This window comes from Monodelphis domestica, chromosome 8 (assembly GCF_027887165.1).
Source record: "Monodelphis domestica isolate mMonDom1 chromosome 8, mMonDom1.pri, whole genome shotgun sequence".
Classification (NCBI taxonomy): Eukaryota; Metazoa; Chordata; class Mammalia; order Didelphimorphia; family Didelphidae; genus Monodelphis; species Monodelphis domestica.
In genome coordinates this window covers 19743037-19808160 of record NC_077234.1, presented here as the reverse complement: position 1 = coordinate 19808160, position 65124 = coordinate 19743037, and the positions used below count along the sequence as shown (strand labels likewise).

The window sequence follows — 65124 nt, the reverse complement described above, 5'->3', positions numbered from 1 at the left end:
TGTGTCTGTCTCTGCCTCTGTCTCTGTCTGTCTGCCTGTCTGTCTCTCATTCTGCCTCTCTCTTTTCCTCCTAGTCCAAAGAGAAGCATCTGAGCACATGTTCTGCCCTCGTGATCTTCAGGAATTATCAGCCCAAACCCACCGTCAACATAACCTGCACTCAACTCATGGCAAATAAGGAGAAAGAGCAGGAGGATTACCAGCTCTATAAACAAATGAAGGAGCTGAAAAAGCCGGATGAAGGGGTCAGAATACCAGGTATGGGCCATCCTGTTGTCTCTGGAGTCACTGAACCTAAACCGGGAACAAGGAGATGCTTAAAATGCTTTTCTGAAGCTGTGTTCCCAGGCGACTAGAGAGCCAGTCGAAGTCTTGGGCGCCTGATTATTTGGACTAGACGTACAAGTCACAGTTCTTGCCTGCTTGTTCACCCATTACAGTGTGACCGTGTCCCCTTTCCTGAAAAGGCCACCCGTGTGGCGAGGGTTAGAAAAAGAAGTGATTGATTTCCAATCAATGTCATCGCCTCCAAAATACCTGGAGGAAACCTCCTCCTTCATTCATGCCACTTGACATTTCAGAAGATGCCGATTGTAGATTTTCATCAGGATCACTCTCCAGGGAATCTAGTTCCTGCAACCCAACTACAGGGCTATTAGTGATATTCCTATCTGAATTATAGCTGTATTGAAAGGATTAGCTAAATAAGTACAGGGTGAAATAGAGTCAAGCCAGCATCATCAATGAGTCCCTTTCAGACCTAGACAAACTAACTGGGAAAAAAAAAGAAAGAACTTAAAGACTTGAATAGAATTTTAGAAAAGTTAGATATAGTCATTACTACATAGGAATAGAAAGGAGTGAGTGAGTGTGTGTGTGTGTGTGTGTGTGTGTGTATGTATATATGTGTAGATTCTACATGTGGCATCTTTACAAAAACTAACCATATATTAAATCATAAAAAACCTCATAAACAAATGCAATGAAGCAGAAGTAATATGTTTTACTGACCATAATGCAATAAAAATTATATTAAGTTAAGAGCCACTGAAGAAAAGAGTAGGAATCAATTGGAGAATAAATAACTTAATCCTAAAGAATTGCTGAGTCAAAGGACAAACCACAGAAACAATAGAGAATTTCAGTTGGATAACAGTAAGACAACATATTAAAATTCTGGGGATGCAGCCAGAGCAGTCTTAGTGGGGAATTGATGTCAAAAAGAGAGTTCTTTAGGGGGAAATTTATATCCCTAAGCATATAGTAACAAAAGAGAAAAAGACCAGATGAAAGAATTGGATACACAACTTTTAAAAATACCTAAATTAGAAAATCACATTACAATTGGAGGTTAGGAGCAAATGAAATGAATTTGGGACCTGGAGCTGTCCCTAAAATAGGAACTTCAAATCCTATGGATTCCATTTATCATTTCATTTATCTTAATGCAGCAACTCTGATGATTTTGTGTGTTGCCATCAGTAATAATAATCACTTTGATGTTTATTAAGCGTTTTTGTATATTCACTCATGGGAACCTCCCAATAACCCTGAGATTAGGGGCTATTATTACCTCTATTTTACAGATGTGGAAAATTGGTTCAGAAAGGTTAGTGGTTAGCCCATGATCTGATCACAAAGCCAATCAGGAGTAGCCCTGGAGCTCCAATATGCATGATTCTGGACCTAGAACTGTGCTGCCTTGACTTAAAAGGCATCAACAGAATTTTATTCTTCAAAAGGGAAGGAATCCCTCTCATTAGAATTGGTTTTGCACTCCACTAGAATTTTCTCTTTTTAATGTATTCGTGAATACGTACTAGACCTTTGCTACCCAAGGAACCGTCTCAGTTTCCACATCTATAAAATGGGAGTGATAATACTTAGACTACCTTCCTTTGTTAACCTTGAGGTGTTACCCGCCTTCCCCTATTCTTGGATTAGAACGTACTGGACTATGGGCAAAGCCCTGACCTATGACTTTGGACAGAACTGGCTGAAGCTCGGTCTGCCTCAGCAGGGATGGATAAGTGCCTGACCCTGTTCCATGACTCCACTCTCAGGCCACTTCCACCACTAGAGGCAGTCATTGGGAGGTGCCAAAGGCCATGGAGGTTTCTGAGTCTTGCCCAATGTCAAGGAGGAAACATGGTGGCCCAGGACACGTTCCCTGCTCCCTGACATCCTAGGTGCCTTGGGCCCCTCTTTCCCCCTGTTCTTTGGCTCTTTTCCATCTATAGGCTTTGTAGGGGGCCCCTGTGGACCTTCCTGGGTGGGACCCACCCAGGACTTGTTCGCTCCTCTTCCTCTCCCCCTGGGGGCACCAAAACCAGGAGACTCCATTTCAGAGGCTCAATGACTGGCGCCAGGGTCCCTCTGCTTTTGCATTTGGGTGGCCTGGATGCAGTATTTGTTCGTTGTTTTATAATTAGTTTCCTCAGAGTAGCAAGATGAAAGGGGGGGCTTTGGGAGTACCCAAGAGACAAAATAGTCAGCTGCCCCACACTGAGCTCCAGATGTCGCCCTAAAAGCCACATGGGTGGCTCCCATAGCCCCGACCCTCACTTCTCTCCTGTAAACTGAGACATGTGCGTTTACTTCCTTCTTCTCAGACAGCCTGGGCCACATCGACCCGTCTCTGCAGCCCATGTGGGACTTGGCCATTATCGGCAGCTCTTACGTGATGTGGGAGAAGACGTCGCAGGCATCGTATTATTACATGACCCAGATCAGTGGGGTAAAGCAGTGGGTAAGCAGAACAGAAAAACCATCTCCACTAACGGGGTCCAGCCCACCGGCCTTCCGAAGGAAGGAACTGGAAAGAGGGTACCCGGTGGGCAGCCTGGGAAGCGAATGGCCGAATCAGGGGCTTTCCAGAATCTAGAGAAGGACTTTAGCTTTCACAGCAAAGATGAGTTTTCTGTCAGCAGAACAAAGGCCCAGGCCAGACCCTGCCAGGTTAGAGATAACTTTTCAGCTGTGGGCACAATTTGTTTGAAAATCATCTCATCTCATCTGAGGGCACGTGCTTCCTTATCGTGAATGGTGCCGTGACGCTATCACGGGCCCAGGACAAGGAGTGAGGAGTCTCTTCCTGCGCTTCAGCCTCTTAGTAGCTGGGCGACCCCTAGTCACTGAACCTCTCTAGGACTCAGTTTCCTCTTCTGTAAAAGGAGGGGGTTGGGCTAGATGGTCTCTTTGGGGTCTCTTCTGGTTCTAAATTTGCAGTCCTATTATCCTCTGTCAGATGGATGCTCCAAGTACTCCAGGAGAGGTAAAAATCTACCCATCCATGAAGACTTCCAGCAGGTTGGGCACATTCTCTTTGGAAGCACGCACACCAGAGGACCAGGCCCTGGTGGGTCACAATTGATCAGGACAGACTGATCAAACTCTGTATGAAGGGCTCTCAGGCAGACCGTCAGAGCTTATGGGGCTCTCTCTCTAGGGTACCCCCTTTTCAACTTGAATCAGCAGCCAAGGGCTCTGAACTCAGATCATTGAAAGAATGCCTTCCTTCTCTGTCTTCAGATTCCCCCAATCCCCAGAGGGCTAAGAGGGATGTGCCTGGAAGGAAGCCTGAAGAAGTGATGGTACCGTTATGTGACACATACATGAAGTCACGGATCTATAATTAGCTCAATTCAATCCGTGGTTATTAAGCACAAACTCTTCCTCTGTCTTCACTCCTGCTAGAAATGCTATAAAATGGCGCCCAATTGAATCTTCCTGATTCAATCTTCTACAACTGAGCATCAAGCAAGATGCAGCAGAAAGAGCCCTGGAGGGGGCAGCGAGGTGACTCCATAGATAGAGCCAGGTCTAGACTTGGTGGGGTCCTAGGTTCAAATCTGATCTCAGACACTTCCTCACTATGGCAAGTCACTTAACTCTCATTACATAGCCTTTCCCGCAATTCTGCTGTGGAACTAATACCTAGTATCAATTCCAGGAGAGAGAGAGTGAGAGAGATGGAGAGAGGAAGGGAGAGATAGAGACAGGAAGAGAGGGAAGGAGAGAGAGAGAAAGAGATAGAGAGGGAAGGAGAAGGGGTGGGAAGGAGAGGAAGAGAGACAGAGAGAGAACCCTGTTTCTGGAGTCAAGTGACCCTGTTCAAGTCCTGTCTCTGACAAGTCTACCTATGGGACTTAAGACAAATCAAGACCCAACTTTGGGCCTCAGTTTCCCCTCTCTGTAAAATGGGGGGGGGGCAGGCCAGCCAGCTTCTGAAGCCCCTTCTGGCTCTAGAGCTAGAAGCCTGTTACCCTCAGTGCCTTTGATGGAATCATGATTAGGGCATCAGTGACAAGGTCACTGGTTGCCATGGGATATTCAAGCGAATGTCATGGGGAAGAAATACCTTCAAACCATGGGGAAAATAGGGAACCCAGTTTGGAATTAGTCTTGTATGACCTAAAACAATCTGTCTGCATCTCATGACAAACGGTACCATCACTTCTTCAGGCTTCCTTCCAGGCACATCCCTCTTAGCCCTCTGGGGATTGGGGGAATCTGAAGACAGAGAAGGAAGGCATTCTTTCAATGATCTGAGTTCAGAGCCCTTGGCTGCTGATTCAAGTTGAAAAGGGGGTACCCTAGAGAGAGAGCCCCATAAGCTCTGACGGTCTGCCTGAGAGCCCTTCATACAGAGTTTGATCAGTCTGTCCTGAATTCCCTCCCCACCACTCAGTCTTCCAACTTGCCTCCATGTCTTCAAAGAGTCCCCAAGAGGGCCCTGGATCCATAATAGAGAGGGCCATTGAAAGGCCCAGCACACATACACTTCAGAGTGCCCTCAGAGAGGAGTGCCAAGGATCCCATTAGCTGTAGATAGAACACAGAAGTCATTAAGAAATTTAAGGAAAACAGTCAACCCACTCGAGAACTTTGCCTGAGGAATCTACACTTGCCTCCCATCTCTGACGCCCAAACCAGCCCAGTTCTGCTGTGGCTCACCATCTCATTATAAAATACAAAATGGCAGAAGACAAATTCTAAAGAAATGAACCCTGGCTCCAGAGTCCAAGGACCTGAGTTCAAATCCCACCTCTGATATTCATTATCCATGTGACGTTAGGCAAACCTCCTCATCCATAAAATGAAAGGCTTGGAATCAGTGGCCTCCCAGGATCCTTATAGTTAGGATCCAGTCTTGCCCACCTTGCCGGCCCAGATGCTACACTAGATAACTTCTAAGATCCCTCACAAACCTGAGAACTCAATTGTAAGTTTGAGAGCCTGGTTGGGAGATTTTGTGATAATTTTCTATCAGGAAAAACAGATTTGTCAGGGTGATCCAGATGACATTATCACAATGGAATCTCTTTGATTCAACCAAATTAGACTTTGGGATAATTTGTCCAAAGCCAGGCAAAATTACTTCAGCAGGAAGGACCCCATTACATCCAGAACTGATAAACATAAGCATATCCTAAAGGCCAAGAGACTTCCTGGCATCTTCTCTAATTATCGAGTTCGAGTAGAGGGGTGAGAGGGAGGGAGATAGATAAGTGTTATTTCCTTCAAGCTCCAGGATCCAACCAAGAAAGTCAGCTGGGAGGCCTCCATGGAGGAAAGCCATCTCCATACAAACAAGAGTTTCAAAACTCCGAGGATGCCTTAAAGAATGGGAAACCGCCTTCATCTCTTTGATGCGTCTTCTGTAAAATATTCCATCCTGGGGGGCCAGATTCCCATCATTGACTTCAACACAAGCCCTGTCTCTGGTTAGCCTCTAATCGGCCGCCATGTTTTCCTCTAAGACAGCCATTCTGAAGGACAGAAATTGTCCTGGGAACATCATCCAGGGTTTAAAAATAAAACAGATTTTTTTAATTACCGAAGAAGAAAAAAAAAGATGACATATACCAGTCTAGCCTTGAGAAGTACAGCAAGGGATGTGAACGAGCTAATGAGATGAGTTGGGCAAATAGAAACATAGGGACCTGAGCAGAGCCGTCTCCTGTCAGACCCAAAGGGAACAAAGCGAATCTCAGACAGGGCCACGTCACCCCTGAAAAATCGGTGCCAAGTGATGACTGGAAATCAGCAAAACACATCCTGAAGTAAGGGAAGGGGCTGGCTTTCTCTTCTGAGTTCTCCAGCCCTCTCTGAGACCCAACGTTTCAGCCAGCATTTTAGAGCTACTGGTCGACTGTTTAAACAAAGCTCTTTGCTGGTGAGCTGCCAAGAATGGAAAGAAACTACCGATGAGGCAGAGTCGATTCTTGGTTGCAGATTATCCACAGTCTGCCATCTCCCACAGGCTGGGCACATCATATGTTTTATATGTTTATAAACATATGGTTTAAGAGCTAGAAAAGACCCCAGAGATCACGTAGCCAGCCCACCCCCTTCATTTTACAGATGAGGAAACTGAGACCCACAGGGGTTCAGTCATTTGGCCCAAAGCCACACAGGATGAAAGAAGAGTTGGAATAGAGGTCCCGCTTCTATGAGTCCAAATGCAGGCATTTTAGGGTAAAAGCAAGAACCTAGGCAGCTATCTAATCTGATCCCATACCTGGAAAGGAAGCCCCACTACCCAACATCCAATAGGCACTCCTCCAGCCTTTGCTTGGACTCTTTGCCTTGGGAGGCTGTGGGTTCTTCCTTCAAGCAGAAGCCGTGGGACCATTTCTTGGGTGTTTTAGTTGGGGATTTCTTGGATGTGGGCTGGACTAGGTGGCTGCTGAGATTCCCTTCCAACTCTGAAATCTTGTGTTTCTCTGACTACCAAAAAGGGAACCCATTATCTCTCAAGGCAGCTCAGTCTACTTTTGGATAATAATAATTAGAAGTTTTTAACTAGGCAGCTAGATAGAGCAGTAGATAGAAAGCTGGACCTGGATTTAGGAAGATGAGTTCAAATCCTATTTCAGACCAAGTGTGTGACCCTAGACAAGTCACTTAACCTCTGTCTCCCTCAGTTTCCTCATCTGTAAAATGAGGATATTAATAGCATCTACCACACAAGATTGTTATGAAGACAAGATGAGGTATCTCAGTGTCTTGTTTTGTTGGCTTAAAGTAATATATAAGTGCGAGTTATTATTAATTTGCCTCTGTATCTGTCTTAGGGCAGCTAGGTTGCACAGTGGGTAGAACACTGGGCTTGGAATCAGGAAGGCTCCTTCATGAGCTCAGATCTAGCCTCAGACACTTAATTAGCTGTGTGACCCTGGACAAGTCACTTTAGCCTGTTTGCCTCAGTTTCCTCATCTATAAAATGAGCAAGGAAATGGCAAACTACTCTAGTATCTCTGCCAAGAAAAACCCCGATGTGGCAACAAACAAAATCTATCCTGAATTCTGTCCTTTGGAGAAAGTCTGATCTCTCTCATATTCCTAAAATCAGCGCCCCCCCAAACCACCCCATTCTGTTAGGACCTCTTCTTGTTTTACAAGGTCCCATTACAAAGCAGAAGTGGAAACCTTCCCCTTCCATTTCTCGTCCTAGACATCATCCCCAAGGAAACGAGGGAAGAAAAACATCCAGGAGAGGAAAGAAAAGCAATGACGAGTCTATCTACCATGCCATCATCAGCCAAGAATTTATGATTATTTTTTTAAACCCTCACTTCCCAGCTTAGGACCAAAACTGCTTATCAGTCCAAGGCAGGAGACAGGCAGGGGCTCAGTAACTGGGGTGAAGTGACTTGCCCAGGGTCACACAGCTAAGAGATTTCCTATCTCCAATCCTGGCTCTCTACCCACTGAGTCACCTAGCCACCCTTTACCAAGAATTTATTAAGCACCGACTCAGGGTCTGACACAGGGCTAAAGCCCTGGGAACACTAAGAAGGGCAAAAACTATCGCTGCCCACAAGACCACATGCTAATAACTATATAGATGGGGTACTCTGGATTTCATTAACATTTACATTGAATTGAGTAACAAGCCACTATGACCCTTGTGTAGCCCAGCACTTAGAACGCTGTCTAGCATACAGCAGGCACTTAATAAGTGTGTAATGACTTGATTTTGACTTGATCTGGCACCAAGTCATGCTCTTTCTTCCAGTGACTTTTCTTTCCTTTGCCAGGCAACAAGAGGTGATTTTATCAGTTTCAACTACACCGTCCTACTCCATCAATTCTTCAGCCAGGTGAGAGTCCATGCGTGCCTTAGAAATTAAACATGGCGCTCAGCGCCGGTCACGGTGCACACAGTAATGGCATCTTCCATTCTGTCTTCTCTAGGACATGATTCCCTGCCAGGTTCATCTGATCTGGTATCCTAGCAAACCCCTTAAAATACGGTATCGCTGTCAAGACCCCGAGACACAACCGGAAGGTTCTGGGAATGACCAGGGCTCGGCGGAGACTCCTACAGAGAGCCCGAGTAACTTCTGAAAGATGCAATGCCGACTTTTTTGCACTAGTCCCAAATGAAAAGATGACTATACTCAAAGGCTTCAGCTGCTGCCCAGCACCATAGCTGGCTAGAATCATCTCTAGGCATTACAGAGATGTAGGCAACCCAGTGATTAAATAGTCAAAGTTCAGAGAAGCCCATCGTCTTTTTTTTTTTGTTATTCATTTCTTGGAGCACACGCCTGATTCCCGTAACTCATGAGTGCACTTAACTCCACTCGGAGCCACTTTGGGGCCACCCGAATGCCCTAAAATACTGCATATAAAGCCAGAATGAATTAGCGGCTTTGAGAGTCTGCTCTTCAGACTGAATTTCCTATTCTCCAAAGCTTCTATCTAATATTCCTTTGAGAATGGTAGCTGATATTTTGTACCACTCCAATCTCAGAGTGTCCTTGCTAGTAGGTGAAGATAATAGAGTACAATAAAAGCAAAAAGAAAGGGAAAGATTGTGCTGGTTTAGGACAAAATTTGTGATTTTTAAGGTTTCCAGCAGGACGATTTCTACGTTCCCCTGAGAATCAATGCTGAAATAAACATGGTTATGTTTGGAAATAAGACCACTGGCTTTGTCATCATTTATCTCGACTGGCAAGTCTGGTTAAGGGTGGAGAGTAAAGTTAAAACTGAGATCATATAGCCTAGATTGGCAAACAAAGTCTAGGGGGTGAGTTTAGGATTTTTAGAGGTGGAGGAACTTCTTCACTTAAGAGGAAATCAAGACCCTGAAAAATTAAAGTGTCCTTCCCACAAGCACCTGAGATGGGATTTGAACCCAGATCTTCAGGATTCTAAAGCCAATGATCTTTCCATTATACGGTGCTTCCTTCTCTTGTTCATTTCTGTAAAGACCTTTACACCCTAGGTTTCTGCCCTTTGCTTGAGTAATTTAATAGCAAGCAAGAGTGCCCATAATGGAAGCTATAATTGAATTCAGTGGAGTGCCTCCCTGGGGCAGGACCAAGATGTGGGGAGAGGGAAAAAAAATAGAGAGGGATGGAAAAGAATGTTCCTGTTATCTGATGGCAGCCAGAATTGGTATCGTGCCATGGAAGGGCAGGCTCACTGGCAGAAAGTTCAAGTAAGTGACTTAAGCCAATGATGAGGAACCAGCGGCCTTAAAAGAACTAGTTGACAAAAGTCCTGAACATTTCATTGCACAGAATGTAAAATGCAGCATGACGCTCATGCTGAATAGAAAGTTCTCAAGGCTCGGACCTGGGTCTGGGTCAAAGGAGGATCGCCAAGGTTTTTTAGTCCAACTTTCCCATTCCAACACGTGAAAAACTGGAGCCCCCAGAGGGTCAGTGACTGGCCTAAGGGCCTATGGACAGAAGGGAAGAGCAATGCCAAAGGAATCACTGCTCTAGACCTAAAAGAGACCCCAGAAGCCATCTGTTGCACCTTCTGACTCTACATATGAGGAAGAGTGACTTGCTCCAAGGCACACAAGAAACAGGAAGAGGGTTTATTTCTCTCAATGTGTTTAAATGACGTAGACAGCCCCATTATCCCTCCAAGAACCACACTGTAGAGGAGAAAATATGTCCAAATCTCCTATCCTAAGAAAGAGGGAGAGTTGAGATCTTCACCAAGAGGGGAGCCTTGAACACGGATGCTCTGGACTCCAATGCCCAGGCTCTCTATTGTACCATGTCTTATGACAACAATACTCAACTCCCCAGGTTTCTACTGCTATGTTCTTCTCGACCTCCCCACACTGGCATCTATCTGCCCAGCACTGCAGCTTAAACTACTGACACCGACTCATCGAGGAAAGTGTGCCACTGATTTAAAAGCAGCAACAAAAGCCACCCCAGTTATCCCAATTATGGGAGGCTGCAAATTGGTAATTCCCACAGATGGAGCCCTGGAAAATTCGAAAAGCCCAATCCCTCACTCAGCCTCATAACAGCTCTGTGAATTAGATACACCATAAGCACAGGATAGGCATCATCAGCCCCATTTTATAGATGGGCAAACCGAGGCTTCAGATCCAGGGGACTTTCATGTACTGTGCACCAGGCACAAAGAAAGCCCTGGCCCTCAAGGGGCTCACGGTCCAATGGGAAAGACAGCAGACACATGACTATTTGTAAATAAGACCTGGAGAATACATTTGGGATAGCAGAGAAAGTGCTGGAATTAAGAGGACTATGGAAGCCCAGCTCATAGAAGGTGAGGTTTTAGCTGGCACTTGAAGGAAACCAGAGAAGCTGGAAAGGGCAATTCCTGGCAGTGAAAATGTAGGCTGCCAGATGGAGCGTCTGGTTCAAGGAACAAAAAAAGCCAGTCACTGGACCAGAGTATTTGGGGGGAGGTGTGTAAGAAGAATGAAAAAGTAGGACAAACAGGCTGTAAAAGACTTTGAATGTCCAACGATTTAAAATCTGAATCTATAGCTCAGAGGGACCCCCTGAAACTGACTGAGAAAGGGGGTGCTGTGGGCTGAGCCGGGGATAGAAAGAGCAATTTGATGGCTGAATGAAGGACTAAGGACTGGATGGGGAGACACAGGAGGCTGCCACATCAGCCAGGTGTGAGGTGATGAGATGTGAATGGACTCTCCTTATTTACTTCCAATCATCCATTTCACACTTCTCAAGATCAACCTCCACAGATTAAACACTCCCATGGAATACAACAAAAGGAATGACATTCTCAAGCCTGCCCTTCAGGAGAATGCATCAGAGCAATCCAAAGGGTGTGACACTTTGCAGAAAAAGACTTACCGTTTCTTAAGAGCTTAGCTGCCCTGAATTAACAGCCAGTATTCCCATGACTCCTACAAAAGAAGGGACTCTGGGTCTCCGATGCCAGAGCCAAGTGTCTTCTCTCAGTCTTATTCCCAAGCCAAGAAAAGCAAAAATGGAACCAAAAATGCTTAGCTGGGTTATAAATCTCCAGGTGGATAATAAATCCTTCCCACTATTTTGTGAGATTCTAAGACTGGAAACCTGCAAAGGTAGTGAGTTGACCAATGCTCCAAAGAAGGATATAGCATAAGAAGAATATACATGGAGACACCAAATATCTTAACCTTTTCAATTTATTTTAAAATTATTACGGAATTCACAGAAGTGAAAGGAAATGACAACAGTTTAGCATGTAGTGATTTTCTCAACAATCTCCCCCATGGAAATCTTATTTCACCAAATACAGTGTTTTATGATGTATGTTCTTTTAGGATACTTCATCCAAAATAGGTGGGATGTCATCTTGGGCTCTGTATAGCATGCAGTACATAGAAAATAATGATCAGAGAGGGGCCAGTTATTTAGGAAAAACAGTAAATGGCTTCCTCTTTCCACTTTCTTTTGGACATATCCAGTAGGTTATATTAAAAAGGAGAGGTTTTTCCTTGGAGGATCAGATTTAAAGCAGGACAGGACCTCAGAAGTGATCTAGGACAACCTTTTCATTTTGTAAATGGGAAAACAGAAGCTCACATTTACAAGGGAAGTACATGCGCAAGGGTTGGGATTTGAATTCTGATCTACTTTTCTCTTTGTCTTATTAGGCTATTGGTGACCCTTTATGTTCAATACATTCAGAGTACCGTCTCTCTGACTGAATTTGGAGAATTAATATATTCAATGAGATATTCAGGAGAAAAAGAAAAGCGTGTCAATCTAGAGACAGAATAACCTGAAAAACGAGGAAGGAGCCTACAATGTTAACCTGTAATTTTTTTAGTTGTTTTGCCCCACATTCTTTCTTTGGGGCTGAAAGGACTCCTGAAAGTATAAAAACTTAGACCAAAGTTACTAGTATGTTGCCTAGATGAGGAAAATTTTTTGTATGTTTAGAAAATTTTCTTAGGAAACTGAAAAGACCATTCTACCCCGAAATAACAACCTCATCTCAGCATATACTAGTTACCCATTTCCCTGAAATTTATAAGGCAGGAGTTCCTGAGTGCCTGCAATTGCCTAAAATGTTTCTAGCAGAATTGTGTCCAAAAATAGGGTTCTCTGATGACCTGTCAAATGATTTGTTACACAAAAAATGGAGAGAGCCTAAATAAACAAGGGAATTTCTGGCCCATATTGGATTATTAGTGGACTTTAGGCTAAGGAATCATTGTACAGAGCTAAAGGACCTAAGGGGGAATGGAGCCACGCCATTCTATTGGTCTTGGGCCCTGTCTATTGGCTTAGTCTGGCCACTCTTCCCAGACAGGTAGGTTTGGAAGGGGAAGGAACTGTACAAAGAATACACTAGTTGGGTGGGAAGCAGCATGGAAAGGCTGGTGAGCCATCAAGTTCTATTTGGAGTCCATGGGAGACTTCATGAAGGGCTCAACCCAGCTGCAAGATTTGGCTTCAAGAGCAGCTTCCAATAAGGTCAAAGCAAGATGACCTGGAAAATAGGGTGAGGGAAGCCGCTGTGGGGCTCAGCTGGGGGGGGGGGGGGAGTTTGGTGGGTGGATGGGCAGGAGAGTAGCCTGGAGGTGACAGAAACGATAGACGGCAGAAGGGTTTTTTCCATGCTAGCCACACACATCCACACGGCACATCTCCCTGTTGCCCTCAGTTGAGACAGTGGCGAGGTGCAGAAAAGCACGTCCTTTTCTTCTCATCGAGGGACCTCGGGCTTAGGGATGTCAGGAAGCCATGAGGAGGGGACCCCGCTGGGAAGCCAGAAGAGGCGCCGATGAGCCGTGGATCCGTTAGGAGAATAACATGCGACTCTCTGCTCCACAGACGTCAGATTGGGAACCACAGCCTATCGGTAGGGCTTCAGTGAGACGGTCGGTGGCTGTTTTCACCTTCATCAACGAGATCATCGTGAAATCAGGTCCATTCCTAATTCGGCCAATGACCAGCCCCAAAGTGACCGCTGACTAGAATCTCATGCCTTTTCCGGCACTCTTCCCTTCAGTACTCTTCTTGATGCCTTGCGCAGGGGCTTTCTCCTCCCCTCAGCCCCAGAGCAGGGGCTCCGGCCCATTCACTAGCAGGAGGCCAGAGCAGTGGAGAGGAGCCACTGGCTGCCCAGGTCTCCAGGACTGGATGTTCACTCTCAGCCAACTCAGAATGCAAACGCCTCGTGCCACGGCCGACACATAGCGAGTCCTTCGTCGGTGGGTTTCCATTCCTTAGCGGGCATGTAAGGAAGAACGGAGGCCATCTGGGGCTTGGAGAGATGGCTAATGGCCTGGATGGAACTTGGCAGCAAAGACTGACAAGCTGGAACAATGGGACAAATTTATATTTATTTTACTCCTTTTACATTTTCATATCAAAATCTTACACAGGTTCAAAAACTGAACGGCACGCATACAGGACGGAGCAGTCAAGGGTCAAGTGAAATCGTTCCACTCATGAGCTCAAGGCGTCCAACTTAAGATGTGGCGGCCAAAAAGGTGAGTGCACCCACGCTGCATGAAGAGAAAGGGGGTGCCCCAAGCAAGGGCAGGGAGGGCTCCACGGGACGCTCTCCAAGGTGCTGCTGCGTTCTGGCCGCCCCATTTTAAGAGTCCTCAATATGCTAGAGGGAGTCCCAGGACCAGAAGGGGACACAGAAGCACCTTGTGAGAGTCAGCCAAAGGACCTGGGCATGTTCAGCCCAGAGCACGGAAGACTTCGAGGAATACTTGGGCTGCGTGAGAAAGCGCTAAAGGCAGCTTCCTGCTTAATGGGGTAAAATTCCCTTAAATGGGAACCTATTCCAAGAGAGAGTGGGACAAAGGTGGAGCACGTGGCCTTGTGGGTCGTGACTGACCACCGGTCAGATACTGCACAGGGGCTGCCCGAGACGGCTCCTGGATCACTGCCAACCCCGAAAGCGCTTCACACTCGGGCTCGCTCATCCTTCCTGCCAGCGTGGCTGAGATCTCAATGAGCCGAGGGCAGCTCGAGTCCATGGAGGCCCACCGCGGCCCACCAGGATGTTCCCCTCGGAGAGCGCAGCTGAACTCGGGGCCTCTCATTGGGGCGGACCAATGACGCTGGGATCTGCAGACAAAGCCTGCTCAGTGGCACCTACGCCGACTTCCTTAGGACAGCCCTCGCGAGCAACCCTTCAAATACCTCCTTTTTGGAACCTCGAAACCCAGAGCCGCACTGAGGAGACCCAGAAACCACAAAGAAGGTGGGATCAGCCTCCCGAGAGGCTGGAAGTGTGCGAGGCCCAACGCTCTCAGGAAGAAGTGATCCCGCTGCAGAGGCCACTTCCTGCCCTTTCTCTTTTTCCAGCACCACACACACACACACACACACACACACACACACACACACACACACACATGCACGCACGTGCGCACACACACACAGACAGACTCAAGCACGCACTCACACAGAGACAGACACACACACGCGCACACACACAATTTCCCCCAGTGTGTCACACAATTGTTCCAAGCCTTTAGATTTCTTCCTTTGTTTGCCAATAGAAACCATCCTGGCAGGAGGGAAGCACAGAGGGTGCCGCCAGCACAAGGCCTGCTTGCCCTCTAAGGAAGGACGAGCTCCTCTCCTCAGCAGCCAGACTCCAGAACAGGCCACCAGGGCCACCCAGACGGCCTGACTGCTTAGAAAGCCAAACTGCAGGCAGTCACCACCAGCCTTGGGGCCCTCCATCCCCAGGCCCCAGGGCTGTCCATGGTGCTGAGCGAGGGGAGTGCCTGCCTCTGTGCTTGTGTGTGTGCATGCTGGTGCATCTGAGTGTATGTGTGTGTGCGCCCCTTAGCTTACAGCGGCCCCCTAAATCTCCTCCTCCTCCACCAAACAGCTTGGCGGGTTCCTTTGGCCGCTCTTCCCATCAGACCTTCTAGCTTACCATCCATCCTGCGGGCAGGCTCCAGGACAGAAGAGCGGTGGGCCAGGCAAGGGGCAAAGTGACCGGCCCAGGGTCACCTAGCCGGGGGGAAGTGTCGAGGCCAGCCTGGAACCCGGACCTCCCGCCTCTGCGCAGGAGGGCAGGATCCCTCCAATAAATCGTGGGCGCTGCAGCATAATCTCGTTTTTAATAGACATTTACAGTAAGCCGAACACCCATCCCCGGCCGTCATTTACACGCCACCGGCTCTCTGGGCTCTGAATGAAAGGGGACCCCCGCGAGGCTCCGGCTTCCGTGCCCAGCCCGAGTCCTTCGAGGTGGGAGCGGAGGCGACAGCAGGCCCGTCAGCTCTTGGCCTTCCCCTTCTTGACCGGGAGCTGCCCTGTGGCCTCCAGGTACTTGTGGACGAGCTCTTCCTGGGTGGCGGCCGAGGCCGGCTGGTACCTGGAGTACTCCATCGTGTACTCCCCTTTCCCCTGGAACGAGGAGCGAGAAGCAGCGCTGAGTGCGGCCGGCCCACAGACGCACACGGGTGGCACAGACCGGCCTGGGGACGGGGCACACAGGGAAAGGCTTCGGGGACGAGGAGGCCCTAAAGCTGGGCTCCCAGAGGCCCAGGTGGCAGAAGAAAGGTAAGGGGTGAATAAGAGCCGCAGGGCGGCTGGCCGAGCCTGGGAGAAGGGCAGGCGGGAGGGGGCCAGAGAGGCAAACACGACAAAGCTTGGGAGGATAAAAGCGAGGGAGGAGGCGAGGATCACCCTCAGGCGGAGAACCTGGGCCGGAAGGAGGCGCAGACAGAAACAAGGAAGCTCAGAAAAGGCTGCAGGGAGGGCCAGTGGGTCAAGGAGGTCCAGGAGGCACCATGGCCCGCCAGGAAATGGGGGAAGAGACAGAAGCCCTGAGCCCGGAGGAGCAGAGGATGCCCAGAGAGACGGCGGAGCGATACCCTCGGTCAGGGGCAGGACGAGAGGATCGTCCAGGAAAGGGGACAGAAGCGGAGGCCGGGGCTCGAGGAAGGCTGGGCAGGACAAGCCGTCCCCCGAGGACAGCGGGGCAAAGGAGGGCCGGGCTCACCTCGGTGCAGGAGCGGAGCTCGGTGGCGTAGCCAAACATCTCGTTCAGAGGGACCTGGAGTCAAGGCGGCCAGCGGTTAGCGGCTCCCCGGAGAGGCTCAGAGGCAGAGAAGGTGCCTTGGAGACCTCTCCCAGGGAGCAAGGGTGGGAGGGAAGGACCCAGAGAGCTCCAGGACACCCACGACCCGGTTCTGGGCTCCTACCAGCCCCCAACTCAAGTGCTCTCTCACGGGGCCATCCCCCCGGAAGGGTGGCAGCTGTTCTCCTCCTCCCTGGGGCCCTCTGCTGGGGGGCCTCCACCAGGAGCTGTCCCCGAGGAGGCCTGAGCCTTCTCTCCCCCCAGGGCCACCCTGACGGCTTCTCCCTGCAGAGTGAAGACCAGCCTGGGGCCCCATTCCGGGGAAGCGGCTAAACATGGCGGCCCAAGCTCACGGAGGGCCTCCCGCCAGCCCCAGCCTCTCTGCCCTGCGCCCAGAGTCGGGGCTAAAAGAGCCGGTGGAAGGCGCCCCGAGGCCCTTACCTCTGCGTACAGAGTGAAGAAGTCCTCTACGCCGTCCTGGCCCGTGATCACGCCGTGGCGGCGGTTGATCCCCGCAATCACAGTGCCCTGGAACTCGTTAGGGGCGACCACCTCCACCGACATCACGGGCTCGAGGATGCACAGCGTGGCGTTGGCCAAGGCTGGGGGGAAAGGCTAGCGTGAGCGGCCGGCCGGCTCCCCCTTCGGGCTTGTGACGTCTGCTGCGCTCCCGGATTTGGGGGCCCACGAAGACTGCACGGGGACCCAAGTCTGGCTGGTTCCCCGAGGAGGCGCTGAGAGCCAGGCCCCCTGTTAGCAGTTACCCTCCAAAGGGGGATCCAGGACCCCAGAGGGAGGGAGCCGAGGAACCCCCCAGCCCGAGGGCACGAGCACGCTTCCGGCCATCTTCCCGGAGATCTCCAGAAGCTCCACGGCGCCCTCAGCCGTCCCCTGACTAAGCTAAGCACCCCCCCCCCCCCCCCCCCCCGTGCCTCTGCTTTCTTCCTGTGGACTGTCCCTTCGGTACGTCCCTGATCGTTTCAACACAAGCAGCATTAAAGGCGTCTGTGCCTGGGATGAAGGCCCCGTTCTGAGCTGTTCACAGTCTGAGGAAACACTGTAAAGCCAGACTAACGCGGGCTGTAAGGCGGCCTTGGGGGCCATTGAGGGAGGCCGGGCTGGAAGGAGCCTGGGTGCCAGCTCCCAAGGAAGGGTCTCTCACCTAGGCTAGCATCTGCCGGAAGCTGGCAGCCCTTTGGCCCTCTTCTCGACATAATGTCAAACCGCGGAAGGAACTGTAGTCTTTTGGTGCTAAATTTCTGTTTGGGAGGAGTGAAAACAAGGGCTTCTCTCTTCCCCCACCCAAGGGGCCAGACGGCCTGAAATCCGTCCACGCTCAGGGACAGGGATCCCGGCTAAGAACCCCCGGCCCCCAGCAGCGCTCCAGCCTCCTCCAGAAGAGGCTGCACCCTGCGGAAGCCCCTCCGAGTCACTTTGAGCGTCCTCATGACAAACCACTCGCCTCCCTGGAGCTGTCTCCAAAGCATCGCCTAACTGCTTGAACGTGTTCCCTGATCCGCGCCGGAGCCCAGCGGAGTCTGCTGAGCGACTTTAGCGTGCTTTGTAAAAGGCATTCAGCAGAGAAGGGCCCCCCAGACTCCTGGGGGACTGAGACGAACCAAGACGAGCGAGTCACGAATCCAGAACCACCCTGGCGTTCTGTGTGCCGAGAGGTACGCATGGCACCCACAGCGGCAGGGCTTCCCTGGCCGAAGCACAGCCGAGTCTTTTTGGCACGGCCCTGCTTTAGCCCGATGATGAACTCCCCCACGAACAGGAAAGTCTCAGGAGAACGGCACGTCCCCCAGGAACCTTTCCCTCCACCTCCCTTCTCCTCCTAACAACCTACACTACGGGGCATCCAGAGTCCATCTGTGACCACCAATGGGCAGTTGTCTGAAGGCAGCCCCTGGACCAGCCTGACGCGGCCACGGGGGGAGCTTGAGGGCACGCAGAGACCTAGAACCCAAGGACTGCAGCAGAGAATCCTGTGGGATGGCAGTGGAGGGGCCAACCTGAATGGTAGAAAAACAAAGGCTTGGGGGAAGACCAAACTACTCAACGGGCAAATCTCATGCTGTGTTCGGCCCAGCTGGTCTAGGCTAGAGAGCTACGTGATGGGGTAAACCCCACATGAGACAAGTAGAGCACAGATAAGTCGATTAGTCTCTTGGCCTCTCTATTTTCCTAGGCCACTGTGTCAAACTTAGCCAAAAAAACCACAAAAACTCCTGAGGGTCAAAGAAATAATCAACAAAATAAATAAAAACACAGTAAAACATAATGTTAATTTGGGACTTTCTAAGTCAATATGCAGCCATGTTATTTCTATTCAAGTTTAACATCACTGTTCTAGGCAACTCTACACTCACAAGTTGAAGAGAAGGTGCTGAATTGCGCTGGAAGGAGGAATGAATCTCTCACCTGGGAGGTCCCCACGTGAAGGAAACCCCAAGTCTAGTTCCTACCCTTACATTTACTCATGTCTGCTTTAAGAGGATAAAGCTTGAGAAGGTGTTAAATATGGTAAACTTGGCTATCTCTGTAACGCCTGTCCTAAGGGATTCCAATGAAGTTTTAGCTAATAATAACCTAGAGGGAAGCAATTTTCATTTTTAAGAAGTTCTCATTTGTTTCCAGCACATTGCTCTAAAATAAAAGGGGTTCATGCTTGATTCATAGCTTTGGATTTAGTAAAGTAACTTCATCAAAACTAAATCAACATAGGCTTAATGCTGCTCAGAATATCCTGCAGTACCTGAAATCAAGAATTTAAAATGAACAAAATGTTCACTTTCCTCTGCTGATGTGACAATTCCCTATTTCCTATCGAATTAAGATTACTGCTTGTCTTAACTGTATCTAGGGCTTCAATTTAATGTTCTTAATACAGGAAAAGACAATTGAGTTCAACGGTTTTAAACCCAGAGCTCACTTTTATTTTATGTTCACAGCCCTTAATTCTTTTAGTGGTGACAGAACTACCACTCCTAAGTAGGTACCCATCAATGGACAAATGGCTGGACAAATGATGAGATATGAATGTAATGGATGACTTCAGAGAAGCCTGGGAAGACTTGGATGAACTGATTCAGAAAGAAGTGATAGAGAATGGAGAACAGTGTATACAGTGACAACTTTGTCCTGATTATTTTTTAGACATGGCCAATGTTTTGACTATTTATATTTATTTCAAGGAGTTTTCTCCTTCTTTTCTTCCAATAGGAACTAAGGCAATGAGATGGGAGAAAAAATATAGGTTTGTTAAATGAAAATAAATTAATTTTTTAAAAAACCTGCTTCTAGGACTTAGAAGGAAAAGCAATGACTTGAGAACAGGATGGTTTCAAAAACTAATCATTTCCTTCTTTATCAAAGCTCTTGGGCTGGTAGAATAAAGTAATGACATGGACTTAGTATCCACATATCATCGAGGCACCTGGAAAAGTCCTGTCCCACCTTTTTGGAAAATCCGGGGATGATCTGAATAGCAGAAGCTGGGTAGAGCTAGATCCTGCGGATCACCCTCACTCAAAGGGTGGGGGATTAGTGGACTCCTCTCAGCCTAGAAAATGGCCTATGGGAGACTAGGTCAGGGATCTGGCACCCCAGCTCTGCTCAAGGTTCTCCAAGCACTTGGCTAAAGCCATATGTGGTCTGTATGCTCATCTATGGCAGGTGATGTAAGCTGGAATGACAGACATCAATGGCAAAATGGAGATCCAACAAGCCTCCAAAAGTCTAGGAAGATGAGACAGATCTAAGATGACAACATTTAAGGGAACTACTCAAGGCTGGTTATGGGTTCCAGATGGCCCAGGACAGGAGTCCCACATTAAAAGGATGGACAAGAAGAAGCCTCTTGTGAACATCAGCGACATAAGCAAGAGCAGCAGCTTTAGACCAAAGGGATACCCACTGCCCTGGTCAGAGCAGAGCAGGAGGCCCAGGGGCCTTTCTGAGTACCATGGATTAGGAGAACACAGTGACAATGTGGGGCACATTAATTAGAGCCAGCAGGAACAAGATGGAAGTGGAGATGGATGGCCTGGGACAAGAGAGGGACGCTCAGAAGAACCCCAAGAGCTGTCTTTGTTACAAATAAAAAGGGGTGATTGACCTTTTTGGCTTCGCCAACAAGAGCAAGACCAAGACCAGGAGGCTATAGTGTAAAAATACTCGAATCCAGGACTTCAATCCCCAGAAGTCCGTGCTCCACTTCCCCAGAATGCCCTCTAATCACACTGAATTCTCACCTGGGCCAAGAGCGAGATGGGGTATTTAAACCTGGTTGTGAATAGGCTCGGTCTCTTTTTGGACTTCCGTTTTGGAGCAGATGTGTCTCTTTCATGATGTGAGATTATCTTGTCTAGGCCTCTGGCCTAGGCACATGTTTTTCTTATTCTGTATTTTCTTTAATCCTTAACCTTTAATAAACCTCTAAAAAATATAATACTCCTTGCAGAGAGAAATTAAGTTCTATCTTGCCTCAGTCTCCCCTAAATTTTAACTGTTACAATAGGGAGGTAAACTCTAGCCTCACAGAAGGAAAAACCTGCATGTATTGGAGGGATGAGGCTAGACAACCACATAAGGACTCAAAAGGGACAGAATATGGAGTTCAAACTACTGCTGACACTGTAGGATCTTGGTTAAACAGCAGTTTTAGGAATGGGGGAGGGGAGATTGGTTGGCTAAAAGTTGAACCTAAAATCCTTTTTGTTTTATTGATAAAAATTATTTCTATAATAAACTCACTTCCCCATTTTAAGTAAATATATGGAACAGAATTTTATCATAATATGACTTGGAAAGCCACAGATCATTAGGAATGCAGAAACCACAATCTTATGTGCCTAAGTATCAGTTCTAATGCAAAAGAGCAACAATGAGTGGGCAATCTGAGTTAAGTGACTTACCCAGGGTCCCATAGCTAGATCTGAACCCAGGTCCTCCCAACTCCTAACCTAGTACTCTATCCACTGAGCCACTGAACCTACGATCTTATTGAGGTGGGTCTTCCATTCACCAGGGCAGCTAGCAACCTCTCCACCCTTGTTCTTTCTGTGAATCTCATCATGGGGCCAGAGATTCACAGCTGGAAGGGCCTCTGGAGATCCTCTGGTCCACCACATAAGGAAACTGATGGCCAAAGAAAAAGCTGATGCTGTTTGCCTGGGGCCATGAAGCTAGAAAATGGGGGGTGGGGGGTTTGAACCCAGGTCATCCTGGCTCCCAGCCCAACACAAGGGCCTTCTTGTGTGTCCTTCCATAAATCTCCCATAAACAAGCTCCCCAGACCACTAGAAGCCTTCCTCTAGGCCCCTGGCCTTCTGTGGACCCTCGGACTGTCCACCTGCTATTGCTTACTCTCAATACGGGCCAGACCCACGTCCTCTTCTAAACATGCATTTCACAGATGTCAAGAAGAATCACTGACATAGATGAACTCTTTGGCTTAATGCCTTCTCTAAGACAAATCTAAGACAATTGTCATCAACCAGTCGACACTGGTAACACACTGTTCCCGTGCCTTTAGGTCACCCACAGTTCTGGCCCTTGTGAAGCGTCCCATGATCCAGCCATAGGGCAATGTCGGCAGAATGTTGGGGTTAAGTGAGGGGCTTTGGAGGCAAGGAGAAGCTCTGGAATCTCAGACTGCGCTGTGCAAAGTCCCATGAATTCTACTCTTTTTCTTGGTAGGTACAGGAGATTAGGACAAACTGTCCTGGCCCCAGCACCAATCTTACAGTTGTTCTGTCAAACAGATTGGGGGGGGGGGGGGGGGGCGGGTGCCTTTCTTGTTATTTCTCTCTTTCATAAAAGTCCCCTAGCAGAAGAACCCCGGGTAATTGTGTTTCAGTAGAAATGAATCTGTGCAGGAGTGGCTTCTGATTTCTCAAGCACACAAAGCTGTCTACTAGAAAGGAGGCTTACTACTTCTTTTCCAAATAAAATATGCCCATTTTCGACATCCCCCAGGCCCCAACGCCATGGATGTAATGACGTCCACTTAGTGACTCATCATCTTTTCCGCCCTTTGGACAAATCACTTAAAAATGAGAACACGCCCACAAGTCATTTCTATCAAAAATGCTGCTTGGGAATTCTGCCTCTTCTTGCTTTGTAAACTAAAGGCACAAATGACAGGCTTCCAAGATGTATCAAAGATTTTTTTAAAGGGCAAGAAACATACATTAAGAGAAGCAGGCTGTGTCTTTGTTGTTTGGGGCAGGCCTCAGCCCTCTCTCCCTCTCTGTCTCCAATGGCCCACAGAAAGCCAAAATGTCAACAGATTTGTCCTACCTTGCTTAAGCGCGCCTTCCCCAGCACGGATGAAAGAGATCTCGTTAGAATCCACCATGTGGTGTGCGCCATCTTGTACTACAAACCGTACTCCAGATATCCGGTGACCAGAGAGGGGGCCCTTCTCACACGCATCCAAGAACCCCTAAAAAGGACACAGGTGGATGCGTGGGTGTGGGGCACACAATCTCCAGAGACAGATTCTTCCCAACCCTGCCAAGAAGCCCAGGCCCTGAGGGCTTCGAAAGCCCAGTAAGGCTGGCCCATCTCTTGGGCATCAGACGGCAAGTGAATAATGAATGAGATGACATTTTATAGCTCTCTTACACAGGTATTACAGCAATATGAAAAAAGGGCTGCCATCCTTGGCACCTTCCCTTAACAGTTATTACTTCATTCTCCCAGCCCGAGCATTATTAGGATTTCACAACGAGGAAACCAAGGGAGGAGGAATGAAGCCACTTAACCTACGACGACAAAACCTCCATCAAAACTGAGTTCGTACTAAAGACCCCAATCTCTCAAGTAATACACCTAGAGTAACAGGTCACTCTTTAAGCGATGCACAACACAAATAAGGGCCAAAGTGGGGGAGATGATAATAATAACCTACCATTTCCATGGAGCCATAACAGAAGATTATATTTCTATTAAGATTTATAAATTTCACTTGTATGTAATTAAAAAAACAACAAAAACCTTTGCCTACTTCCTTGAGGCAAGCAGGCTATTGAACAGAGAATATAGGGAAATGGACACATATGATCGAAATAGAAGTATAAGGCAAAATTCAAAATCCATAAGTATTAACCACTGTTACCCGAATTATAGTCTGTCAACAAGGAACTTCCCATTTAAAAGGGGGAAGGAAAACTTTGGAATTAAACAAGAAACAAAAATCAGTTGCAACTTCAAATTCTACCTATAGCAGGTAAGTTTAGAAGGAAAAAAAAAACAGAAAAAGTGCATGAAACTAAAAATCAATAATAATTTGTCAAGTGACAAGATTCCAGTTTTTACATTATTTTTCCTATTAGCAACCAGTGAAACATTTTCAAATTATTATCAGATGGCTACTGCTCACTACCATTAAGAAACTACAAGTTCTTACTAACCTCAAAAAGGTACAAATGTAATGGTCACATAATTAAACTAAATTCTCTTAAACAGAAATTTCTGAAATGAAATCATTGGCTACAAGAGAGAAACTATAATTAAGGCAAATGAGAGAGGCATGAAAGAAGACAACATTAAGTCAAAAGTCAGTCCACGTTTAAACAATCCAAAGTTAATTTTCTCACCTTTTCTATGGCAGGAATAAACTGCTTTGGAATATTTGTCCCATAAGTTTTATCCAAGAATTCCAGTTTGGTGTACGCCTCAGGTTCTAGAGGTTCTAAGACACCTATCACTTTCCCATACTGGCCAGCACCACCAGATTGTTTCTTATGAGTAAAGTCAAACCTGTACGTGAAGTCAAGACACAAGAATGGCAGCATTACATGACATTAGCTGAGGACCCGGGACCTCGTGCATGGGGCTACCAGTGAAAACCACAATCCCTTCTCCCTCTACCTGCCCGGATGATTCCTGGCAATGCTTCCCCATATATCCCCCCACAGAGCATCTACGCTGTGCTCAAGCATTTCCTTGGGCCCCTTTCTGTGTTTCTGGGCTACCAGTGTGTCCCTCCAGCTGCAATAAACAGTGTGCTAAAGCAAGCAATGAGGACTTCACATGTGAGAAATTAGTGGTGAGAGAACTATCAATTGGAAAATGAATTAGGAATGGGGGGGGGGATGAGGAGGAAGGCATAAACACCTCCCCCTCCTCTGCCTCTCAGTCACTCCTTCCTTATGTCCTTCCCTCCTCTCTGTCTCTGTCTCCTCCCTCTCTTCTCACCCAAAGGAGTTCTTCACTCCCTTTCTCCACATTACTAGAGAAAAGGCCCTGCCATTCAAAATGACCTGCATTACTGCACCGTTCAACCATTGATGCGGGTCCTTCAAGTTATTCCTGGATGTTGACTAAAATGAAGGTTTTCCTGGGGCAAGTGATCCGCTTTGGAGACGCACAAAAGGGAAAACCCAAGGGGATGAGGAAAGGGCAAACCAGTTGGCAAGTTTCACGCAGTACCCAAAGGGAAATCTTCCCAATATTCTACCTACATCTCCTGATTTTAGAGCCACGAGGCTGAACCTTGTTGGTACCAGAGATCCCTTGGCAGTAATGGAGCCCATGAACCCTTTCTCAGAGTAATGCTTGTCCAGCATAAAACAAAATGTGTGGGATGACAGTTAGGAAAATATTTTTAGAAAACAAGTTCATGGACAACAGGTTAAGATGCCCGGATTTAGAGAATGGCTCAATAGGCATGTGTGGATGTGGCCAAAAGATGTGCCTAAAGGTAAGCTTTTTAAAAGGAACCATTTGGAACTTGAGGCAGCAACTGCAAATCCATGAGAGGCTTAAGGTCCTACTTGGGAACATTTACCCTGGCGGCTGGCGGCAGGCAGTACGGGTGAGAGGTAATGAGAGCCTGAAAAAGGGTGTGGGCTCGCTGGGCAGAAGGAACATCGACCAAAGAGACGTTGTAGAAATAGGATGATGTGATTTGGCAATGGACTGCCTATGTGGGGCAAGTGAGAGTCAAGCCAGCTGGCCAGCCTGGGTGCTTTTGAGAGTAGCAGGAAAGTTTAGAAGAAAGGTGGGTTTGGAGAAGAAATGAACGAGTGATGCTCTGAGCACGCTGAATCGAGATGTCTGCGGGGCACCCAGATGGAAATATCCCCCCAAACCCAACAAGTTGCCGATGTAGGACCGGAGCTCAGGAAAGAGCCCAGGCCTTCACGTTTGGAAAGAGGAATCTCCTCCGTGGAGATGATAAGTGAACCCAAGGGATGGCTGAAAGACTGTAGAAAAAAGGAGAGAGCCGTAAGGAATTCCCACAGGCAAGAGGGATGACAAGGAGCAAAACCAGGAGAAAAAAATGTCCTGCAGACCCAGAGAGGAGAGACTATTTGGGAGAGGCTAGTCTAGTCTCAAGTGCAACAGAGAGGCCAAAGGAGGGCTGTGCAGAGGCCAGTAGATTTGACAGTTAGATTGCTGGTAGTACTCGAAATAAGCAATTTCAACTGAGGGATGAGGAAAGAAGACACACCTCAGAACTTAAGATGAGGAGAGCAGTGGATGTGGGGGCAGGGACTACAGCCTTCTCAATGAGTTTAGCCGAGAAAGGGGAGCAACCAGTGGGGTTTCTGAGGACAAGGGAGACCTAGACACGTTTGCAGGCAGCGAGGAAGGGCCTGGAGATCTGAGAGTGGGAGACAATAGTGGGCATAATTTGTGGGAGAAGGGAGAAAATGGGATCAAGGGGCTAGTTTTGGTGACAGTGGCCCCCTCTTCTTCAGAGACCAGAGTGGAGAAGGAAATGGAAGGGGACCGTGTTGTGTTGGAGGTTGTCATGTAAAGAGGAGGAAGAATGACGTTCCTGTGAAGTTCTCATGCCTAAGCTCTGAATGCTTTTTAAAAGAGCTCAGCTGGGGGCAGCTGGGTGGCTCAGTGGATTGAGAGCCAGGCCTAGAGACGGGAGGTCCTAGGTTCAAATCTAGCCTCAGACACTTCCTAGCTGGGTGACCCTGGACAAGTCACTTGACCCCCATTGCCTAGCCCTGACCACTCTTCTGCCTTGGAGCCAATACACAGTATTGATTCCAAGATGGAAGGTAGGGTTTAAAAAAAAAAGAAAGCTCAGCTGATCGTCCAGAAAGGGGGCACAACTGGAGGCAGAAAGAGAAAAGAAGGCTTGCAATAGGCTGTGTGGAGCCTGGGATAATGAATCAGTCAGGGAGGAAGAAAGATTGATTAAAGAAAGTGTTGCCTTGCTGCCATGAGCCCAGTTGAGAGTAGCTAACACACCCCAGCATGGAGGCTGGACAAAGCAGCCTCAAGCTCTAAGAGCCCTCAAAGCCCCGCTCTTCCTAAGCTGTCCCGGTACCATGGAAAGGGCAGTGACTTCTCCCTGGCGCCATTTACAATGTGTGTGGCCTTGGGCAAGTCGGCCTCCCCGGCCTCCCCGCACACACGGGTATCTGGGCGGGCTGGCTGTGACGAACCTTCCGGCGGTGGCTCTGTGACCTCATGATCCAGGCAATAAAAGGACGCTGGAGTTTGGCCAGCCACTCCCATGGCCAAGGAGAGAAGAAAGAGTCTGCTACTAGCTTTAGAAGTCCAGCTGTCAAGGCTCCCCCAACTTGATTTCCTGCATACAGTACCGGTTAAAAGATGCCTTTATCTTGAGAACAAAGGCCAGAATCAGAGCAGCCACACTGGACGCACCCAGACTGGCTCATTTGTACAGATGAAGACACTGAGGCTCATCTAGACCCTCTAGTCCTCGGGGGCCTTGGAAAACCTTCAGCTGATGACTTTCCGCTGAGAAAAGGGAGGCTTCGGGGCACAGGCCTGAAGCCACCGGCAGAGGTGGGTCTGCCCTGCTGCCCGAATCCCCTCTTTACAGGCCAGGAAGGCCAAGGGGCTGGCCCGGCCCGGCCCGGGCCATTTTCTTCTGCTCCCCGTCGGTGCTCTGCATGAACAAGCGGGGCCTAGACGGGGCACATCTGAGGGATGGGGAAGGCCTTCCCTTCTCACTGGATCCCTGGAGGCTGCCAGCTCCCGGGCCGGCTCCCCTGGGCCCTGCGCGGGATCACGGTGTCCTCAGGGGAAACCCTGCAAAAGGCTGGCAGGAAGGGGCCCAGGGAAGGGGCCGAACCAGAACCTGGACAGTGCCCGGGCGCTGAAGGCACTTTCTTCTTCCTCCATTGGAGGCTGCTGGGGAGGATGTTGGACGGATCAGAAGGCAGAGAACGTGTCAGGAATGTTCAAACGCATTTTATGGATGGGGGAAACGAGTCTAGAGAGACCTTTCCAACAGGATCCCAAAGCGCCCTGATGGCGGTGGTTGGGCTGGGGCTGCTGGGGGGGGGGGGGGGGGCGCTGGGTCCCATCTCCGGGATGCCGGGCTGCAGGGCGCTGCGGGCCGGCAGCAGAAGGGTGAAGGGCCTCTAGGAAGGGGCAGAAGCAGGGCGGAGGGGGAGCGCCAGGCTGGGGCTGTTGCTGAACTACCACAGCAGCTGCTCAGCTTCTCTCCTGGACTCCCCGCCTGCTCTCTCCGATTCTGGGGCTCCCCGAAGCCCCGATTTGTTTCACCTCCCCGGGAGCCCTTCCTGCTGGCCCTCCCCCATTTCCCTCCTGGGGGGCTTTTCCCTGGGGCTGAAGCCCACTTGTGCGAGGCTCAGGGATGGCCAGGTGAAGAGAGGTGGCAGGTGCCCCCCCCAAGCACCACGAGTGGACAGCGCCTTCCTCTCTGGGGGTGCGCAGCTCCCCAGGGCCTGCTAATGGCCGGAGGAGGCAAAGGGCAGGGGCGGGTCCGCACCGCCCCCCCCCCCCCAGGCTTCCTGCCTCCCGGAGGAGGGAAGGAAGGAGGGGGGGAGGCGGAGCCAGGAGGAGGGAAGGTGGGGCCCCGCCCCCGCCGCTGTCCTTTTCCTTCCGCCTCTCCCAGCCGCACCCGCACTCCCGGGATGGAGATCCCCCCAACACACTTCCCCGCGGCCCGGGCGGCCTCGGTGGCCGAGAACTGCATCAACTACCAGCAGGGCACCCCGCACAAGGTGTTCCTGGTGCAGACAGTCACGCAGGCCAGCCTGGAGGTGAGTGCGGGCGCGGGTCCGGGGCCTCGGCAGGCTCCCTCCCCTTCCTGGGCAGCTCGTCCCGCCAGGGCTCCCCCCATCCAGAAGGGGCTAAGCTGAAAGGCGGCAGCAGGTGGAGCCGCCAAGCCCGGGGCAGGAGCTCCTGCCCGGACTGAGCCCCGCCCCCGCCCCCGGCGCTAAGAGCCGTTCTTGTCCCCTCCGCCCCGCAGGACCTCCCGGGAAGGGGCCACAGGTACCACCTCAAATTCTCCGTGGAGGAGATCATCCATAAAGTAAGTGGCGCTCCGCTCCCCGCCCGCCTGGGGGGAGGGGGTCTTCCAGTGGCCTGGGAGAAAGGCGCCGACCGGAGGGGGGAGGGGCCCAGCCAGGGAGTGTCGGCCGGAGCTCAACCCACATCCCTGCTCTGCCCGGCAGACCAGCACGCCAAGGTGCCCCGAGGAGAAGCCTGGGGTCCGGCCCTCAGACGGGGCAAAGGGGCGGCTTGGGGCAGTTCTTCCCTTTCGGGCTGCATTCAGTGCGCTGCCCTCACCCCTGTGCTGGCTCCTTCCAGACACCTCTGAGGAGCAGCGGGCAAACCCAGGGAGGGGCGTGGGGGGGGGCCTGACCTCGCTGGGGGCCCCTGAGGGACCGGCCCGGGACTCCCCGGAGAAGAAGCCGGAAGGTCCTCTCCGGGCACCCTCGGCACCTCCCTCAGCTGGCTGGTGTCCCTTCAGCCTGGAGGGATGTGCGGGCGGGTGTGCCCAGAGACACTGTCTGCCCGCGCACACACTCACACACTCACATGCACACTCACTCACACGAATACTCACACGCACTCACACGCACACACTCACACACGCACACTCACGCACACCTACTCACACGCACACACACACACTCACACGCACCGGCCCCCCCCTTCCCCGGTGCGCCCATCGGAACTTTGGGCAAACCCTTTGGACAGCAGATCACGGTGGGCTGCCTGGCCCAAGTCCTGTACCCCGCCCCCACGGCCAGCCAGAATGCTGCCCCCGAGGTGGACTTCACGTTTGAGGGGGAGATCGGGAAGAACCCCGACGAGGAGGACAATCAGTTCTACGAGAGGCTCAGGTCCCTGGAGGAGCCCCTGGAAGCCCAGAACATTCCAGGTGGGTGTCTGGACCGCCACTCTGGGCCCGGGATGAGCGGGCAGGGCCAGGCCAAGGCCCGGAAGACCACCTCCTCCGTTTCCCCCCCCCAGACAGCTTTGGGAACGTGCCTCCCGCCATGAAGCCGGTGCGCCACCTGGCCTGGGTGGCCTGCGGCTACGTCATCTGGCAGCACTCCACGGAGAACACGTGGTACAAAATGGCCAAAATACAGACGGTGAAGCAGGTGGTGAGTGGCGGGCAGGGGGCCTATGGGGGGAGGGCGGGATGAGGCGGAGCCCCCCCCAAGCCGCAGAGATATTTCCAGGCCCGCCCCCGCCCGGAGCTGAACCCCCTGGGCTGGCCCAAAGACACCCCTTCCGGCGGCCCCGTTTGAACCCTCCTCCCAGCTCCAAGCCTGGGGCTCTGTCCAGCGGGCTCTCTAGCTGCCCCTAAAGGCTGTCATTTTCATGGCCACTATCAGATTCACTTCCTTAACAGTCAAAGGCAATAGTTTGTAGAGTGGACCCAGGGACCATGACGCCGCCGTCCCGCTCCCATCCCCAATCGAACCGCCAGGCGCCCCCCAGCCGGTGCTCTCCACAGGACCAGCCGGGCCTAACTAGCTCCCCCTGGGATCCCCGCCTCTGCACTAAAGAGCTCATTTCAATAATTCATCGTCCCCTGAGCTCAGATGACAGATGTTGGGGCTCTTAAGTAATGAGCTCACCGCCGCAATAGGGGGAACGAAGGGCCCAGAGGCAAACACCCCCCAGGCGCCGGGCACCCTGTTCAAGGAAAGCTGGAGTGGGAGGGATGAGCCCTAAGCTGGGGATGGGTTTAGGGGTCACCTAGCCCAGAGGCCTGCCTAACAGGGCCCCTGGGGGGCCCAGGTCACAGCCCAGACAAAAGCAGACGGTCCGGGTGGCTCTTTGCCACGACTCCAGGCCGCCTCCTGAATTTGGCTTCATTTCGAGCCATCTTGGGAGCTGCATTTTATGTACTCAAAAATGACTTTTTTAGGGTCACAAGGTAGCATAATAGATAGAACACTAGGCCTGCAGTGGAGAGGACTTGGGTTCAAATCCGGACTCGGATACTTTCTGACTGTAACCCTGGGCAAGTCACTTAACCCCAGTTTCCTAGCCCACATCACTCTTCTGTCTTAGAAGAGAGATACTTCATGTCAACAGAAGATAAGATTTTTAAAATAAACGTAATTTTTTGAAACTAAAGGGACCTTTTTGCTAAGGAAAATGCATTTTAAATGTGGGCTGTCTTTCATTTTTCTTGCAGAAAAGAAATGATGATTTTATTGAATTAGACTACACCATCCTACTTCACGACATCGCATCTCAGGTAAAGCGACACCGCACAGCCCTGCCTCAGGAGCTGAGTCTGGGGGGACGACAAGTTGTCGATGGCCCTGTGGTCTGGGGAGATGGTCAGTAAGGGCGCTCGGGCGCTGAGGCCTGGCCCGCGGGTCTGTGCTCGTCTCGCCCTTCCTTGAAGGCAGGTTTTCTCTGTGCCTCTGAGCTCCTCCCACCCCAGAAGGGCCTGGCACATAAAATCCGCAGGCCTGAAGGGCCCCGCGCGTTTCTTGTGCCAGCTGTGCCTCTTTAAGTAGCTGGAGAATTTCATCTCTACCTTCAATTCCCCCCCAGGAAATGATTCCTTGGCAAATGCAAGTCCTCTGGCACCCCCAGTACGGAGTCAAAGTGAAGCACAACAGCCGCCAACCCAAGCAGGCCCAGGTGGACTAAGCCAGCGCTGGCCGGCTCCAGCGTGCGGACTTGGGCCACGGCTGTCGACGGTGAGGCAGCGGCAGCGTGACTGCCGCGGACCTTTGTGTAGCCGCCATAATAAACCGCTTCAGTTCTTGCCTAGCTGCATTCATTGAGCTGCGTACTCACGGGACAGGGCCAGTGATGCTTTCTCTGAAGGCGACTTTGGGCTTTCCAGTGACACACGGGCAGCCGTACTCTCGCTCCATCCTCTAGGGAGAGGGAAGAGTTGAAAGTAAACAAGTTATTCCCGTAAACCAGACCATCCAAACACTTCACGGCAAATTGATCTTTTAGGGCTACGTTGAAAAGTGGAATCATTACAAGTTCTGAAGCTAGCGTAATTCTGAATGGCTACTGAAGAAGAGTGGGTAATTCACTCTGAGTTGTCATTTACCAAATCATTCATGGGGGGGCAGAGTAACAGCAATACCAACCGACGGTGGGGGGGAGGGGGCAGAGACCGAAGGGGTGCGATCAGGGGGCAGAAGCATCTGCTTTTATAAAGTTGAAATATTAATTATATAGAATTATCTGTTCACAAAAGAGAGTAACTAGATGGCAAGTGACTACGAGTACCCGAAAGCAAACAAGCCTACGTTTTTCCAAGTCCTGTACATTAAGAGTGTTTTCCAATTCAATAATATGTGCATCTGTTATAAACTAAAAATGTATTCTTAATGTAGTGAAATATAACATGGGAGAATAAAAAGTAGTGGTTTATCACAGCCTTTCACTACTTTAAAATAGTTTATCATTCCAACCTAACCAAATACAACCAGATAAAAGCAGGGCCACTTCAGGGTACATTCAATCACACAAACACAATCAGAAGCTTCTAAAACGATGCAAATCACTAAGCCATTCTTTGGCGGTCAGGAATCATCTGATGACTGATGACTGAAGGTCATTCCCTCCCGCCATTTTGACATGGGCTAAAATAACCATCTCGAGAAGCCCAGAAGGAAAAGATGGCACAGAAGGGCAAGACCCAGCAATGGTTGCCACCTCCCCACCACCACCACCATCATCAAACAATTGCCGCAGCATGGGCACCGAGAGAGGCAGCCAGGCAATGTGGTCAAAGAGCTGGACTCCAAGAGGCACAATAAGGCACTGAAGCTCTTTCCAGACGACTCAGAAGATGCCGACCCTACACGGCAGAGGGAGCTCCCTAAGGCTCTGGAATCGCGTCCTATCCCAGAAAACCCCAGAGATCCACAAAGGACCGTCCCTGGCCGGAGGGTCCCAGGAGAAGGGCACAGTGGTCATTACCTGAGCATAAATCTCCAAGTGTAATTCTCCCATTCCAGAAACGATTGTCTCCCGGCTTTCAATATCATAGTGGATCCGAAAGGTAGGGTCTTCTCTTGTAAATCGGGCAATGCCTTTTGAGAACTTGTCTAGGTCATTCTTTTCAAAATGAAAGGCAACAAGTTACATTATTTGCACAGTGTCAAAGACATGGATTAATCTGTATTTTATCCTCAGACAGACCTGAGTTTCAAGGACCAAACAGTTTGAACTGAGTAAAAAGAAAGTTTACCCTGGCACAGTTTTTGTTTTCTTAAAGACCTCAGGGTTCTGGGGGAAGGGAGCCACCTCACACTAAGTACATGAAAAGGGAAACGGGCCCCTGAAGTTTGGGTAAAGCCTCACCCCATTTTCCTACACACTCAAAAAGCCGCCCATTCTGAAGAGGGAACAGAGGTGTCTTCCTCCATTCATCCACAGATCAGAAAACTCAAAAACTCGACTCCAGCATTAAGAAAAAGCAGCCACAGGAGGAAGAATAACACTGGCCTGAGGCAGGCATGTCACTCAGAAGGGCTCCTACCTTGTTAGAAGGCTTCATTGAGACAGAAATGACAGGATCAGGAACATGGATGGATTCCTAGAATAGTTTAAGAAATAAGTTCTAGTTTAGGCTAGAAAAGACTGGGGGAAAGGGTAGGGGCTGCTCCAAATGATCCAAAATAACAAATCATGAACAAATGGCAATTGTTGGGACAGTGAGGTGGCTCAGAGGATAGAGAGCCAAGCCTCTGGCCTCAGATACTTCCTAGCTGTATGACCCTGGGCAAGTCACTTAGCCCCCATTGCCTAGTCCTTATCCACCTTCTGCCTTGGAACCAATTCTAAGACAGATGGTAAGTGTTTTGTTTTTTAAACCTTTACTATCTGTCTTAGAATCAATACTAAGTATCTATTCCAAGACAGAAGAGTGCCAAGGGCTAGGCAATTGAGGTTAAATCACTTGCCCAGGATCACATAACGAGAAAGTATCCAAATCCAGATTTGAACCCAGGACCTGATTCCAGGCCTGGCACTATTCACTAGGCTACCTAGCCACCCTCAAGCAATTAATTTAACACGCACCCACAATGTGCCAGGGGCTGTGGCAGGCCCTGGGAACCCAAGAAGCCTCCACTCTATTGGGGAAAATGAAATGACCACTGTCCTCACTGGTCAGAGAAAGACCAGAAAAAAGCCCCGGAAGATCCCAAAGCACCCCTCTCTAGGTACCCAGACTGGATCCTTACTGTCTGGTGGTCAGATGGGAGCAAGTCACCAATCATGGCATCCCAATGGCCACAATGGTGAGATTCCACACAAAGACTTTTCATGTTCTTCTGAGTGTAAATACTAAATGGAATGCACAGAAACCCGCACAGTGCAGTCATGCACTGAATAACGGAACTCACCATGGAAAGATCCATATTGTCTTTGTTTGTGAATGTGTCTCCACTTGCACAATCAATGCCAAACAGGGCAAAAATGTCTCCAGCATAAACTTCTTCAACATCCTAAAGGAAGAAATCAACGAAAGGCAGAGTATTTGCAAACCCCGAATCCCAAACACTTGGGCTGCCCAAAGAGGTTTCTGTCCACTTACATGTCTACCCTATTTAAACTGGGCCCCGAGAGCCGGGACTCCCGGCAGCTCCAGGCTCAAGTCCTTGTGGCTCTACCAAGGCCCACATGTGCCCCCGCAGCCAGGGGAGACGGGAGACAGAGAGCTACAATTCAGAACTTCAAAGGAAGTTCTCAGAGCCAAGGCAGGAGAATGAAGCCCATTGTGCCTAAAATAATCTTAATTTTCAACAGATGTAAATCGGCTCAAAACACAGGAAATCCGAAAACAAAACACTGATGTCCGCTTCCTGGTTTTCACCCATTTCTATTAGCTTCATTCCCTATGGCCTCCCTTTCTTCCTCACTTGCTGGGTAGCCCAAGACGGGCCAGGAACCACAAGAAACAGCTGTCAGAGCTCAAGTCCAGCTTCCCCCCAACCCGCGCCCTCTGCTGCCCAACCTACAGAACAGCAATGCTGTGGAGCTTGGAAAGAGGCCCAGTCACCTTCAGGGCAAATGTGTGTGTGTGTGTGTGTGTGTGTGTGTGTGTGTGGAGGGGCGGGCACACACACACACACCCACACACACACCCCCACACCCACACACCCACACACACACACACCCCTCCCTACCTGCTCCATGCCTCTTTATTCTACTGTCCTGGGTTCAAAAACATGGACCCAAATGATAGAGGCCAGTTTTGAAGTGGGCCTTGAGGCTGGGAGCCCCAAACCAAAGCCTGTCCTGGACTCTGCCAGCTGATGCCGGCATCCCCTGCGTTCACCTGGGCGAGGGGGCAGGACCTGTCCTTTGCACTCCAGAAGGCCCTGGAGGTCCCAAAGACCTTTCGTGCTGGAAAATTGGATGCCGTCTCGGCCCTGAGACGCAGCCCAGAACTCACCCCCCCTCCACGCTCCGCGTTTTCCTGATCCTGCCCCAGCACAAGAGTTTGCCCGAGTCCCGGGAAAGAGTCCACTCTCTCTGCCATATCGTTGCAACATATGCTGAGCTCGGTTTCTTAACAGGGACTGCTTTTCCCAACGCCAAGAAACACCGAGTCACCACTAGGAAACACTCGCTACCAGAAGGAAAGCAACAAAGAGAGGAGAAGGGAGTCTCGTGACGGGGACAGGAAGCCCATCCTCCAGGAGAGAGAAGCAGGTGGCCTCCCCGCTGGGCCTCATACTTGCCTCCATCATATCTGCATGCATGCGGACCAAGCGCTGCACTCGGACCTTCTTCTTTGTCCTTGTATTGTAGACGGTATCCCCTTTCTTCAGCTCACCCTGATAATTCCGGACGTAAGTCAGCTGTCCGAATCGTCCAGCCTGGAAAACCGAGTGGGATGGGGAGGAGGCAAGAAAAGCACAGGGGAATGTGGAAGCCGGCACACCTAGAACATCTTTGGTTACCACCAAACCTTTGGTGCACGTCTGATCCTCAACTACCAGGGGAGATGGAGGAAGTCCTCTTGGGGAGCCTGGCTGGAGCCACACCGAAGTTGTGTAGCTCTCCAAGGGACCCCGCTCTTACTGCCTTCAGATGTTATCATTAGGATGAGTCTTTAAAAACTATTTAGATGTTTCTCTAAAGCCCCACCCCGTCATGGTGAGGGGAACAAATAAAGGCCAGGGGTTTGCAAACCACTGACTAGATGATCAAGTCATCTTTTCCAATTCGTCCCTCCCCAAAAGACATGCAATGCCTTCAGTCGTTCTTAATGAGCATAGTTAAATTCAGAAAAACATTAAAACAAAATAATAGCCTACCTCCAGTTTAAAAGCCAAGCCAACAAAGGGTTTGGAATTGTCTCTTCTGGAGCTCATTAAGACTTTGGATTTCTCATCCGAGTCCCTTAAAGTAAATGGGAAATGTTTATTTACCAGAAGACTGGACAGCTTCCCTCAAAATCAGTGCAGCTCTGTCATCTGACAGGAAAGAGCCTAAGTGCTACCTTCTTTCTAAATCACGTCTCAGCCAACAGTCACTAGAAAGAAGTCCCAGAAGCCTGTTCTCTGCCTAACAATCAGATAGTGAGTGAACCAAAATAAACTGGGAATGACAAAGAGAAAGAAAAGGCTCTTCAAGGGGACCTCACAAAAACAAGTTTTATCTTACAGCCTTTGGGCCTCAGAGCCTATTCTATCCTAGAAGAGAGAGAAATGAGACCCAATATATACAATCCATAGGTTTTCTACTTAGACAAAGTATGTGGAAAACAAGATTTTTTTCTTTTCTCAAAGAAACTATTGTCCAACATTCCCTAATAATGTTTTATTCACTGAAAAATCAATACCCATAGATTGAAAAATCAAACCCAATGACTTCAATGTTCACCAGGCCCTCCTTAGATGGAAAAATGCCCCGTGTAAGGAGTTCCTAGGCCAGAAAGTATCCCTGCCTCTCCCTTACTTACTCTTGGTTGAAAATGGCAAAATTCTGAACCTCAGATGGGTCAGGGAGATACGCTAGGACACCGTCTAGAAGAGGCTGCACCCCTTTGTTCTTCAAAGCACTTCCCACAAAAACAGGTGTAAACAGTCGATTAATGGTAGCTCTTCGGATGGCAAGCTGAAAAGACAAAAATGAACCTAAATGTTTACTTCTCATTATCTGCATTAAAAAGCACATTTTGTGCCAAAGTCAGATCTGCTCTGATAAACTCGTAAAACAGCAGAATTGCTATTCCTTAAGATTTTAAGATACAGAAACCAAAAGGAATTGGAAGAGTTGCCCTCATTTTCTCATGGTCATAAAGAAAAAAGCAGCATAATCAAAAATATAAAGTCCACTGCCTTCCCATCCTGGCTCCAATCTTCCTTTCCAGTGCTGGCTTACACCTCTCCCTTTCACACACTCCCCTTCACTCCACCACTGTTCCCCTAAGTGCTATTATGTGCTCATATGCCATGTTTAGCCCTGGGGACCTCAAGAAAAGCCCTCCCGAGCTCCCATCTCTGGGCCTAGCTCTCAATCCACTGAGCCACCTGCTTGCCTTGTCCCCTACCCATTCTATATCGGGTCCCAGTTATCAATGATCATTCCCCTTCTCCCTACCACCACCATCAGACAGCAAGTTCCTTAAGGGCAGGCACTATTATATTTTATCTTTGTATTCCCAGGATGTGGCTGACAGTAGATGCCTAATAAATACGGATGGAATTGAATTCATCATTCAGTTTCAACTGAGAAGATTAAATTGATTCTGTATCATTTGTTATTGATCCTATTTACAGCAAACTGTTTTGTCCTGTTACTGCCCAAATCACGGTTCTTTGCCTCGGACCTTAAGGTCAGCATTCAGCAAGCCTGGGACAGGTTTGGAAATCCAGTTTGCTTGCCAATCACTGTTCGTCCTGCCTCAGGGAATTCTGGCAGCCTTGGGGGCTCTGGCTTGCCGCTCACCTAACATCTTTCCTCCACCAAGCTATCTTCCGAGGATGTCTGGTTTGCCATCCAAAGAAGTCTGGGCCCTTCCTCTCGGCACACGCAGCAAGAACTGTGCCCAAGCCAGGTGGGTCCACGTTTTGACCTGATTTCCCTGGTTCCGTATGTGCCAACAGGGTCCTGTCATGATCGGCTCCAACTTCAATTAAACTGCAATGGTTACATTCTTATACTATCAAGACTTTGTAGTGAGAGGCAGGGCAGAGGACAAGCATCGTCTCAAGATGCTCAGTTGGAGCTGGGAGGGCCTTTGGGGTCTCATCCCCTCACTCTGTGGTTGGAGAAAGGAAAGCTCCAGAACTGGAGGCCAGAGCCGTCTGGCGGGGCGAGAGCTGGGGAGAAGGGAAGAGGGCTCAGGACGCGGGCCCCTGTGCTTAGAAGAGGACCTGGACAGGGCAGAACCAGGAGGGCACAAGCACACCAGAACACTGAGAGAGGTATGGAGAAGATGGTGACCAGGGCGGGGAGGCGTAGGCAGAGCAGACGGAAGGGATGAGCTGGCAAAGACTGGGGGCCAAGAGAATGGAAGTCGTGGTGTGGGTGGGAAAAGGGGTCTGGGGGCAGCGAGGCACAGGGAGAGGGGCAGACCCCACATCATGCCTCTGTGAGCAAGGCGCCTTTATACAATCCCATGAGAGGGGAGGCCTCCAGGGCAGCTTCCCTTGATGCTCACTGCCAGCAAAACCAGAGCCACAGATGGCAGCTTGCCTCCCAAGCGCTGGGCCGAGCATCCTCCAGGCCTCTCGGGCCAGCCCTCCCCATCTTCCTCTCTGGACAACGATCCATTCACGCCACAGATCGCTTGGGCTCGGGGAGAGCGTACGACGGAAGGCATCTGCTCAGACGTTTCCTTCTAACCAGACGATGCCAAAGCAGAAGAGGAAACACGCTGTTTTCACTGGCATTTCAAACAGGACAAGATCATTGTCAAATGCATCTAGAACTTTTATAAAATGAGACAATTAGAGAATGTTGAGCCGGCAGAGATCTCGGAGACACTTGCAGGCACCAAGATCAGGGTCATAGTCGGCCTCTCTTTGTGGACAGAAAGATATTCATGTGCTCCTGTGCCCACCAATTACTGGACAGCACTCTAAAAGGGAGGCCTTTGGGAGCTGCCACGGGCTCTTCCAGCATCTTTCCTGAAGAGCCTCGGAGGAGGATGTCCTTTGAGTCCTTGGAGCTCCTCCTCCTACGTGTTTTCCTGTCAGATCACTCTGTGGCGCAATACTCTTCAGAGGTCTCTTTGGTCCACTGAGGAAAGTGAAAACCCTTCTGAGTGGCGTTCCAGGCCCTCACAGTCGTCCCAATCTCCTAGACTTCCCTGGTCTAGTCTAGGCTCCAACTAAACCCCTGTGTCCGGTAGCCAGGGCCTTCCTTCCTCCGCAGTGCCCCCAATCCTCACCCCACTCCCAGGCTTCTGGGCACCTGCTTTACCTAAGGCAAAGTGCAGAGGCCCAGAGAAAAAGAAAGGCAGAAAGAGCTCAGATTCCAATGGGCAGATGACATGCAAACAACGATGGAGGACCAAGAGATACAGCTCACAGTCAGAGGAAGTCCTCCCAGCCTGGAATGTCAGCTCTCTCCTGCTGACTGGCCTGACTCCATTGTTACTTGCTTCCCACCACCTTCTTGGATCACCTGCTGCCAATAACCTAAATGAAGGGCTTTCTCTGCTAGCTCCCCATGGCCTCATGGATCTGGTGCTCTCCCTCCCTCTCCAGCTCCACAAAGGCAGACCTTGAAGGTCCCTCCAGCTTGAAATTCAGGGTCCTTTGATTCCAACACCCCAAGGCTGATTTTTATATCTCTCAGTGCTGAGTACAGTATGGGCACATGGAAGGCTCCTAACAGGTATTAAACTGAATTATATGCCTAATCCATGGCAAGCCAACACATGGGACAAGCCTCTGGTAAAAACTGTGAGGGGAAATGCCTCTGAATTTAGAGCCAAGGCTCTCTAACCTCAGTCTTTCTCATTTCCCTCCTGGGTTCTGGCTGTTTCGAGGTGGCTGAGGTTCCCAGATGAGGGGTCTCTAGATATGGGGCCAGGGGCTCCATATAGGCTCCAGCACCATGTTTCTCACGCACCATTTAGTAAAAGGCAGTTTGCAAGAGGCGAGATATGAAAAATCCCACTGGGCTCCGGGATGTCACAGCAACTTTTCTATTACTGGTCTGTACCTTCTCCTATTTTAATTCCACAGCCTTTCTATGCCAGCTCCTGGGTTAAGCTCGGGGACACAAGATGAAAAGCCAAGCCAGTCCTTGACTTCCAGAAGCCTTCAGCCTACCAGGGGAAGACGAGGTCTGTGCCTGAGTTACTTGTGCACAAGTTCCAATGTGGTCAGCACAGAGAAGAGGCCAGGAAATGACCCTTTCCTCTCTCCAAGCTGTAGAATCACGGCAGATGCAGCCCTTCAGCTGGGTCTTAAAGGGAGAACAAGATCTGAAAGTGCACGTGGACAGAGGCCATTCCAGGCCAGGGGATGGATGGCCGCAGCAAATTCACTACAACAGGAGAATGCAGGACAATAACAACAACTGACACGTCTTGAGAGTTTAGTGTGGAAAGTGCTCTCCCAAACTCAGGCTAGTAATCGGGAGAACATTTGTGAGCCTAAAAACAACAGAAATCTGAATGATCTCAGAAAAATGACCTTATTTACAAAATGGGGTCCTGACAAGGTGATTTGCCCAGGGAGCCTGGATACTGAACAGCTCAAGTCTTTTCTCACCACTGAAGATCACAAAGAGGAAATTAGGGAATTCGAAAGAAATGATCATGAATTAAAGCACTTCAGCACTGGAAACGATCTTCAAGGGCAACTTTTCGGGCTCCCTTGTTTATAAGAGGAAGAGGCAACTCTGAGGTCCAACAGAAAATACTGAAATCATCTAAGTCCTTGGTTCCAAAGGTTGCCAGGTCTGCTGCTGGTGTGGGCAGAAACTAGGTCTGACCACACATTCTCTTCCTGAACCCTTACCGTGAGTGCCCCCCCAGACTTTCTGGCCTCTTGGAGGGAGGGGACAGAGTTCTCAGTCAGGTTAGGCGGGTATCCTGAGAAGGGAAAGTTCCTGGGCATTGGGGAGTCAGAAAGGAATAAGAGGAGAGAAAGGAAGAACTGAAGAGTGGACTCTTATGATGGACAACCTCAAAGGCCTTCCCAGATAGGCATCAGAAAGCCCCTGAAGGTTTGCTTTGGTTTTTCCATAATCGAATCAATACTGTGTGATGGGGGGTAAGTGACTAGTTCAGGGTCACATGGCTGGAAGTATCTGAGGCCAGATTTGTACCCAGGACCTCTCATCTCTAGGTGCGGCTCTCCATCCACTAAGTCCCTAGCCGCCCCCACTCTGAAGGTCTTGAACAGAAGAGTAACATGCCCAGGACCTGAGCAGAAGAAGAGCTGGAGGCAGCGGGAAGAGCCAACCCAACCCTGAAACTTGGCACGCCAGGCTTTGCAGCTTGCCCCTGATCCTGGTCCTTGGGTCTCTTCCTTGGAATCAGGAAGTCCTGTGCCCAGTCTGATTTGGATTTTGTAGAAAGGGGGACAGAGGAGAGACAGAGACAGAGAGGAGATGACTGAATAAACAAACCCATGAAAGGGTTTGCTTGTTGGCTTCAGCCTTGACTTGGCTCCGCAGTGAGACGACCTCTGGTATAAAGGAATGTGAGAATGGCACAGCCTGAATCCCACGAGGCCTGCACAGCCACTTCACTGGCCAAGGCCTACCTACATTCTGCGTGCCTCCTCTCCCTGGGCGGGCTCCATCTTTACAAGGTAGTACCGTATCGACAGGTAAATATGAGCCAATACGCGATTGCTTCTGTGTGCATAGTTGGAGCTGAAGCTGCCAAGGAGGCCTAATGGAATCAAAGGCAAACTAGGCAGTAATCAGGTCCAGAGAGGGTTCAAGCTCTTCCTGTTTGGTGAAAGGCATCAAACGGTCTCAGAGCCTCCAAAGCCCGACAGAACCCGACAGACACACATACAGGGAGATCCCTATTAGGGCCCTCTCCCTCCCACTGAACCAAAGCCGGAAGGCCCTCCAAGTGCTAGGGCAGCTTCAGAGCCTGAGATCTTTCGCGGAGCTTTTGCTACGTGTCTACATCACTTTCCTCCTTTTGTAGGAAGATACAGCTGTTCATTCTATAATGTATGTGACATGCTCCAAGAATGTGTTAGAGCTCCTCATCACTTGTCTGAAGGGCCACGCTGTGACAAGCATCTCCTCAAGGCCCAAGACTGGGTTTCTGACCACCCCTTCAATCAGCAGCGAGGTCAGTGGAACAGCCATCTCCAGGTAGAAGGCTGTAGAGTGTGCCCACTGATGTGAGACCCGTTGGAGAATACTTGCCTTCAGATCCGTCACCGAGGGGACCTTCTCTTCCAAGAACATCTCCCCAAGCTGCTCGTCTGAATTGGCCACGCATTCGATGAGTTCCTGGCGGTGGTCGGTCGCCACTGCCCTAAACTCCGCCGGGATGTCAGTGTATCGGATGGTCTGGCTAAGAAAAGAAAAGTCCTTCCTTTCAGAAGAGGAGCTTTCCTCCTTTACTGGAAGGTCAAGCGGTACAGTGAGAGCTTCTCTCTTTCCCTCGGCTCAGTCCCAAATGCCACTGTGCATCATTAGTCACTGTCTCCTAAGCCTCCGGCCTCAGGGAACCTCCCAGCCCTGTGCCTTGGATTCCAGTCCTGCTCCAGGACCCTGATCTGACAATCATTTCTCCTCTCAGGAAACCCCCATGTCTCCCTATGGAATGGCTCTCTCCTGCTTGCTCACTAATAGGCTCAGATTTCCCCAGTCCTCAAAAAGCCTTCCTTTGGCCTCTCTCCTAGCCAGATGTCATTTCCCTTTCATTACAACTCGACAGACGTTTCCCCAATGCCCCATGGAAAATGCTTTCTCAAAGGTCATCAATTGCCAAATTCATTTTTCAGTTTCTTTCTTTCTTTCTGGTCCCCTTCTATGGGCACTTTATGAAGAAAGAATTCCAGGCTGTTCACATGCAATAATACACTCCAAATCACTGCTTTAAAGAAATGCAAATTAAGGAACTAAGCAGCCCCACCTCCAGCAAAGGTGACATAAGAGGAAAATGACGAGTGCTGGAGGGAGTGCAAGAAAACTTGTGCCGGTGGAGTTGAGAATTAGCCCAGCCTTCTAGAACATCATTTGGAACTAAGCCCCAAAGTCACTAAACTGTGTACAACCTCTGATCTGGCTATTTCGCTATCAGGCCCCTACCCTCAAGAGATCACCAAAAAAGAGGAAAAATCCATATATCCAAAGATATTTATGCCAGACCTTCTGGTAGTAGTAGGACTTTAGTGAGGGAGATTAGATATAAATTTTCCAAAAAATATTTTGGAAGAAAGAATTCCAACCAAATTTCAAAGAAATGCTGTCTTTTGGAAGGAATGAATTTGTACTCTTTATCATTTTTATTGCTCTCCAAACTCCAAAGTTTTTGCCACTCACCCAAAGTCTCCATCAAAGTATATGGCCCGCTCCTCAATGAGGTCTATGATGCCTTTAAAATTACCCTCCAAGCCAATGGGTATCTGGACAAATGCTGCATTATGATTCAACTTAGACCTGGAAAATAAAAAAAGCATTTGGTGTTATGAAAAAAAAAAGAGGGGCAAACCAATCATTAGGTATTATTATTAGATCCTTCCTACTCAGTACATCCAACATTGCTTCATGATCTGCCCTGGCCACACCAAGAAGCCCTCATCGGATCCTCAAGAATTCCCAACACTTAAGTCAAACACAATTCAAGCTTTACAGTTCTGAGCAACTACGTAAGTCAGACTAGGGCTGAGTGACAGGTGACAACCCTGTTTTAGGAAATCCCCAAATTTACCTTTGTCCCTAGGGAACCTGCCTTCAAGGAACTCTGACTTGACCCTGGTCTCAGACTGAGCAATAAGCCATGGAGCACCCATCAAGCACCCCAAAAAGGAATGATAGAAATAATCAAATCTTTTGTCTCAGAAATTTCTCGCACTATATTTAGGCTTCTCCCAGGTAGTCCAGCCCCTGGCTGGAATCCTCCTTCCCTGGTTCCATGTAAGCCAATCAGTTATCCTTTCTTATCTTTATTCTCCAAAGAGTATATAAGATCCTAACTTCTTCAATTCATTGGAAATTCCCATGAAGGAATGCCCATTGGAGGTGCATTTTCCCAGAGACACTGTTCTCAGAGTCCCGGGTCTCTGTGTGGTGGTGAGTAAAGACTTGTTCTTGGTAATGCTTTAGTGGTTCTGTGTCTTTCCATGCTGATTCAGGTAACACTGCCTCAACTTCTCCATAGCTGAGTCAACACCACGAAAGAGAAAGGAAGCCCAACCACACATGCTCCCCTGTACCTGGGACCCCATTGCTATCATTCTGCCCATTTCTGCACCTAGTGATGGGAGATGTTCACAATCTCCAGGAACTAAACACTCCTGACCATGCCCGTCTTTTCCATCATACCCCAAACTCCTTCACTTCAGGTGATCTTCTTTTATGGAACCCCCAAATTTACCTTTGTCCCTTGGGAACTTGCCCTTAGGGATGTCCCAGACTGGCCCTAGTCTTAGATTGAACAACAAGCCTTAAAGTACCCAACGGTTTCAGCCTAGACAGAATTAGTAGATATAAGTAAGTATCCTTTTGTCTCGGAAGTGTCTCCTTCTCATTGTATCTAGGCCTCTCCCAGGTAGTCCAGGCCCGGCTGGAATCCTCCTTCCCTGGCTCCATGTAAGCCAATGAGTTCTCCTTCTTGTCCTTTATTCCCCCAAAGTGTATAGAGGAGCCCAAGTCCTTCAGTTCATTGGAAAATCCCCTTTAAAGTGCACTTCCCAGAGACAGTGTTCCCAGGCCCACAGCGTGAGTCTGTGCAGTGGCCGATGGGGCATCGTCCCCGTTCCTGATGACAGGCTGGCTCCTCCTGCTCCTTGGGGGCTCTGTGTTTTTCAAGGTTCTCACTTCTTTTTGGCTGGGCTGACAGGAAGGAAACTGCTGGCCCACAAAACCTCGGCCCACTCCCACTCTACAGACCCTCTTCTCCTCCGTAAGAGGGAATGGCAGCCCGCCTGCCCAGCGTCAGGGAGGCTAGAACGGAGCCCGGCCCCGACCTGGGGAGGAGGATGCTGCTGCTACACGCGACTGCAAAGACGTCTGAAGGGGGTTTCCTTGAAATGCCCGAGGAAGAGCATCTCGTTTCGGCCTCCTAGAACTAAAAGGCTACTGCTTGTCTGTCTTACCACAGACGTTAAAGGCAACGCTGGTCCTTTCATCCCTTCCGGAGGTTTTCCTAAACAGACAGACATGCACACCAGATCTGCCCAGGCTCTTCTGGGGCTTCGAGGGCGCACAGTGTAACGGGAGAGAGGTGGCCTTGAGCCACGAAGGGGGACGTGACCCCAAACCAGGCCCGTCATGGCTCTGTGAGGGATATAGGCAGCCCTTACGGTCTCTCAGTCGTACAGGGCATGTTGTCACCAGGAAAAGTACCAGCCTGGTCCCCATGTCTACGGCGGGTCTTAAAGGCTACTTACATCGCTACAAAATGCTCAGCTTAGAAGACCTGGGTTCAAAATCCCCCTTAGGGACCACAGCTGGCTTCGTGACCCTGAGAAAGTCATAGGGGAGCCACGTCTACACTGGCAGGGGTCTCTCTCTAACGTGATGCTGAGGCAGCACCTTAGTATAAGACTGCAGTCAGGTGGCCCAGAGTCAGCCTCAGTCACTATTTGCACGACTCTGGGCAGGTACAACCTCTGGGCCTCAGTTTTTTCAGCTGTAAAATGGGGATAAGACCACTGACCTCACAGCCCTATGGGGAGGCCCAATGAGGTTCTGAAAGTGCTTTGCAGGCACTCTAGAGCTACCACGACTGTGCGGCACTGTCCTGGATCCTGCCTGTCTGAGCGTTCTTCAATCTGCAGAACGTGCAGGATCACAAGGCAGTCCCTGGAAGGACTCCTTCATCCTGCAAACACGTGGTCGTGGGGGAATCAGCAGGGTCCTCTGACTGTCTAAAGTCCCCGCCTCCTCTGCTGACACTGGCATTGACCCGGGTGCAGTGCCTGGGCCCAGGGAGCCCAGGGGAAGTCGAGGCTTCTGGGTGCTACCCTTCTGCACCCCTTCTGGGTGGCCCTGTGAGCCCAGGCCCGGCCGTCACCACAGACCAGGCCCCCTCAGCTTAGTACCTGAGCTGCTGCAGGGCTCTGTCCGGGTTGGAGCCCAGTCGGTCCAGTTTATTAATGAAAGTGAGAAACGGCACACCGTAACGCTTCATCTGCCGATTGACCGTCATGGTCTGGCACTGGACGCCGCCGACAGCACAGAGGACCAGGACGGCGCCGTCCAGCACGCGCAGGGCCCTCTCCACTTCTATGGTAAAGTCCACGTGCCCTGCGAGACAAAAGGCTCTGGTGACGGCTCGGAGGAGCGGCCAGAATGCCGCCAGCAGCTCATCTCCAAGTCGTCTGTCCGGACTCACCCACCATTCCAAGAAGCGTTTTCAGGCCAATCGAGGAGAACACTCTTCAGCCAAATAACAAGGTTAGAGACCCTCTAGCTATGGCTCTTGGTGAGCCCAGGGCCCGGCACAACATGCGTGTGCCAGGACAGTCCTAAAGAACCCCACCGGTGGGGACAGCTCCAGGACATTTACATGAAGAAGGGAGGAGCTCAGGGTCCTAATTTAATCATCTCAGCTATGAATTAATTCAACCGACACCAAATCCAATGACCCCAATTCTTGGTAATCCGTTTTCAATGACAAGGCAACTAGGCAACTGTTCAAGAAAGTACTTAAACACTGAGTTGTCATAGAAGCACCGACTACTTGGCATCCTACCAGTTGTCCCTGTCTGAGTCTGTCCTGTTCCTTGCAGACACCCTTGCACACAATTGAGGGTTGCTGGCCTATGGTCACAAATGGAGCAAGGGCGTGATTCTGAAGCGGGAAGCCCTGGGTTTGAATCTTGCCTCCACCCCTCATTGGTCTGGAACCAGACGTGACTTTTGTGGTGCCTAAGGAGCTGCTAATTATGGGCCTTAGATCAGATAAAACTTCAACACCCTACATAAATGTCAGTTGGAATTATTGAATTATAGACTTTGTGCTGGAAAAGAACTCCAGGTTATCTAACCTGATCCTTTATTTTACATTTTTAAATCTTTACCTTCTGCCTTAGAGTCAGTATTAAGAATCAGTTCCAGGGGGGACAGCTGGGTGGCTCAGTGGATGGAGAGCCAGGCCTAGACAGGGGAGGTCCTAGGTTCCAATCTGGCCTCACACAGTTCCCAGCTGTGTGACCCTGGGCAAGTCACTTGACCCCCATTGCCTAGCCCTGACCACTCTTCTGCCTTGGAGCCAATACACAGTATTGACTCCAAGATGGAAGGTAAGAGTTTAAAAAAAAAAATCATTTCCAGGGCAGAAGACTAGTAAGGGCTGGGCAATGGGGGTTAAGTGACTTTCCCAGGGTCACGCAGCTAGGAAGTGTCTGAGGCCAGACTTGAACTCCGGATCTTCCATCTCCAGGCCTGGTTCTTTATCCCCTAAGCCACCTATGATCCATTATTTTGTACATGAATAAATGGAAGCTGCACTCTCCATAACAACTGAAAGCCTCAAAAGTCTGCCTACCAGGTGTGTCTATGATGTTGATGTTCACATCTTTCCACATGGTATAGGTGGCTGCAGACTGAATGGTGATTCCTCGCTGCCGCTCCAGCTCCATGGAATCCATGACGGCGCCGACTCCATCTTTACCTTTCACCTAAACGCCAGAAAAATTCAGACTTATATCCGTCCACACACAGCAATTCCCATGAAAAAGGAGGGCTTCTGATGAGCTGAGATGCTGATTGAGAGGAAACTCAAAGGCTTCTGAGAACACGATTCCCCGATCCTGAAGCTGCAGTCATGGTGGAAGTGATCGGAGACAGACTCGATCTGGCCTCCACAGAGTGGCCCATTCTGACCCACACCTTTCCGAGCCCCTCATCCCTTGGTCATTCAGGATGGAGCTAAGGGGCAGCCATCATCCAGCCCTGCCCAGCCCAGCCAGGCCCATGAGCACGGAGCCTGCCACAACATGCTGTATAATTAGAATCTGCTCCCCAGGACTCTAAATCCCAGCATCCCACTTTATACGTTTTAGAGATAGTTTCTGGGACCCTGCCCCTCGCACTCTCTCTTTCACCCAAATGAGCTGGGAAAACTTCTCTTTACTCAGATTTTTTTACTTTTTGTCTTTTATTTCTTTTACTTCAAGTGATTATTAATAAATCTTATAAAATATAATACTTGGAGTTATTGAATATTAATTTTCATCTTACAGTTCTCACGTTACATCTTTAAGTTTTGGAGATCAAATTTGTGTTGTATAATTGAACGTCTGTTACCCTAAAAAAAGAACTACATTTCCTGGGAGCCCACTGACTTCCTGTCATTACGTACTTCCTATAGACAGGGAATGAATATCCAGTGGGCAGTCCTACTGGCCTCTTCCTTTGGCATGCAGCCAGCGGTGATGGTGGTAAGGTAGGGATTTTGAAAATGGCTAACCAGCCATGGGCAGGTGGTTTTTATTTTGATTACTCTTTATTCCGAGATTTCTAATGATCATTTAATAAACCTCCTAAAATATAATATTTTTTTATTATTTGAGATTTAATTTTAATTTTTACAGTGTGTGACCCTATCCCTCTCTCTCTTCTCCCTTGATTGTGATGGGAAAGTGGGCTTTATGCCAGGCAGGAGAATCTACACACATGAGTTTACTTTTTGTTAGATAATTAGGTTTGAACTTCTATTTCTTTAGTCTTATTTTCTTTCTACTTAAAGTGATTATTAACAAACTTTATAAAATATAATACTTGGAGTTACTGGATAGTAATTTAAATCTTACAATGCTTAAGGATGAAAAGGGTCTTACTGCTGACCTCTCTGCTGTACATGACCCTCACCCAGGAACATTTTTAACTATAGAAAAGGCTGCAGAATGTTAAAATTCAGTCCAATATATGATTCAGAATTTTTGTCATGAGAATCATCAAAATTTTTGCCAAGAATCACCATGGCCTTTCTTGTACTTTTTAAGCTTTCACTTTTGTCAAAACAGAAGCTGACAGAGGTAAAAAACAGCTTTCTACTCTAAACCATTCCAATCCTTTTTTTCTTCTTTTTTTGGTGGAATCTATTGAGTTTGGAAGGAAATATAGTGGTCCAAGAAGTTATCCAGAGGGGCAGCTGGGTACCTCAGTGAATTGAGAGCCAGGCCTAGAGATGGGAGGTCCTAGGTTCAAATCTGGCCTCAGACACTTCCCAGCTGTGTGACCCTGGGCAAGTCACTTGACTCCCATTGCCCAGCCCTTACCACTCTTCTGCCTTGGAGCCAATACACAGTATTAATACCAAGACAGAAGGTAAGGGTTTTTATTTAAAAAAAAAAGTTACCCAGAAGCCACTAAGTACAGCCTACCTCATGCATTTGGGCTATTCTTCCAGTATAGTAAAGCACACGCTCCGTTAACGTTGTTTTCCCAGAATCAATGTGGGCGGAGATGCCAATGTTGCGGATCTTCTCATTGGGAACGACCGCTGAACACCACCGACAGCTCTTCCAGCTCACCTGAAAGAGAGGCACAGGCTCAATTCCATGTATGAGAATGCAGAGGCGATTAGGGTGGGCTTCGTGGGCAGATCTTCCTCTACCCCAAGTGGCAGGCTCTTGCCAGCTAGAACAGTGAGAACAGAAAAGCAGGCCGTGGGCCGCTAGGGCTAACCTCTGGCCTTGTGCCTGGGCTAGACCTACCTGGCACCAAGAGATGTGAAAGGAGAGTCAAGACCCTCATGGTCAGTGTATGTTGTGGACAGGATTTTATAAAATCGCCCCACACTATTCTAGTACAAATTAAACTACGGGGCTCTTTCCCTCCTGGTGAAGGCAGCCGGGGTCAGAATGAAAGCGCACAGGCTTCATCCATCTCAAAAGACAAGACGAATCACTCAGCCTACTTGTTGCTTATTGGCTGCAGGCATCCTGTAGGGCCCAATCTGCCCCTGCCCCTTTCTGCGGAGAAGTCAGCATGCATTTACTGGCTCTGGGCTAGATGCTGGGAATACAAGCCATAAGAAGCAGGTCCCGTTCAAGGAGTTGAGAGTTTACCTCCGATCAAGGAAGAGAACAAACAAACGTACACCAACACTCATCATAAACGCAAGATCCTTTTTGGAGGGAGGTTCTGCCTAGCTGGGGTGGAAAGCCAGACCACAGGCACTGATAGGGGAAGTGAATCTGGAAGGAAGCTGGGGATTCTAGGAAGACCGGTAAGGCAGGAGGCTTTTTAAGTGTGGAGGACAGCTGGGGAGACAGCACTGGGACAGAAGATGAGTGACCGAAGGGAGGCTGGGGCCAGGTGGTGAAAGACTTGGACCAGCAGGCTATATTTGATCTTAGAATCAATAGGGAGTCGCTGGAGTTTACTGCGGAGAAGAGTAGCAGGGCAGAGACCTAGACTGAACTTTATGAAAATCACTTTGGCAACGGCATGTGGGCTGGCCTGGACTTTAGGCAGGGTCAACTGGGAGCTTCTGCCAAGGTCTAAGCCAGAGAAGCTGAACTGGGGTGGGGGAGAGCAGGTAAAAGGGGGCCTTTGGAAGCCATGTCACTTCCCTCCTCATCTCCCCCATGCCTCCCCCTCCATGAAGAGGTGCCTCTGGCGCTTGCCAACATCCTGAGTCCCTGATGATCTCTTGGCTGCCGAATCCAATGACCTGCTCTGCGTCCTCAGCCTTCCTGACACTGTGGAATGTAAAAATGTAGCCTTGAACCCTGAACTTCAATCCCCAGAAGTCCTTGCTCTAGTTCCCGAGATGCTTTGTAACCTCACCTGAGTTCCCACCTGGGCCGAGAACAAATTACTATTTAAAGGGTCTCCGCCTATGGCTCGGCTCTTCCTACTTCCGCTTCCAAGCAGACGCTTCTCCCATGATGTAAGTGAAATTGAATGGGCCTTTCAGCCCGCCTAGACACGTGCTTTCTTATTTTGTATTTTCTTTATTTCTTAATCTTAAATAAACCTCTAAAAATATAATACTTCTAGCAGAGAAACTAATTTTAACTGTTACAGTTATGGGAATGTAAAAATATTATTATTTAAATCACAAAGTTGAAAGTCCTTTTAAGAAAAATTTTAGGTAAAGAAAGATGCTACCTCTCTGAATCCAGAAACTGAACTGTTTAGAGAAGACACCATGAAGAAGCCCCCAGACCACAAGCTGCACAAGAAGATCAAAAATGAACTTTGGGTGTGGTTGATTGAACATTTATTTATTTGTATGTATACTTTCATGCCAAAGGGGTCTTCCCCCTAACTGGCTTTCTGTCAGTGCGTCCAGCAATTATTGGTTTTGTTTTGTTTTTTCCTCTTATCCTCAAATTATTGTAATCCTTAAGTTGATTATGTTTTCATGACCCTTTGGGGAAAATCTTTTTCCCAAATGCTCAAACGGATTTATGTAAAAATGGAGATTTGAACACTGGACTTCAATCCCCAGAAGTCCTTGCTCTAGTTCCCAAGATGCTTTGTAACCTCACCTGAGTTCCCACCTGGGCCGAGAACAAATTACTATTTAAAGGGTCTCCGCCTATGGCTCGGCTCTTCCTACTTCCGCTTCCAAGCAGACGCTTCTCCCATGATGTAAGTGAAATTGAATGGGCCTTTCGGCCTGCCTAGACACATGCTTTCTTATTTTGTATTTTCTTTATTTCTTAATCTTAAATAAACCTCTAAAAATATAATACTTCTAGCAGAGAAACTAATTTTAACTGTTACAGGATCACTCCTGTCTCTGGACAGTCTCCTCCTCCTACCTCTCTGCCTCCAGTCCAGATCACACCTCTAACCAAAGGTGCCCCCCAGGGCTCTGTCCTGAGTCCTCTTCTCCCTCTGGACTGCTCTGCCTGGTGATCTCAGCTCCCATGGACTAATGACCATCCTAGGCTGATGAGTCTCAGATCTCCAGATTTGGATTCGGACTCAGACTCTCTGCTGTGACCTCCAATCTCACATCTCCCTCTAGCTTTCAGACTAGATGTCCCACGGACATCTGAAACTGGAATGTACAAAGAAGAACTTTATCATTTCCCCCTAAATCTTCCCTTTTACTGATGAGGGCAACTTGCTCCTCCCAGGTCCCAGGCTCCCACCCTAAGACTTCTCCCTCTCTCACCTTTAGCCCCCCCCCCACACACACATACACACACAAGCTGCAGTCAAGGCCTGATTTCACCTCTGTAGCATCTCTCTAATATGCCCCCTCCTCCTCTCCTCTGCCACTGCTAATCCCCTGGTGCAGACCCTCATTGCCTGCAGCCTGGACAGGAAGGAGGGGAGTCTGCCTGCCCCAAGTCCATCTCACTCCATCAGTGACTAGAGGGCCCGTCTCATCATTACACACACAATTAATCAACTCCAGGGGCTCCCTTCGGTCTCAAAGACCAAATACAAAACATTGTTGGGCACTCAAACCCTGGCCCCCTCCTCCTCTTTCCTCCTCATCCATTCTCTCCTGGCCAGGGACACTGACCTCCTGCTCCTACAAGACCCTCAGCCCTGGACATTCTCCTGGCTGTCTCCCAGGCCTGGAATGCTCTCCCTCCTCCACCCTGACTATTGCCCTCTCTGGCTTCCTTTGAATCCCAGTCAAATCTCCTTGCTGGAGAAAGCCTTCCCCAACCCCTCTTCATGGGGGGCTTCCCCTCTGCTAATGACTTCCTACAGATCGTCTGCAGAGTTTGCTTTAATCACATATAAGTTTCCATGTCTTCTCCCCCTCAGATGCGAAGCTCCTGGCCTCTTTCTGTATCCCCAGCACTGAGCACAATGCCTGGCACATAGCATGTACTTAAAGGTTTGCTAGGACAGCTAGGAGACTCAGGATGGAGAGCCGGGCCAAATCTGCCCTCAGACACTTCCTAGCTGGGCGTCCCTGGGCAAGTCACTTAACTCCCAATGTCTAGCTCTTCCCGCCTTGGATTCTCAGTATCTAATACAGAAGGCAAGGGCTAAAAATAAATTAGAAATCAATGTTTCCTGATCCCATCCCCCATTGTTACAGCTGATGGTCCCACTCTTACTAAGGTTCAGTCTCTCCCTCTCCCTGATGCATGTCTCCCTCCTTCCCCTTGCAGCGTCTCCCGGTCTGACCCTGCCAGAGCCTTCTCGGCTCCCCTTGCTAGACCTTCAACGTCTCCCCAAAGGCTGGACTGGACCCTCCCCGCAGCCTCCTTGGGTAACTTCAGCCCGACCCATCTACACAGAAGATCCGGCAGCCTCCCGCGCAAATACACGCCCGCCAAAGCCCAATCGGCTTTCCTGCCCCGGATCCAGTCCAGGGTCCCAGTCTTGTCAGGGGCTTCTCCCCTCCTCCCCGGCCCCCCAGAGGCAAATATCCGCTCCTATCCACACCTGAAGTCCTCTAGGGGAGTCCTGCCTTCCTCTGCGGAGCTCTTCCCGAAACCTCTATCTGCGGGAATGGCCCCTCCTCGAGGTTCAGCAGCCCCGCCACCGGGCCCCCAGAAAGTGAGTTCGAGGGGGGTGGCCGGCCCAGGCCACCTTCTTTCTCCTCCCACCCCATCTCACAAGTAACAAGAACTAAAAGGACCCCCACACACACATCCGCAAGCCCTGGAAGCCGGCGTTGGGGTAGCAGCAAGCAGTGACAGAGCAGACCGACTGAGGCTCTGTTCTGGGGCATCGAGGGAGCGAGTGCTGACCCTGGAGTCAGGGAGACCCGAGTTGAAGTCCGGCCTCAGATAATCCCTGGCTGAGGGGCCCTGGCCGAGTCACTCAATCTGCCTGCCTCAATTTCTCCCTGTGTAAAAAGGGGATAAAACTAGCCACTGAGAGGACGCGGCACTTTAACCTTTTTTAGACACGCTTTATTATTATTAATAACATCAGCTTTAAGAGCTGTCCTTCCCGCGGCGCTTTCCCAAGACCATCCCTGAAGCGCTGGGAGATCGTAAACCCCAGCGCGGATCCCACTTTTAGCCGGAGGAAACTGAGACCCGGGACTACCTACGCGCAGCCCCCTCCCCGCCCCGCCCCTCCATCTACACCAGCGTACAGTCTCACGTGGGGAAGCGGAGGTGGGGCGGGGCCTCGTACCTGTCTCCCGAACCGAGGCCCGCGGCCCCTCAGCGCCGTCCGGATTCGAAGTAACCACATGTTGCGCCTGAAGGACGCTCGGACTGACGGGCAGCCGAGTCTCCCGGCACCGGCAGTACCAACGCAGGCGCAGCAGGTGCAGCTCAAAGTCACGCCGGGCTCCAGCCGCTCACTTCCGGGCCGGCGAAGGAGGCCGGCGCCCGAGTACTTCCGGAGCTAAGGCCAGCAAAGAGGCGGAGTCGGCACGAGAGCCTTCTTCGCCAAGCCCGGGCCCGGAGCGGCGCCGCGCCTCCTGCTGGTTGGGGGCAGCAGCGCAGGCGCCGCTCAGTTCCACTGGCCCTGTATGTGGCCGGCTGGGAAGCTGAAGGACAGCCCAGCACCGCGGAGAAGTCCAGCGCCGAGTCCGACGCACAGGAGCACTGGGCAGGCACACGACTTGTGGATGGACCGAGTTGGCCTCAGACGTGAAACCCAGAGCCTGAACGAGGATGCTAGAAGGGCAGATTAGCTGCGGCTACCCCGGCCCCCCAGAGAGGGTCCTCCCTTATGCCACCTCCATCCTCTTCCGCCTTCAGCGCCCGACACCTTTGCACAGCATCCTTCCATCCATCCATCACTGTGTGCCAAGCGCTGTACTAGACTCTGTACCAGGCTCTGGGGCCACAGCAAGAGGCAGGACGCGCTCCCTCCCTCTCCCCCCACCCCCACCCCAGGAGTGCCCAATGTAACGGGGAGACGCTAGGCAAGCAAAGCGCTCCAAGCGAGTCAGACCTGGGGTCAGAGCTGAGGGAAGGCTCGTCCATGGGGGGGCAGGGGCGGGGCGGGGACTGCCCTGTGCCGGGCGTTCCAGGCAGCACAGGCTGGCTCTCCCTCCCTCATTCACTAACCAAGAGCCAGAAATCATGAGGGTGAGCATCGCGGTGTGCTTAGAGGTCCATAAATCACTCCACAGGTCCCTCACGTTATCCTCATAGCCGCTTTGGGAGGTAGATGCTATTAGCATCGGCTTCCTCATTTCTACAACTGAGGAAACGGAGGCACGGAGAGATTCAATGACTTGCCCAGAGCAACTTAATTCATTATTAAAATTATATATTAATCACGAATAACAACATGATCATAATCAAAACAAATAACCAAATTCATTAATATAACATGACTAATTCATTAATTTATTTTTATTAATTTAATTCAATCTTGTTGACTGAGAATTGGTGAAGAAGCTAAGCTAAGTAGCCTAGAATAGATAGCACTGAGATGGGACAGGAGGGCGATCTTCAAGTTTTTCCTAGGTCAGCACAGGGACAGATTATGCTTTTCTGCTTAAAAATACTCTTCTGTCCTCCAACAAGTTTGCATCTTAGCTGTGGCTACCCCGGCCCCCCAGAGAGGGTCCATCCTCCTCCCTTATGCCACCTCCATCCTCTTCCACATATTGCCAGCCCTCTAGAACTCTAGGATCAAGCAAAACAAGCCTCATCCTTCTCCCACTTGATAGCAGCTTTCCAGTGTGAAGGCTGGAGGGCGTCTTTCCCCTCTCTGACCTGCAGCAACCTATTACTTTTTCTCCCTCATATGCCGGTTTGTTTTTCATATTTAAATGTTTCCTTTGGTTCCTTCTTTCCAACCCCCAAGTCTTCTCCTCATTCCCAGTTCCTTTGGTTAATCCTGAGCTGGAGTCTCTCTAGGATGCTTCGGGAAAGCTTCACTCAGCAGGTTTCAGAAAAAATCAAATTAGGATGGGATGTTTCAGAGCCAAGTCACTGATCTTATTTTTCTATGAAAATATTTGCAGACTTTGGGAGATGAGAATGTCAGATAGATGATCTCACAAAGGGATACAACCTCAGGGTGTATACGGACCACCTAGACTGAAAGATAAAACGGATGAGGAGCTTGGGAAATAGATCACAAGCCTGGCACACCTTCGTGCTTACAATAGTGATGAGGAAGTTCAATTAGCCAGACATCTGGTCTAACTCTCTGCAAAAGTAGGCTTTTTTTTGGTCTTGATTTAATGATAATTTCCTCTTTCCAAAGGGCAAACTGATAAGAGGAAATTTTTTTGCTGGGTCTGATTCTTGCCAATACAATGGAACTGATTGTTAAGGAAGGAGTGGTGAGAAATTTGGCAGGAAATAATCTCTCTCCCTCAGAGTTTGTGGTTTTAAAGAGAAGAAAACTGACGAGTCTAAATGTGATTTTATGTGATCCGTTTTTAAAGGATTCCAAGGATGGAGAGGCTAAGAGGAGGATAGGGTCTCTAATTCTACAGCAAGAAGGAGGTTTCTGCTCTCAAGGATGAAAGTCTGAAAGCACTAGAAGAAACTATTCCAGTGATTAGCAAGGAAAAACAGGAGTTAGATGAAGATACTCATACAGATACATGGAGAGTTCACCAAGTGATTCTAGAGGAAGATTTCCTCAATGGCATGAATCTTGGAGAAGGAAGGTTACTAACATGACCCAAGCAGTTGCAAAACTAGAGCCAGGTTAATGGGGAAGGTTGCAAGAGATGACTCTTGCAACCTTCCCTTCTATTTCCAAAGTCCAAGTACATCCATGAATAAGGAGATGCCTACTTATTAGACCTTAGACCAGTGATGGCAAACCTTTTGAAGATGGAGTGCCAGGTCCCACCTCCACTCCACCACCACCCCAGACTGAGTGCCCCCCTCAACCCCACACATGGGAAGGAGAAAGCACTCTCATTGGGCTGCTGGGTGAATGGATTGGTGAAGTGAGGAATACCCTCAGCAAGTGTAGAGAGCAGGAGGAGAGTGATCTAAGTGCTCCACTTCCCTCCAGCTATATCACCTGTGAGCTGCCCACCTTACCCTCTTTGCACTCCCATTGGACTGCTGGGCAAAGGGGCAAATGATGTGAAAAAATGTCATCAGGCACAGTGGGAGGGGAAAGGGTATAGCTCCTCTCAAGTCCCTCTGCCTTTCTAATAATGAACTCTGGGTGGGGGAAAGGCAGCTGTGTGGCCACAGAGAGTGCTCTGCATGCCATCTTTGGCACCTGTGCAATAGGTTCACCATCACTGGCTTAGACGATTCCTCTATATACAGCTAGATGAGATGGACTAAGTACTGGAAGCAAGATAGAAAAATTGGACCACAGTGGACAAAGTAATGCTTGAGGCATCATGATGTCCACTGGTCACAAGGAGGAATTCTCTCTGCATCATCCTTGAAAAGGGATTATCTCACCTATTTCAAAGTTTCTATTCAATTCTTATCTTTTCATTAAGGATCAGTTCCTCTATTTCATTAAACATACAGTAGATCATCAACTTTTACAAGGATACAAGGATAATGTTCCTAGAAAATAACTTGAAAGTCAAAAGACATTTATATGTTGATATATTGAATTTATGGGAAATAAGGGATTAGATTCCTACAGTAATCTAAAACTATAATCTTTTGCTGGAGATTGTTGAAAATACACTTTTTTATATCCTCTGTGTTGAGGTCAAGAATAACAGAGCTGAAATAGTTCAGTACAAATGGGCCAGCAAACAGTTGTAGACATCTCCTTTTATAAGAGAGAGGAAAATCTTCCAGGTAGCAGGCAACCTCAGCCTCCAAGAGGACCCGAGTTGCTTGTTTTGGAAACATGGCCCTCCGCTCATCAGTCCCTTAGGTTGGTCCAGGAGGCAGCCACACAAGCAATACTTGAATCCCCCACCCGAGGAGACTATCAACTCCTTGACAAAATGGTTTAAAGTAAGTGAAGGGAAGTTTGTCAAAGCTGGCTGGCTAAAAGCTGCAGAGATGCTCTCCTCTGGACCCAGGCTAGTGAGGCCAAAATGATACTTGTCAAAGTTTTTCAAGAGATCTAGGACTTCAGGGCACAAGCTGGCATCGCAACTATCCAAGGGGCTTAAATTTCCAGCACAGAATGCCACCATCACTACTTTTACAGCCTGGGGGGGAGGGGAAGGGGAGGGAATGAGTAACTGAGAAAGAAAAGTATTCCAAATCCAAATTAGGTTTGCAAGTTGAACAAAATTATCAGAAAATGTTTGCTATCCACAAGTACGAGTATGGCTCTCTCCCTCCTTCCCTGTTCCAAGATGAAAAATTTGTGGCAAATGCAGAAAGATAACATTCTGCCCCATAAAAGTCTCCCATAATAGAATGAGTTAAATTCACCTTCAGACATATATAGCAACTTAAGTCACAAGGAGAATATAATAAATCAGGAGGTAGAGAGCAAAAGGAAAACTTTCTAAAGGTTTCCTTTAACGGATGGCAAAATATTTTCAGGAGTAAAATGAAACAACCTGTGAATTATTAAACTGGCTACATTTGTAGCTTATTTTTTATTATTTACAATATGAGACACAATAACTGTATAATTGGGAATCTGTTACCCTAAAAAGAAAACTACATCTCCTGGGAGCCCACTGATTTCCTGTTGTTACTGACTTCCTGTAGACATGGGATAAATTCAGTGGGTGTGCATGCTCTGGTCTCTTTGGCTTCCTGTTGGCAAATATGGTGGTGGGAAGTAAGGTTTTGAACTGGATGATTAACCATGGGCATGTGGTTTTTTTAAAATTTTGTATCCCTTTTTGTTCCTTTATTTCTAATGATCATTAATAAATCTCTTAAAATATAACATAATCATCTGTTGATGATTAATTTTAATTTTTACATTGATGGCAACCACTAGCTGGAGAAGGACTTCTCAATTTTTTTTAAACCCTTACCTTCCTTCTTGGAATCAATACTGTGTATTGGTTCCAAGGCAGAAGAGTGGTAAGGCCTAGGCAATGGAGGTTAAGTGACTTGCCCAGGGTCACACAGCTGGGAAGTGTCTGAGGCCAGATTTGAACCTAGGACCTCCCGTCTCTAGGCCTATCAGTTTTTTTTAAGGTAGCCTAGATAAAAAATTTTTAAGCCATGTTTCTCCTGCCAAGGCTTTTCGCTGAACCTCACCCCACCCTCCACCCCCTCATGAACTCTGAGAGAACTCCAAACTCTCTACCGGAGAGCTGCTGCCCTGCTCCTGCTGGGTTTGTTTGTTGTTTTTTTCTTTCTCTACTTTTTGCCTTGGGGTGTATGGGGTGCTCATGGAGGAGTAGTATCTCTGGTATGGAGGGCTTGTTGTGCCCTCCTAGGGAAGCTCTCCAACCTCTGACCCTCACCTGACACTCATCTCTCACTTGTGGCTCCTAGTAGCTGCTAGCATGCGGCAGTGGCCACACTCCAGGTAACAGCTTCGACAGGCCGGCTAAACCTTGTGAGGGTAGCCATCGAGTCGTCATGGACCCCTGGTGAACTCAGAGCCTTGCTCACCCAGCATGTGAAGACTGCTTTGGCGGAACAGGTGGAAGAAACCAATAAGAAGGTTCAACGGCTGAGATGGCGACGCAGCAAAGCACTATGGAGTGCTCAGGGCGTGTTGGAGCACAAAAGACAACACGGCCATCCAATGCAGCTGAGGAAGTCTCCAGGTGTAACGATTTTTCATGCCACTGGACCCAGGCTTCCAATGCCGAGAGAGTGGGACTGTCTCTGTGCATCGGCTTTTCCACTTAAATCTTCACGCACAAGTGTCTTTGTGCACACTCATCTACATCACAGATGAAAGCACACAAAGACAATCGTCATCCTCGGTTACCGAGAGACTACTTTTTGCCTGGTTACCCTCCTTACCAGCCAGGCCATTTTAGTTTGAGGGACTTAGCCAGAGACTCTTGTTGGGGAAGAGATAAGTCTCTTCTCTGCTTGAGCAGTGTGTTCCTTGCTGCTGCCTCTGGCATTGCTGCTCCTGATCCTGCTTGCTCCTGCTGCTAAATCCCAGTGGCCTGCTTCTGTTCCTGATACTGCTTGCTCCTACTCCTGCTCCTGCTTAGGTCCTGGCCCCTGGCCCAAACCCTGACCCCAGCCCTGATTATTGTTGCTGATTTTGCTGAGCTGCTGATTGATGCCGTCACCAAGAAACTGGGAGTCCCCAGAGCCACTCTCCAGAGCAGCTGGTAAAAACCAAGGTGTGTTTTCCTTAGGCAACAATTAGCCTCCAAACTCCCTGCCCACATGGCAGGGACAACAAACTTCTCCCTAGCACTTTACCTCTAGGGGAAGGAGAAGGAAGGTTACTCTTCCAAACAGGAAGTAAAATTGCAAGCATGACACACTCTATGAAAGAGCAGTGCATTACCTATTTCAAACAGCTCCCAGTTTTAGGATCTTTTTTTCTTCCTACCATTCCTGGGTGCAATGGTCCTTTCAATTATCTTGCCTGAGATTCAGGGGAGAAATTCATCTCCCTACAACCTTTGCCATTTGGGCCTGCCCAGTCTCTAAGATTCATCCAGTTTGGGATTCCTTCAAACCATGTTCAGTGAGAAATACTCCCTTATGATGGGAGATCCCAGAAGTCTGATAAAAGAAATCTGAACAAATAGAGAAGGAACTTTATTTTTTTAATTAACATTTATATTGTAATTTTTTTGGAAATTTTTATTTAATTATAGTCAATTTAGAACATTATTCCTTGGTTACAAGAATCATATTGTTTCTCTCCCCTACCCCTACCCCTTCTGGTAACCAATGCATAATTCCACTGGGTTTTGTGTGTGTCCTTGATCAAAACCTATTTCCATGTTGATGTCTGCACTAGGATGATAATTTAGAGTCTACATCCCCAATCATATCCCCATCAACCCATGTAATCAAGCAGTTGTTTTTATTCTGTATTTCTACTCCCACAGTTTTTCATCTGCATGTGGATAGTGTTCATTCTCGTAAATCCACCCAGTTATTCGGGATCACTACATTGATTGTAACACAGTGTATTCATCTCTGTGTATAATGTTCTCCTGGTTCTGCTCCTTTCACTCTGCATCAATTCCTGGAGGTCATTCCCGTTTACATGGAATTCCCAGTTTATTATTCCTTTGAGCACAATAGTATTCCATCACCAATAGATACCACAATTTGTTCAGCCATTCCCCAATTGAAGGGCATCCCCTCATTTTCCAATTTTTTGCCACCACAAAGAGTGCAGCTATGAATATTCTTGTACAAGTCTTTTTCCTTATTATCTCTGGGGTATAAACCCAGCAGTGCTATGGCTGGATCAAAGGGCAGACAGTCTTTTAGTGTCCTTTGGGCATAGTTCCAAATTGCCCTCCAGAATGGTTGGAGCAATTCACAACTCCACCAGCAATGCATTAATGTCCCAATTTTGCCACATCCCCTCCAACGTTCATGACTTTTCTTTGCTGTCATGTTAGCCAATCTGCTAGGTGTGAGGTGGTACCTCAGAATTGTTTTGATTTGAATCTCTAATTATAAGAGATTTAGAACACTTTTTCATGTGCTTATTAGTAGTTTTGATTTCTTTATCTGACTATTGCCTATTCCATGTCCTTTGTCCATTTACCAATTGGGGAATGGCTTGATTTTTTTGTACAATTGATTTAGCTCCTTATAAATTTAAGTAATTAGACCTTTGTCAGAGGTTTTTGTTATGAAGATTTTTTTCCCCAATTTGTTTCTTCCCTTCTAATTTTGGTTGCATTGGTTTTGTTTGTACAAACTTTTTAATTTAATGTAATCAAAACTATTTATTTTACATTTTGTAATTTTTTAAACTCTTGCTTGGTCTTAAAATCTTTCTTTTCCCAAAGATCTGACAAGTATACCATTCTGTGTTCACGTAATTTACTTATAGTTTCTTTCTTTATATTCAAGTCATTCACCCATTCTGAGTTTATCTTGGTGTAACAGGGTGTGAGATGTTGATCCAAACCCAAACTCTCCTATACTTTCTTCCAATTTTCCCAGCAGTTTTTATCAAATAGTGGATTTTTGTCCTCAAAATCTGGGATCTTTGGGTTTATCATAGACTGTCTTGCTGAAGTCACTTACCCCAAGACTTCCACTGATCTCCTTTCTGTCTCTTAGTACCATATTGTTTTGATGACCATGGCTTTATAGTATAGTTTGAGATCTGGGACTGCAAGGCCACCTTCCTTCACATTTTTTTCCCATTATTTCTCTGGATATTCTTGATCTTTTGTTCTTCCAAATGAACTCTCTTATGGCTTTTTCTAATTTAGTAAAAATGTGTTTTTTTTTTTTTTGTAGTTCGATGGGTATGGCACTAAATAAGTAAATTAGTTTGGGTAGGATTGTCATTTTTATTATATTAGCTCGTCCTATCCATGAGCAATCAATGTTTTTCCAATTACTTAGATCAATCTAATTGTGTGGAAAGTGTTTTGTAGTTGTGTTCAAATAGTTCCTGTGTTTGTCTTGGCAGATAGATTCCTAAGTATTTTATATTATCTAGGATTGTTTAAATGGAATTTCTCTTTCTAATTCTTGCTGCTGAGATGTGTTGGAAATATATAGAAATGCTGATTGCTTATGTGGATTTATTTTGTATCCTGCAACTTTGCTAAAGTGGATGATTATTTCTACTAGCTTTTTAGTTGATTCTCTAGGATTCTTTAAGTAGATCATCATATCATCCACAAAGAGTAATAGCTTGGTCTCATTGCCAATTTTAATACCTTCAATTTCTTTTTCTTTTCTAATTGCTACAGTTAGTATTTCTAGTACAATGTTAAATAATAGAGGTGATAATGGGCATCCTTGTTTCACTCTTGATCTTATTGGGAAGGCTTCTAGTTTATCCCCATTGCAGATGATGTTTGCTGATGGTTTTAGATATATAATGTTTATTATTTTTAGGAAAGGCCCTTCTATTCCTATGCTTTCCAGTGTTTTTAATAGGAATGAGTGTTGTATTTTGTCAAAGGCTTTTTCTGCATCTATTGAGATAATCATGTGATTTTTGTGGGTGTGCTTGTTATATGATCAATTATGTGGATGATTTTCCTAATATTGAACCATCTTTGTATTCCTGATATAAATCCCACCTGGTCATAATGAATAACTCTTGTGATCACTTGCTGGAGTCTTTTTGCTAGTATCCTATTGTAAAGGGTGAATATTATGGCTGAGACTGAAAAAAATCTAAATTTAAATGGTCGCCAAGGGAAATCCCAAATAATAAAATACTCAAGTCAGCTGCCAAATTTTTATGGTGACTTAATTATAACAGGAGGAAGAGAATATTAGAGGGAGAGAGAAGGAGAGAAGGAAAGAGGGTTTAACTCAGACCCACTCTGACTCAGGCTGAGCCAAAGTGGGCATTAAGGCCTTGGAAAGCCAAGGCAAAGAAAGGGGTCAGTCCTTATCACTCACGTGACTGGTCTGAAGGAAAGCTGCCTGCGGGGCTCCTCCAAGCTCAAGCTCCAGGATCGAACTGACTCTAGCCCTCTCCACAGGAAGTCACGAGAACTCCAGAGGCTGTTCTCTACCTCACTTCCTGCGTCTCACATGTGCCAATGGTGGCTCAAGCTTGACTCATGACTACCCAGAGGTCTATCCTTTTTTTGCACCTGTCTGTTGAAGGCCATCTCCTCAGATAATTAAATCTTGAGTTTAATGTAGACCTTCCTAATCTTGTTAAACTAAGGGAGGAGAAATGTAGTTTCTAAGACCTGAGTCTGTTATCCCAAGTATCTCTATTGTTATTGATCAGGAAATTGCTAAATCAGATCTTCTAAAGCATGGTCTCATTAGGGTGGAATAGTTTTGAAATTCACACTATTTAAGATTTTTGCATCTATGTTCATTAAGGAGATTGGTCTATAGTTTTCCTTTTTGACCTGCCTGACTTTGGAAGCAGTACCATATTTGTGTCATAAAAGGAATTTGGTAGAACTCCCTCTTTGCTAGAGAAGGAACTTTAAAGAGACTGGCGGTAAAAATTTTAAGCCTTTTCAGACTCCATTGTTTTATGAAAGTCTCTGTACTTTATTGTATTTTGCCGATTGGTTTGTTTATGATTTGATTGGTTTTAAGTTCATATATTAATCTGATCAATACTATTCCGTTACACTGAATCATTTTAATTGTGTTTTTAAACACAATTATTAAACACAAATAATGTGTTTAACTATTAGATACATTCTGTTACCTTTCCCCTATAAATATACTGAACACAATATCATTGTATAAGCCCATAAAAACAGTTTTTTTTTCCCTTTCCATTTTGGCTTTGTTAATTGTCACATAGATGATGGATAGACTCTGTCAATCTCATTAACAACCTTTGGAAAATTTAATGAGCTAAATATCTCAAATTGATTTTAAGAGATCTTCAGACATGATTTTAGATTTTTTCAATAGCTCTGATTGATCATTTTTATTGTAAAAATTAAAATTAATCATCAATAATAAAATATTATAAGAGATTTATTAATGATCATTAGAAGTAAAGGAAAAAGGGATATAAAATTAAAAAACTACATGCCCATGGCTAATCATCCAGTTCAAAATCTCATTTATCACTACCATTCTCTCTGACAGGAAGCCAAAGAGGCCAGAGCAGGCACTCCCACTGAATTTATCCCCTTGTTTACAGGAAGTGAGTAATGATAGGAAGTCAGTGGGCTCTCAGGAAATGTAGTTTTCTTTTTAGGGTAATAGATTTTTTAATTATATACATGACAGAAACAGATCCCAGCAGCATATAGAGGGCAGTTTTGGTGGGGTTTTTTTTCCTTATCACCATGAGCATAGCAGTATTTCTTACCTTGAAGAAACATTGAAGATGCTGAACCCTGCTTCTAGTCCTATACCAAGGCAGTAAATGAGGATGAATTGCTCTTCTATCTCCCTAGAGAAGGGGGAGGACCCTTGAGTTTGATAAGAGATTTGTATTTGTAATTCTTAATGTAGAACTTGGGTTTCAGAGAGCATAATTTAATTCCTACTTTTAGAGGGCATAAAAGTGCAATAACAGAGTACTTGGGTGCATCTCCTGACATCTCTAGATTATCTACTGATGTTTGTAGAATGTCAACCACATTCAGCTTCTCTGTGTCACAAAAAGGTAGAAGTTGGGGGGGAGGAGAAAGACATCCTGGAAGGGTATAATTTGGGAGAAAACCTCTGCTGTGGGGCAATAGAACATGCCAGCTTATGGGGAATAAGAGAACGGGGTGAAAAGCATTCCTTGAATATGTGGTGAGGAGGAATTGATTATATAAACAAATGAGATCATGTATCATGAAAACTCTTGATCATTCACAATTAGGGACAAACTCCTGAAAGATGAACCACCTGACGATGACCACACGGTGACTGAGAACAATCAGGAGAATGACTATAAAACTGGATTATTCTCCCAAGGTCTGGGGTGCCCAAACTATGTACTAACACACAATCCTGATGTTACTCCATTTTGTTAACTCCAGGACCATCAGCCACTGAAAAAATATTTTATTCTGAAAGGTCTTATTTCATAGAAATTTTATTTGTAGATCATAGAAGTAGATACATGAGCCAAAGCTGCTTGAAAGTATGAACAACATAGTCA

General features: G+C 48.3%; 3 protein-coding genes across 4 annotated transcripts in view; 2 read left to right on the top strand and 1 right to left on the bottom strand.

The window, feature by feature from the left end:
* Nucleotides 1-8934, top strand: part of RARRES1 (retinoic acid receptor responder 1) — a 29332-nt gene extending 20398 nt beyond the window's left edge. The window contains exons 3-6 of the mRNA XM_056807608.1: nt 75-258; nt 2613-2749; nt 8046-8108; nt 8203-8934. Coding sequence (XP_056663586.1) covers nt 75-258; nt 2613-2749; nt 8046-8108; nt 8203-8355 — 537 coding nt within the window. The 3' untranslated portion in view covers nt 8356-8934. The remainder of the gene's footprint in view (nt 1-74; nt 259-2612; nt 2750-8045; nt 8109-8202) is intronic.
* Nucleotides 8935-15327: 6393 nt separating this feature from the next.
* On the bottom strand, nt 15328-54471 carry GFM1 (G elongation factor mitochondrial 1). The gene is made up of 18 exons (XM_007502305.3): nt 53710-54471; nt 49017-49166; nt 47177-47309; nt 45729-45933; nt 43006-43122; nt 41881-42031; nt 36488-36642; nt 35841-35925; nt 35262-35399; nt 33921-34022; nt 33053-33109; nt 32491-32628; nt 31345-31427; nt 23919-24081; nt 22618-22762; nt 16753-16913; nt 16234-16287; nt 15328-15635 (listed from the first exon to the last, which is right to left on the bottom strand). Exons 1-18 carry the CDS (start codon nt 53767-53769, stop codon nt 15504-15506), a joined length of 2229 nt encoding a protein of 742 aa, XP_007502367.1. The 5' UTR covers nt 53770-54471; the 3' UTR covers nt 15328-15503.
* On the top strand, nt 28016-31312 carry LXN (latexin). Of its 2 annotated transcripts, none has more exons than XM_056807609.1 (6): nt 28016-28325; nt 28535-28597; nt 29269-29452; nt 29545-29681; nt 30728-30790; nt 31096-31312. In XM_056807609.1, the coding sequence occupies exons 1-6, from the start codon at nt 28197-28199 to the stop codon at nt 31192-31194; spliced, it is 675 nt and encodes a 224-aa protein (XP_056663587.1). In that variant the 5' UTR covers nt 28016-28196; the 3' UTR covers nt 31195-31312. The 2 variants fall into 2 exon arrangements, with proteins under 2 accessions (XP_056663587.1, XP_056663588.1); XM_056807610.1 differs by having other exon boundaries at nt 28139-28325; nt 29272-29452.
* Nucleotides 54472-65124: the final 10653 nt, after the last annotated feature.

What these genes read in the sequence shown, in the direction of transcription:
- LXN (XM_056807609.1), top strand. Translation starts at nt 28,197, where the DNA reads ATGGAGATCCCCCCAACACACTTCCCCGCGGCCCGGGCGGCCTCGGTG. An exon ending in TGGAGGAGATCATCCATAAA is followed by an intron (nt 28,598 to 29,268) that starts GTAAGTGGCGCT and finishes CCCTTTGGACAG; the next exon opens with CAGATCACGGTGGGCTGCCT. An exon ending in TTCACGACATCGCATCTCAG is followed by an intron (nt 30,791 to 31,095) that starts GTAAAGCGACAC and finishes ATTCCCCCCCAG; the next exon opens with GAAATGATTCCTTGGCAAAT.
- GFM1 (XM_007502305.3), bottom strand. Translation starts at nt 53,769, where the DNA reads ATGTGGTTACTTCGAATCCGGACGGCGCTGAGGGGCCGCGGGCCTCGG. An exon ending in TACTTTGATGGAGACTTTGG is followed by an intron (nt 42,032 to 43,005) that starts GTGAGTGGCAAA and finishes TTCTTTTCTTAG; the next exon opens with CCAGACCATCCGATACACTG. An exon ending in TTTGCCATTTTCAACCAAGA is followed by an intron (nt 35,926 to 36,487) that starts GTAAGTAAGGGA and finishes ATTTACTTTAAG; the next exon opens with GGACTCGGATGAGAAATCCA.